Source organism: Arachis hypogaea, chromosome 17 (assembly GCF_003086295.3).
Source record: "Arachis hypogaea cultivar Tifrunner chromosome 17, arahy.Tifrunner.gnm2.J5K5, whole genome shotgun sequence".
NCBI classification, from domain to species: Eukaryota; Viridiplantae; Streptophyta; class Magnoliopsida; order Fabales; family Fabaceae; genus Arachis; species Arachis hypogaea.
In genome coordinates this window covers 49,050,407-49,122,495 of record NC_092052.1, presented here as the reverse complement: position 1 = coordinate 49,122,495, position 72,089 = coordinate 49,050,407, and the positions used below count along the sequence as shown (strand labels likewise).

The 72,089-nt window shown below is 41.6% G+C and overlaps 2 non-coding genes across 2 annotated transcripts; both read left to right on the top strand.

The window, feature by feature from the left end:
• Positions 1 to 32,923: 32,923 nt before the first annotated feature.
• On the top strand, positions 32,924 to 33,027 carry LOC112768849 (small nucleolar RNA R71). Its single transcript, XR_003186231.1, has one exon. It is a non-coding gene; the product is annotated as a small nucleolar RNA R71 (small nucleolar RNA).
• Positions 33,028 to 36,471: 3,444 nt separating this feature from the next.
• Positions 36,472 to 36,579, top strand: LOC112768480 (small nucleolar RNA R71). The gene has a single exon (XR_003185901.1). It is a non-coding gene; the product is annotated as a small nucleolar RNA R71 (small nucleolar RNA).
• Positions 36,580 to 72,089: the final 35,510 nt, after the last annotated feature.

Sequence of the window (72,089 nt, the reverse complement as noted above, 5' to 3'; positions counted from 1 at the left end):
AAATTAATATTATTATTTATTTGCATTAAAATTATATCATTTATTTGGCTTATCCAAAACAATATAAATTGTTACCATGGTACAAAGAATTTAGGAAAGAAACGAAGAATTATTTATAAAAGTATTATTTTTGTTATTCATATTTTTCATCAGTGATTACAAGGTTTTTACCAATATATAGACAAAGAGTACGCTAAGAGTACACTCATTATGGAATAATATCCTAATAAATTACATTGATCTTTTTCTAGTCATCTTTGATATTTTCCTGATTTTGTTCCCTAATTATGATATTCTAATACTCTCCCTCTAGGTGAGTAGTGGGATCACCAATACTCAGCTTGGTTAGAACTTTAGCAAGGGCTTGTCTTAAAACTGCTTTAGTAAGAATATCAGCCAACCGATCTTCTGATCTCACAAATGGAAGCTCAATAATGTCATTCTCAATTTTTTCTTTGATAAAGTGTCGATCCACCTCAACATGTTTTGTTCTATCATGTTGTACGGGATTATCTGAAATGCTGATTGCGGCTTTGTTGTCACATTTCAACTGACTTGTTAATTGTGGTGGAAATCCAATCTCAGTCATCAATTGTCTTATCCACAATACTTCAGTTATGCCTTTAACGATCCCTCGAAATTCTGCCTCTGCGCTTGAAAGAGTTACAACTTTCTACTTCTTGCTTTTCCAAATTACCAGGTTGCCTCCAACAAGTGTAAAGTAACCAGCTGTTGATCTTCTATCATTTGGGTTGCCTGCCCAATCTGCATCAGTGTATGCCTCAACCTTCAAATGACCATTCCTTTTGAAAATGATTCCACTTCCTGGAGCTCCCTTCAAATATCGAACTATCCTCATGGCAGCTTCCATATGATTTTCTTATGGCTTATGCATAAACTGACTTACTATTCCCACAGCATAAGCTATGTCAGGCCGAGTATATGATAAGTAAATTAGTTTTCCAACTACTCGTTGGTACCTTTCCTTATCTGCTAGGGTGGCACCTTCTACTATCTTCAATTTGTGATTAACTTACATGGGTGTATCTATTGGTTTGCAATCCACCATTCCTGTTTCTGTCAGAAGGTCCAAAATGTACTTTCTTGGGGAGATAAAGATTCCTTTGCTAGATCGTAGAACCTCTATTCCTAAGAAATATTTTAGTCCTCCCAAATCCTTCATTTCGAAGTCTATAAATAGTTTCCTTCTCAATTTTGTAATTTCTTCAACATCACTTCCCTTTATGATCATATTATCCACATAGATTATTAGGCAAGTGATTAAATCTCCCCATTTTTTCAAAAAAAGGGTATGATCAGAGTTGCTTTGCTTGTACCCATACCTTTTCATGGCAACTGTAAATCTTCTAAACCAGGCACGTGGAGATTGTTTAAGCCCATAAAGAGCCTTCTTTAACCGACAAACTTCATGTTTTCTAAATCCCGTTGAGAAACCTAGAGGAGCTTCCATGTACACTTCTTCTTTCAACTCTCCATGCAAGAAAGCATTCTTGACGTCAAATTGATGGAGTGGCCAATCTTCATTTGCTGCTATTGAAAATAACACCCTGATAGTGTTAATCTTTACAACCGGTGAAAAGGTATCAGTGTAATCGATACCATAGGTCTGTGTATAACCTTTGGCCACCAACCTTACCTTGTACCGTTCAATAGTGCTATTCATACCCTGGGTCGAGTTATCCGACCCAGGATGTTTAGCGACAAGACGACCGACCTCTTCAGGTCTGACTACCCGACCTCTTTTCAAAGAGATTGGCCAAATCAACAGGAAAGCCCAAAAATGGCCCAAATCGAGGAACACGACCCAAATCCCAAGGCAGCCCAAGCCTACAGAGAGAAGGGCGGTTCCCTTGAAGATAAGCTGACCTCACTCAAAGATAAGATAAGATAAGATAAGATAACTAACTTATCTTATCTAAGAAGGTCAGCCCACGCTATTATAAATACGTTGGAGCACCCAGGTATAACTCATACTCTGATTCTACTAAAAACCTGCTTAATACCCTTACTAACTTAAGCATCGGAGTCCCTTGCAGGTACCACCCCCCTCCGGTGATCAAGGATCAGCAACATCTCAAGGTCCAACAAGTCAGACACGACAGCTCTGGCCACCGTCAACAAGTCGGACACAACAGCTCCGACCGCCACCCACCAGCCGGACACGTCATCTCCGACCAGTACAGAAGATCTCGTCCGAGATCGACCTAAAGTTTCAGGTAACCCTCAGAACATTGGCACCGTTGCCGGGGACCTGGAAGTCATCCCATCACCATGGTGGACGACCATGACAATGACCACGATTCAGATCTAGAGGATAGAACACCGCACAAAAATGCGGACACTACACTGAAGAATACCCCGGAATCTAACGGGGACAAAAACTCATCAAATCCGAGAGTGATAGAAGCGCTTCAAGATCGTTTAAAGTAACTTGAAAAAGAAACCCAACATCAACGAGAAGTTGGGAAGGATCTACAAAAAGAGGTAAGGCGATGCCGAGAATTAGAAGATAAACTTCTAAAACTCGAAGCCGATCTCAAAGCCAAAGCTACTCGGTCCACCCCTGAGGATAACTCTCGCAAGGATCAAGATCCATTCACTAGAGAGATCAGGAAGACCAAAATCTCAAAGGACTTCAAACTTCCAGATATGACTTTGTACGATGGCACTACAGATCCCAACCATCACCTCAGCAATTTCAGAAGTAGAATGTACCTCACCAACGCCTCAGATGCAGTTCGCTGCAAAGCCTTTCCAACAACTCTCACAAAGACAGCAATTAGATGGTTCGACAATCTACCTCCTAGGTCTATCTCAGGCTTTGACGACTTAGCCAAAAAATTCCTGGCCAGATTCTCCATCCAAAAAGATAAGGCTAAGCACGCCACCAGTCTATTAGGAATCAAGCAAGGAGATCGGGAAAGTCTTCGCAACTACATGGAAAGATTCAACAAAACATGCTTAGACATACAAAGCCTACCAACAGAGGCCGCCATCATGGGCCTCATCAATGGCCTACGAGAGGGACCTTTTAGACAATCTATATCAAAGAAATACCCCACATCTCTGAATGAAGTGCAAGAACGAGCGGAAAAATACATCAACATGGAAGAAAATTCTCGACTAGGAGAAACCTCAAAATCCGGATTCACCTATCCCCCCCGGGACAAGGATAAAGAGTCCAAAAAGAAGGAAGATCGACATGGGGAAAAAATTAAAAAATATCATAATTATACCCCTCTTCGGGTGTCCCTTGTGGATGTCTACAAAGAAGTCTGCCACACAGAAAAAATACGCCCAGCTCGACCACTCAAAGGCAAAAAAGGAGGAGAAAACCGGACCGAATATTGTGAATACCATCAGGTCCGTGGGCATTCCACCAACGAATATTTTGACTTAAAAAATGTCATAGAAAAATTAGTAAGAGAGGGAAAACTAGATCGGTACCTGGCCACTGGGGATGACGAGCAAAGGAAAAGAAGAAGGGACGAGGATGTCGGACGAACCGAGCGATCACCCCGTACGCCAGAAAGACATGTCCATATGATACATGGAGGGTTCGCAGGAGGAGGGATCTCCAAATCATCTCGAAAAAGATATCTCAAAGAAGTATATCATGTTGAGGGGAAGGAGGAAGCACTCGACATCCCTGCAATTACCTTCACTAAAGAAGACGCATCCAGTGTCATCTCGGGACACGACGATCCCATGGTCATCACCATTATACTGGCTAACACAAATCTCCACCGCACACTGATAGACCAAGGAAGCTCCGCCAACATCTTGTTTAAAACTGCCTTCGACAAACTCAGCTTAGAAGAAAAAGAACTTAGAGTATACCCGAACAGTCTGTTCGGACTGGGAGACACCCCAGTGCAGCCACTTGGATACATCTCATTGCATACAACCTTCGGGAAGGGAAACCAGTCCAGAACACTCAAAATAGACTACATCGTGGTCGACGTGAGTTCAGCCTACAATGTCTTAATAGGTCGGACAACATTGAATCAACTCGGCGCAATAGTCTCAACTCCACATCTATGTATGAAATTCCCAACTGCAGAAGGGATAGCTACAATAAAAGCAGATCAGAAGATGGCGCGCCGCTGTTACACCGAAAGTCTAAATCTCAGAGGCAGAGGAGAAGAATTCCACACAATCGAACTTGGTGGAGTTCAGAGGTGAGAAGAACTCCCCCCACAACCCGTAGGTGAAGTAGAGAAGGTCCAGATCGGAGACATCCCAGACAAAACAACCAATATGGGAACGATTCTAAGAAGAGACATAAAAGAGTCACTCGTACACTTCTTACGAGATAACGTCGATCTCTTTGCATGGAAAGCTGCAGACATGCCAGGTATAGACCCCAAACTAATGTGCCACAAGTTGGCGGTCTACCCAGGATCTTGGACAGTATAGTAGAGACGAAGAAAACTTGGGACAGAACGATCCCAAGCTGTGGAAGAGCAGGTACAAGCCCTACTGGAGGCAGGATTCATAAGAGAAGTCAAGTACCCACTATGGCTAGCTAACGTCGTCTTGGTGAAAAAATCAAATGGGAAGTGGCGAATGTGCACCGACTACACTGATCTCAACAAAGCCTGCCCAAAAGATCCTTATCCACTCCCAAGTATCGACGCGCTGGTGGATGCCTCCTCCGGTTATAAGTACCTCTCGTTTATGGACACATATTCAGGATACAATCAAATCCCAATGTATCCACCTGACCAAGAAAAAACCTCGTTCCTAACACCAAAAGCAAACTACTGCTACATCGTAATGCCTTTTGGTCTTAAAAACGCGGGAGCTACTTATCAAAGGTTAATGAATAAAGTATTTTCAAATCATATCGGAAAAATCATGGAAGTCTATGTGGACGACATGTTAATAAAGACACAAAGTGAAGAGACGCTATTATCTGACCTGGCCTAAGTATTCGACACTATAAGAAGGCATGGCATGCGACTCAATCCTGCAAAATGCACCTTTGCAGTAGAAGCTGGCAAATTCTTGGGCTTTATGCTCACACAAAGAGGAATCGAGGCAAATCCGGATAAATACCGGGCCATACTTGACATGAAGAGCCCAACTTGTGTCAAAGAGGTACAACAACTCAACGGGAGGTTGGCAGCCTTGTCCAGATTTCTAGCTGGATTGGCAATAAGGTCTCTCCCCTTCTACACCACTCTAAGGAAGGGAAAGAAGTTTGAATGGACAACGGAGTGCGAGCAAGCCTTCCAAGATTTCAAAAGATTCTAGGGACAACCACCTATCCTAACTCGACCATGGGAGGAAGAACCATTCATATTGTACCTCACAGTTCGAAGTCGGGTAGTAGCCTCAGCACTAGTTCGAGAAGACGACAAGGGACAACAACCTGTATACTTCATCAGTAAAGCACTACAAGGGTCCGAGCTGAACTACCAAAAAATAGAAAAATTTGCTTATGCTCTCATACTAACATCTCGACGACTTCGTCCGTACTTCCAAGCTCACACCATTAAGGTTCGGACAAACCAGCCCATAAAAGGGATATTGCAAAAAACAGATCTAGCAGACAGAATCTTACAATGGGTAGTCGAATTGTCCGAGTTCGACCTTCAATACGAGCTCGGACAGCCATCAAATCACAATACTTAGCCGACTTTATTATAGAATTTACAGACACCCCGGAAACCCCCACAGAATGGAATCTCTACGTGGACGGTTCCTTGAATAAGACTGGAAGCGGCGCAGGTGTGATAATTGAAAGCAACCAAGGAACCCAAATCAAACTCTCCCTCAAATTCGGGTTCCCTGCCTCAAACAACCAAGCTGAATATGAGGCACTACTAGTTGGTTTGAAGCTGGCCAAAGAGGTCGGAGCTCAAAAACTCATTATCTTCAGCGACTCACAGGTGGTCACTTCACAGATAACAGGGAACTACCAAGCCAAGGATCCCACTATGAAAAAGTACCTGAGTAAAACCAGGGAACAGCTCGGACAACTCCGGGAATGTGAGATCCGCCACATACCCGCGAGCAAAATGCCCGAGCTGACGCACTTTCAAAGCTAGCCAGCACCAAACTAGGGGGCAACAATAGAAGCCTCATCCAAGAAATACTGCAGAATCCGTCAATCTCAGAAGAAGAAAAGTCCTAGCCATAACAGCTCAAGATCAAGGATGAATGGCTCCCATAATTAACTACCTCAAAGCAGAAACACTCCCTACAGATGAAAAGGATGCAAAGAGGTTAAAACGAGAGGCACAACATTACACCATCATAAAAATTACTCTATACAAGAGAGGGATCTCAATACCTCTGTTAAAATGTGTGCCGACTTCCAACACAAAGGAAGTTTTAGAAGAAGTACACAGTGGCATTTGTGGCAATCATCTCGGAGCACAAGCTCTCACCAAAAAGGTACTTCGAGCAGGATTTTATTGGCCAACTCTACAAAAGGAAGCTACAGAGTTTGTAAAGACATGTCTACCATGCCAAAAACATGCCAACTTTCACATCGCTCCACCAGAAGAACTCATCAGCGTGACCTCACCATGGCCATTTGCAAAATGGGGACTCGACCTTCTCAGACCCTTCCCTTAGGGATCGGGACAAGTTAAATTCCTCATAGTAGGGGTGGTGTGCGAAATCGTGATCGTTTATTCCTTGGTAACGGCATCAAAAACTTTATACGCATGTTCATAATCTTAATTCTTTATCACAACTTTGCACAACTAACCAGCAAGTGCACTGGGTCGTCCAAGTAATAAACCTTACGTGAGTAAGGGTCGATCCCACGGAGATTGTCGGCTTGAAGCAAGCTATGGTCACCTTGCAAATCTCAGTCAGGCGGATTCAAATGGTTATGGTGAATTGATAGTTAAAATATAATTAAAGTATAAAATGGGATAGAGATACTTATGTAATTCATTGGTGAGAATTTCAGATAAGCGAATGGAGATGCTTTTGTCCCTTCTGATCCTCTGCTTTCTTACTGTCTTCGTCCAACCCTCATACTCCTTTCCATGGCAAGCTGTATGTAGGGAATCACCGTTGTCAATGGCTACTTCCCGTCCTCTCAGTGAAAAGGGTCCAAAATGCGCTGTCACCGCACGGCTAATCATCTGTCGGTTCTCGATCATACTGGAATAGGATTCAGTAATCCTTTTGCGTCTGTCACTACGCCCAGCACTCGCGAGTTTGAAGCTCGTCACAGCCATCCCTTCCCAGATCCTACTCGGAATACCACAGACAAGGTTTAGACTTTCCGGATCTCAAGAATGGCCGCCAATAATTCTAGCCTATACCACGAAGACTCTGATCGGCGATCAGGAGGCTAAGAGATATGCATTCAAGCTTGCTTTCATGTAGAACGGAAGTGTTTGTCAGGCACGCATTCATAAGTGAGAATGGTGATGAGCGTCACATAATCATCACATTCATCATGTTCTTGTGTGCGAATGAATATCTTAGAGAAGAAATAGGCTTGAGTTGAATAGAAAAACAGTAGTACTTTGCATTAATTCATGAGGAACAGCAGAGCTCCACACCTTAATCTATGGTGTGTAGAAACTCTACCGTTGAAAATACATAAGAACAAGGTCCAGGCATGGCCAAATAGCCAGCCCCCTAAACGTGATCAAAGGATCAAAAGATAATCCAAAGATGTAAATACAATAGTAAAAAGTCCTATTTATACTAAACTAGTTACTAGGGTTTACAGAAATGAGTAAATGATGCAGAAATCCACTTCCGGGCCCACTTGGTGTGTGCTTGGGCTGAGCATTGAAGCTTTCATGTGTAGAGGTCTTCCTTGGAGTTAAACGCCAGTTTGTAACCTGTTTCTGGCATTTAACTCCAGAATAGGGCAGAGAGCTGGCGTTGAACGCCAGTTTGTGTCGTCTAAACTCGGGCAAAGTATGGACTATTATATATTGCTGGAAAGCGCTGGATGTCTACTTTCTGAGTGCAGGGAGGTCAGAATCCAACAGCATCTGCAGTCCTTCTTCAACCTCTGAATTATATTTTTTCTCAAGTCCCTCAATTTCAGCCAGAAAATACCTGAAATCACAGAAAAACACACAAACTCATAGTAAAGTCCAGAAATTTGATTTTTATTTAAAAACTAATAAAAATGTACTAAAAACTAACTAAATCATACTAAAAACTATGTAAAAACAATGCCAAAAAGCGTATAAATTATCCGCTCATCAAGGGGTAGACTACTTTACAAAGTGGATCGAGGCAGAACTCCTAGCTAATGCCACTGCTCAAAGAAGTCGAAAATTCCTATATAGAAATATTGTCACAAGATTCGGGGTCCCATACTCCATCACCACAGACAATGGCACCCAATTCACAGATACATGCTTCAAAAAGTTAGTGGCCGACTTGAATATAAAACACCAGTTCACTTTCGTAGAGCATCCCCAAGCCAATGGACAAGCTGAAGCTGCCAACAAAGTGGTATTGGCTGGGCTAAAACGGAGATTACAGGACGCAAAGGGAGCCTAGGCTGAAGATCTCCCACAAGTCTTATGGGCATATCGAACAACGCCACATTCTACCACTAAGGAATCGCCTTTCCGGTTAGCATACGGAATGGAGGCAATGATCCCAGTAGAGACCGAAGAAGGGTCACCTAGAGTGATCCACTATAATGAAGAAGCCAACCCCCAACTTCAAAGGGAATAACTCAATCTACTTCATGAAGTTCAAGAGAGAGCTCAGATCAGGGAAGAAGCGCTAAAACGTCGAATGGCTTCCAGAAACTGGAGAAAGAAAGCTGGCAGCAAACTAGAAAGGACCCTACTGAGTCATAGAAGTACTTGGGAAGGGCTATTACAGACTGTCCGAACTTGATGGACGAGAGCTTCCTAGGTCGTGGCACGCCTGTAACCTAAGAAGGTACTATAGCTAGGGATGGTAGAGGATCTCAGCATAAGATGCACTCTTTTTCCTGAAAAGGTTTTTTAATGAGGCACCAAGCTGAGATCAACAAATTATCCGACTTAAAAGGATAAAAAATCCGCATGTACATATTTGCATTTTCTTTTAAATAAAATATATTAGTTGTTTTACAAGTTTTCAAGACGCATTAATCTGAAACATTCAACGTCCGATTACAACGCAACAGATCGGCAGAAAGTGAAAAATAAATTCACTGCATGATCATAATAAAGACCAACAGAGATGAAAACCAAATTCATCTAAAGGTCGACTAAACAAGGATTGAACCCAACTTCAACAAATCGGCAAAGATGAAAACAGAATAATGCAAGAAGTTATCGAAAGTGATCCGGAGAAAGGACCTGACGAGGTCTTGATAAGATGGATTGCTAAATAATAACTTAAAGATTGGCCGATGTTAAGAAGTCGGACCAGTCGACCAAAGTTATAAGTAAACCCTGGAAAGAGGTCTGGCCAACCCTATAAAAGAGGATTACTATAACTTAGAAGGGCACGACATGACGAAGTCGGCCCAAAACGTAAAGTTATAAAAGTAATCCCTGAAAGAGACCTGCATAAGGTCCAAGAAAGAGGATTACAAAAATAACTTAGAAGGGCTCGACATGACGAAGTCGGCCCAAAACATAAAGTTATAAAAGTAATCCCTGAAAGAGACCTGCATAAGGTCCGAGAAAAAGGATTACAAAAATAACTTAGAAGGGCCCGACATGACGAAGTCGGCCCAAAACATAAAGTTATAAAAGTAATCCCTAAAATAGACCTGCATAAGGTCCAAGAAAAAGGATTACAAAAATAACTTAGAAGGGTCCGACATGACAAAGTTGGCCCAAAACATAAAGTTATAAAAGTAATCCCTGAAAGAGACCTGCATAAGGTCCAAGAAATAGGATTACAAAAATAATTTAGAAAGGCCCGACATGATGAAGTTGGCCCAAAACATAAAGTTATAGAAGTAATCCAGAATTGGGCAGAGAGCTGGCGTTGAACGCCGGTTTGCGTCATCTATTCTTGAGCAAAGTATGAACTATTATATATTTCTGGAAAGCCCTGGATGTCTACTTTCCAACGCAATTGGAAGCGCGCCATTTCGAGTTCTGTAGCTCCAGAAAATCCACTTTGAGTGCAGGGAGGTCAGAATGCAACAGCATCAGCAGTCCTTTTTCAACCTCTGAATCTGATTTTTGCTCAAGTCCCTCAATTTTAGCCAGAAAATACCTGAAATCACAGAAAAACACACAAACTCATAGTAAAGTCCAGAAATGTGAATTTAACATAAAAACTAATGAAAACATCCCTAAAAGTAACTAGATTCTACTAAAAACATACTAAAAACAATGTCAAAAAGCGTATAAATTATCCGCTCATCAGCGACGCCGAGAATTAGAAGATAAACTTCTAAAACTCGAAGTCGATCTCAAAGCCAAAGCTGCTCGGTCCACCCCTGAGGACAACTCTCGCAAGGATCAAGATCCATTCACTAGGGAGATCAGGAAGACCAAAATCCCAAAGGACTTCAAACTTCCGGATATGACTTTATATGATGGCACTACAGATCCCAACCATCACCTCAGCAATTTTAGAATTAGAATGTACCTCACCGACGCCTCAGATGCAGTTCGCTGCAAAGCCTTCTCAACAACTCTCACAAAGACAGCAATTAGATGGTTCGACAATCTACTTTCTAGGTCCATCTTAGGCTTTGACGACTTAGCCAAAAAAATTCTTGGCCAGATTCTCCATCCAAAAAGATAAGGCTAAGCACGCCTCCAGTCTATTAGGAATTAAGCAAGGAGATCGGGAAAGTCTTTGCAACTACATGGAAAGATTCAACAAAACATGCCTAGACATACAAAGCCTACCAACAGAGGCCGCCATCATGGGCCTCATCAATGGCCTACGAGAGGGACCTTTTAGCCAATCTATATCAAAGAAATACCCCACACCTCTGAATGAAGTGCAAGAACGAGCGGAGAAATACATCAACATGGAAGAAAATTCTCGACTAGGAGAAACCTCAAAATCCGGATTCATCTATCCCCCCCGGGACAAGGATAAAGAGTCCAAAAAGAAGGAAGATCAACATGGGGTTAAAATTAAAAAATATCATAATTATACCCCTCTTCGGGTGTCCCTAGTGGATGTCTACAAAGAAGTCTGCCACACAGAAAAAATCGACCACTCAAAGGCAAAAAAGGAGGACAAAACCGGACCGAATATTGTAAATACCATCGAGTCCGTGGGCATTCCACCAATGAATGTTTTGACTTAAAAAATTTTATAGAAAAATTAGTAAGAGAGGGAAAACTAGATCGGTACCTGGCCACTCGGGACGACGAGCAAAGGAAAAGAAGAAGGGACAAGGATGTCGGACGAACCGAGCGATCACCCCGTACACCAAAAAGACATGTCCATATGATACATGGAGGGTTCGCAGGAGGAGGGATCTCCAAATCATCTCGAAAAAGATATCTCAAAGAAGTATATCATGTTGAGGGGAAGGAGGAAGCACTCGACATCCCTGCAATTACCTTCACTAAAGAAGACGCATCCGGTGTCATCTCGGGACACGACGATCCCATGGTCATCACCATTATACTGGCTAACGCAAATCTCCACCGCACACTGATAGACCAAGGAAGCTCCGCCGACATCTTGTTAAAAACTGCCTTCAACAAACTCGGCTTAGAAGAAAAAGAACTTAGAGCATACCCGAACAGTCTGTTCTGACTGGGAACACCCCAGTGCAGCCACTTGGATACATCTCATTGCATACAACCTTCGGGAAGGGAAACCAGTCCAGAACACTGAAAATAGACTACATCGTGGTCGACGTGAGTTCAGCCTACAATGCCTTAATAGGTCGGACAACATTGAATCAACTCGGCGCAATAGTCTCAACTCCACATCTATGTATGAAATTCTCAACTGCAGAAGGAATAGCTACAATAAAAGTAGATCAGAAGATGGGGCGTTGCTGTTACAACGAAAGTCTAAACCTCAGAGGCAGAGGAGAAGAATTCTACACAATCAAACTTGGTGGAGTTCAGAAGCGAGAAGAACTCCGTCCACAACTCGAAGGTGAAGTAGAGAAGGTCCAGATCGGAGACATCCCGAACAAAACAACCAATATGGGAACGATTCTAAGAAGAGACATAAAAGAGTCACTCGTACAGTTCTTACGAGATAACGTCGATCTCTTTGCATGGAAAGCTGCAGACATGCCAAGCATAGACCCCAAACTAATGTGCCACAAGTTGGCGGTCTACCCAGGATCTCGGCCAGTACAGCAGAGACGAAGAAAACTTCGGACAGAACGATTCCAAGCTATGAAAGAGCAGGTACAAGCCCTACTGGAGGCAGGATTCATAAGAGAAGTCAAGTACCCACTATGGCTAGCCAACATCGTCTTGGTGAAAAAATCAAATGGGAAGTGGCGAATGTAAACCGACTACACTGATCTCAACAAAACCTGCCCAAAAGATCCTTATCCACTGCCAAGTATCGACGCGCTGGTGGATGCCTCCTCCGGTTATAAGTACCTTTCGTTTATGGACGCATATTCAGGATACAATCAAATCCCAATGTATCCACCTGACCAAGAAAATACCTCGTTCCTAACACCAAAAGCAAACTACTACTACATCGTAATGCCTTTTGGTCTTAAAAACGCGGGAGCTACTTATCAAAGGTTAATGAATAAAGTCTTTTCAGATCATATCGGAAAAATCATGGAAGTCTATGTGGACGACATGTTAATAAAGACACAAAGTGAAGAGACGCTATTATCTGACCTAGCCCAAGTGTTCGACACTATAAGAAGACATGGCATGCGACTCAATCCTGTAAAATGCACCTTTGCAGTAGATGCTGGCAAATTCTTGGGCTTTATGCTCACACAAAGAGGAATCGAGGGAAATTCGGATAAATGCCGGGCCATACTTGACATGAAGAGCCAAACTTGTGTCAAAGAGGTACAACAACTCAACGGAAGGTTGGCAGCCTTGTCCAGATTTCTAGCTGGATCGGCAATAAGGTCTCTCCCCTTCTACGCCACTCTAAGGAAGGCAAAGAAGTTTGAATGGACAATGGAGTGCGAGCAAGCCTTCCAAGATTTCAAAATATTCCTGGGACAACCACATATCCTAACTCGACCACAGGAGGAAGAACCACTCATATTGTACCTCGCAGTTGGAAGTCGGGCAGTAGCCTCAGCACTAGTTCGAGAAGATGACAAGGGGCAACAACCTGTATACTTCATCAGTAAAGCACTACAAGGGTCCGAGCTGAACTACCAAAAAATAGAGAAATTTGCTTATGCTCTCATACTAACATCTCGACGACTTCGTCCGTACTTCCAAGCTCACACCATTAAGGTTCGGATAAACCAGCCCATAAAAGGGATATTGCGAAAAACAGATCTAGCAGGCAGAATCTTACAATGGGCAGTCGAATTGTCCGAGTTCGACCTTCAATACGAAGCTCGGATAGCCATCAAATCACAATACTTAGCCGACTTCATTGCAGAATTTACAGACACCCCGGAAACCCCCACAGAATGGAATCTCTACGTGGACGGTTCTTCAAATAAGACTGGAAGCGGCGCAGCTGTGATAATTGAAAGCAAGCAAGGAACCCAAATCAAACTCTCCCTCAAATTTAGGTTCCCTGCCTCAAACAACCAAGCTGAATATGAGGCACTACTAGCTGGTTTGAAGCTGGCCAAAGAGGTCGGAGCTCAAAAACTCATTATCTTCAGCAACTCACAGGTGGTCACTTCACAAATAACAGGGAACTACCAAGCCAAGGATCCCACTATGAAAAATTACCTGAGTAAAACCAGGGAACAGCTCGGACAACTCCAAGAATATGAGATCTGCCACATAGCTCGCGAATAGAATACCCAAGCTGATGCACTTTCAAAACTAGGCAGCACGAAACCAGGGGGCAACAATAGAAGCCTCATCCATGAAATACTGCAGAATCCGTCAATCTCGGAAGAAGAAAAATTCCTAGCCATAACAGGTCAAGATCAAGGATGGATGGCTCCCATAATTAACTACCTCAAAGCAGAAACACTCCCTACAGATGAAAAGGAGGCAAAGAGGTTAAAACGAGAGGCACAACATTACACCATCATAAATAATACTCTATACAAGAGAGGGATCTCAATACCTCTGTTAAAATGTGTGCCGACTTCCAACACAAAGGAAGTTTTAGAAGAAGTACACAGTGGAATTTGTGGCAATCATCTCGGAGCACAAGCTCTCACCAAAAAGGTACTCCGGGCAGGATTTTATTGGCCAACTCTACAAAAGGAAGCTACAGAGTTTGTAAAGACATGTCTACCGTGCCAAAAACATGCCAACTTTCACATCGCCCCACCAGAGGAACTCATAAGCGTGACCTCACCATGGCCATTTGCAAAATGGGGACTCGACCTCCTCGGACCCTTCGCGCAGGGATCTGGACAAGTTAAATTCCTCATAGTAGGGGTAGACTACTTTACAAAGTGGATCGAGGCAGAACCCCTAGCTAATGCCACTGCTCAAAGAAGTCGAAAATTCCTATATAGAAATATTGTCACAAGATTCGGGGTCCCATACTCTATCACCACAGACAATGGCACCCAATTCACAGATACAGGCTTCAAAAAGTTAGTGGCCGACTTGAATATAAAACACCAATTCACTTCCGTAGAGCAACCCCAAGCCAATGGACAAGCTGAAGCTGCCAACAAAGTGGTATTGGCTGGGCTAAAACGGAGATTACAGGACGCAAAGGGAGCCTGCGCTGAAGAGCTCCCACAAGTCCTATGGGCATATCGAACAACGCTACATTCTACCACTAAGGAATCGCCCTTCCGGTTAGCATACGGAATGGAGGCAATGAACCCAGTAGAGACCTAAGAAGGGTCGCCTAGAGTGATCCACTATAATGAAGAAGCCAACCCCCAACTTCAAAGGGAAGAACTCGATCTACTTCCTGAAGTCCAATAGAGAGCTCGGATCAGGGAAGAAGCGCTAAAACGTCGAATGGCTTCCAGAAACTGGAGAAGAAAAGCTGGCAGCAAACTGGAAAGGACCCTACTGAGTCATAGAAGTACTTGGGAAGGGCTATTACAGACTGTCCGAACTTGATGGACGAGTACTTCCTAGGTCGTGGCACGCCTACAACCTAAGAAGGTACTATAGCTAGGGATGGTAGAGGATCTCAGCATAAGATGCACTCTTTTTCCTGAAAAAGTTTTTTAATGAGGCACCAAGCTGAGATCCACAAATTATCCGACTTAAAAGGATAAAAACTCCGCATGTACATATTTGCATTTTCTTTTAAATAAAATATATTAGATGTTTTACAAGTTTTTAAGACGCATTAATCTGAAACATTCATCGTCCGATTACAATGCAACAGATCGGCAGAAAGTGAAAAATAAATTCACTGCACGATCACAATAAAGACCAACAGAGATGAAAACTGTTCCGAGGGTTACCTGAAAATGTAGGTCGATCTCGGAGGAGATCTTCTTTGCTGGTCGGAGCTGTTGCGTCCGACTTGTTGATGGCGGCCGGAGCCGCCGTGTCTGACTTGTTGGACTGGCTGCACTGCTGATCCTTGGTCACCGGAGGGTGGGGGGTACCTGCAAGAGACTCCGATGCTTAAGTTAGCATGGGTATTAAATAGGTTTTACGTAGAATCAGAGTATGAGTTATACCTGGGTGCTCTAGTGTATTTATAGTAGTGTGGGCCGACCTTTCTGATAAGATAAGTTAGTTATCTTATCTTATCTTATCTTTATCTTGAGTGAAGTCAACTTATCTTTAAGGGAACCGCCTTTATCTCTATAGGCTTGGATTGCCTTTGGATTTGGGTCGTGCTCCTCTAGTTGGGCCCTTTACTGGGCTCTCCTGTCGATTTGGCCGAGCTCTTTAAAAAGAGGTCGGCTAGTCAGTCCTAAAGAGGTCGGTCGCTTTGTCGCCGATCATCCCGGGTCGATCAGCTCGACCCAGGGTATGAACAGTGCCCCTGCTTGAGCTCAGTCTTCTTTTTTGAGGTCGAGTCTTTGACTTCGGTCCTTCTCTAGCGAAGCCGAACTCAAGCACTTAGTCGATTCCTTTCTTTGTAGAATTTCGAATGTAGAACGTCTTCCTCTGAAAGCGCGCGCTTTTGTATTAGCGCTCATTTCTTAGGAACGTGTGAGGTTTTAAATACCCTCATTAATTAGCTTTTAATGCTCCGTTTCCCTTGGTTTTTATTTTGAATCTTTATACCCAAAAAACGGTTTCTCTTCCCTTGTTACCGTAACTTCCCTTTTCTTTCTCGCTTTCTGTTTTCGCCGGGGGTTTTGTAGTTTTCGCGTTTCTCCCTGCGACATTGCTTTTGTTCGGGTTTTCTCTTGTGAGTGGGTGATTTGCAGATTTCGTCTTCCATCTTCAATCTTTCTTTGAAGCTTGCCGCTTTTTCCAGGTTGGTTCTAGTTTTCTTGCTTCTTTTGTAGCTTCATCTTCAGTTTTTGGTAGAGCTTCGATTTTGCATGTTTTGAAAAGTTTGAATCCTTTCGTGGTCTTGTATTTGCTTGTCGCTGTAATGTGTTCTTCCTGACTTTCTGCTATGCATTCTCTTGGCATTTCCGTTGAGGCTGTCTAGGGTTTTTTTGTTGCTTCTGGTTGTTTTCTGTTTGATACCGTTTATCTGGAAAATTTGCATCTGTTTCTTGCTTTATTTGAAGGTTACTTTGCCTGATTCTGAGAAAGTTCGCATCTTTGATAGTTTCTTCTTCGCGCACTTGATTTTTAGGAATGCTTTTGATGGTAGACTGTGATGACTTTTTCTTTTTCTTGTTTTGAGAAATGCTTGGGTGGGAGCTGTAGATTTTCCTGGAAACCTTGCTTTGTTACTGCCTCCAAGGGATGCCCCAGGACTTTGGTTTGAGTCTTGGGGTTTTCCTTTGCTGTTTTTTTACCTGTATCGTATTAATCGAGTCGTTTTATCCCTTATCCGAGATGTTTTTGGTAACCCCATCTTCTTTTCTTATTATAGGGTTAGTTGGCCTCATGTCTTCTCGCAATAACATTGTAGAGATGTCTTCCCGAGTTCCTGAGGGGATGTCCGATTGGCTGGACTCCCTTGTCTTGCTGTGTGTTTCTGTTGTGGATGCTGAATTTTGCATAGAGCTGTGGAAGCGCCATAGGATTTGTGGTAATAGTGCCCGGGAGGGAGATTATGAGCTTGTTGCTCCTGATTCTGATGAGAGAGTTTGTTTTCCGACTTCCATCGAGGGGGAGCGTCCCTTTCTTTACGCCTATGAATACTTCTTCAGTCAGTTGAACGTTACTTTTCCTTTCACTGCCTTCGAGACCGACTTGTTGTGGTCGTGTAATATTGCCCCCTCCCAGCTTCACCCAAATTCCTGGGGTTTTATTAAGATTTTCCAGTTACTCTGCCGAGAATTAGGTGTAACACCTTCTCTGACTCTCTTCCTATACTTGTTTGTATCCGCCAAGCCTGGTGGTTCTTCGAAAAAGAAAGCTTCCTGGATTTTCTTCAGGTCTGCTCAGGGCCATAAAGTTTTTACTATGTATGATGAGTCCTTTAAGGACTTCAAGAATTACTTCTTTAAAGTTCGTGCCGTCGAGGGGGCCCGCCCCTTTTTTCTTGATGAAAACGATGAGCCCTCTTTCCCTCTATGGTGGCAGAAGGATGTGAAAGTGTCTCGCTATACTTGGGAGATGCTTGACGATGTTGAATGTGCTTTTGTTGTTGTTCTTGAGGATTTATGGGGGGCGCCTCCTCATCTTGATACAAAAGGATTTTTAAAAGATCCGTCTCTGGTTCGGACTGTTTTGGGTATTTGTCAGACTTGTTTCTATACTTGTTTTATTGGCTTTGCTTCCTCTTCTTGTGATTGTGATCCTTTGCTGTGGCTGTTTTTGCAGAGATGTCAAAAAATAATGATTCCATGAAGGCCTTCAAAAGGGCAAAAAAGAAAACTGCTGCCCGAAACATCTCAGCCAAGGCGGCTGGGGAGGGATCTTCGCAAGTTTCAATGAAGCCGCCCGTGCCGAGTTCTCCTGGTCCGAGGAAGGTGATCCCCACTCCTCATCTGGTGGAGCCCCCCAGTCTTCTGCTGCAGCTTCTGGTGCTCCTCCTAGTAAAAAGCAAAAAACGATTGAGCCTTTCAACCTTGATGCTCCTAACTTTGATGCGGTTGAGTTTGTAGATCAACAAATCGGCCCTTATGGTGTCCTCCCTATGGACGACGTGTCGCTTCTTCATCATTTTGATTATATAACTCGGAGTAGTATCAAGATGGCACACATGGGAGCGGCCCTATATCGAACTGCTCAAAGTCTTCCTCTCCATGCCACTAAAGCTTTTATGGAGGAGGCCAAACAGGAGTTTGATCGGATGAAAGGCTTGAAGGAGGAGCTTGAAGTGAAGGTGGCCAAGTTGGAAAAAGATTTGGAGAATGAGAAGTCGAGTTCCATCTCTCTGGAGGCTTCTGTGAGGCTGGCCGAGGACACGGCTATGAGACATAAGGATATTTATGTGACATTTTACCGGGAGGTGTTACGCCTGAGGGAGGAGTTGGAGAATGCCCGAGCTGATTACTCCGAGCTCCAAGGTCATCTTGTTGGTAGTGTAACTGTTGCCTATGAGAACCTGAAGGAACAAGTTCGGGTTATTGCTCCCGAGGCCGACCTGACCCTCTTCAGCCTAGATAACGTTGTCAGGGATGGCAAGATTGTCCCTGATGACGAGGATGATGATGATGTTGAACCTCCCCCTGTGTCCTCTGCCAAGGTGTCAACTCCTACTGTTCCTGCCGAGGTCGGCCCTCCCGCTTCTGATCCTGACTGCTAGATCTTAAACCGGGATGACGGTACTGTGGATGCTGTTCCTCTCCAGACTCGCCCTCTGTCTCCTTGGACTGATGCTACTAAAAAGTCTTCTGACCCTTAGGCCATTTATTCTGGATATTTATGTAGTTGGCCCGGCTTGTGGGCTTTTTAAACTCTTTATATTTTGTTAACTGCTGATACTTTCTCGTTGCTTGCCTAGCAACTTTTTGTTTTGACAAACAAAAGTAACTTTCTAGCTTTTGAGGTAGATTTTGGTGGCCTCTGAAGCTTTATAACTTTGTAGATTATATCATGCTTTCGCGCTTAACTTGGTATCTTTTTTGTTTTCTGAGGATGTTGGAACCCTGCTGGTGCACAAAATTGTGATCTCAGGCAATGACGCCAAAAACTCTGTACGCACGTCTTAATAAATTATTTTTCATTCACAACTTCGATACAACTAACCAGCAAGTGCACTGGGTCGTCCAAGTAATAAACCTTACGTGAGTAAGGGTCGATCCCACGGAGATTGTTGGTATGAAGCAAGCTATGGTCACCTTGTAAATCTCAGTCAGGTGGATATAAAATAGTTATGGAGTTTTCGAAAATAAATAATAAAATAAGGATAGAAATACTTATGCATATCATTGGTGAGAATTTCAGATAAATGTATGGAGATGCGTTCGTTCCTCTGAACTTCTGCTTTCTTGCTGTCTTCATCCAATCAATCTCACTCCTTTCTATGGCTGGCTTTATGTAAGGACATCACCATTGGCAATGGCTACTTTTGATCCTCTCTGGAAAATGGTCCGATGCGCTGTCACTGCATGGCTAATCGTCTAGAGGCATCACCGTTGTCAATGGCTGCATCCCATCCTCTTGTGAAAATGGTCCAAATGCTCTGTCACAGCACGGCTAATCATCTGAGGTTCTCGATCATATTGGAATAGGATTCACCCTCCTTTTGCGTCTGTCACTATGCCCAGCACTCGCGAGTTTGAAGTTCGTCATAGTCATTCAATCCCAGAATCCTACTCGGAATACCACAGACAAGGTTTAGACTTTCTGGATTCTCATGAATGCCGCCATCAATCTAGCTTACACCACGAAGATTCTGATTAAGAGATCCAAGAGATACTCATTCATTCTAAGGTGGAACGGAAGTGGTTGTCAGGCACGTATTCGTGGGGGAATGATGATGATTGTCACGTTCATCACATTAAACAGTAGTACTTTGCATTAATTCATGAGGAACAGCAGAGCTCCACACCTTAATCTATGGAGTGTAGAAACTCTACCGTTAAAAATACATAAGTGAAAGGTTTAGGCATGGCCGAATGGCCAGCCCCCAAAACGAGATCACAGGATCAAAAATACAATCCAGGATGTCAAATACAATAGTAAAAAGTCCTATTTATACTAAACTAGTTACTAGGGTTTACAGAAGTAAGTAATTGATGCATAAATCCACTTCTGGGGCCCACTTGGTGTGTGCTTGGGCTGAGCTTGAATGTTACACGTGCAGAGGTCATTCTTGGAGTTGAACGCCAGTTTGTAACGTATTTCTGGCGTTCAACTCTGGCTTGTGACGTGTTTCTGGCGTTTAACTCTAGACAGCAGCGTAGAACTGGCGTTCAACGCCCTTTTACGTCATCTAAACTCGGCCAAAGTATGAATTATTATATATTTCTGGAAAGCCCTGGATGTCTACTTTCCAACGCAATTGGAAGCGCGCCATTTTGAGTTCTGTAGCTCCAGAAAATCCACTTTGAGTGCAGGGAGGTCAGAATCCAACAGCATCAGCAGTCCTTCTTCAACCTCTGAATCTGATTTTTGCTCAAGTCCCTCAATTTCAGCCAGAAAATACCTGAAATCACAGAAAAACACACAAACTCATAGTAAAGTCCAGAAATGTGAATTTAACATAAAAACTAATGAAAACATCCCTAAAAGTAACTAGATTCTACTAAAAACATACTAAAAACAATGCCAAAAAGCGTATAAATTATCCGCTCATCACAACACCAAACTTAAATTTTTGCTTGTCCCCAAGCAACTGAAAATCAAATAGGATAAAAAGAAGAGAATATACTATAAATTCCAAACTATCAATGAAACATAGCTCCAATCAGATGAGCGGGACTTGTAGCTTTTTGCCTCTTGAATAGTTTTGGCATCTCACTTTATCCATTGAAGTTCAGAATGATTGACTTCTATAGGAACTCAGAGTTCAGATAGTGTTATTGATTCTCCTAGTTCAGTATGATGATTCTTGAACACAGCTTCTTTATGAGTCTTGGCCGTGGCCCTAAGCACTTTGTTTTCCAGTATTACCACCAGATACATAAATGCCACAGACACATAATTGGGTGAACCTTTTCAGATTGTGACTCAGCTTTGCTAAAGTCCCCAATTAGAGGTGTCCAGGGTTCTTAAGCACACTCTTCTTTTGCTTTGGACCTTGACTTTAACCGCTCAGTCTCAAGTTTTCACTTGACACCTTCACGCCACAAGCACATGGTTAGGGACACCTTGGTTTAGCCACTTAGGCCAGGATTTTATTCCTTTAGGCCCTCCTATCCACTGATGCTCAAAGCCCTGGGATCCTTTTTATTTACCCTTGCCTTTTGGTTTTAAGGGTTATTGGCTTTTTGCTCTTGCCTTTTGGTTTTAAGAGCTTTGGCTTTTTCTGCTTGCTTTTTCTTTTTCTTTCTATTTTTTTCGCTATATTTTTTTTTTTGCAAGCTTTGTTCTTTGCTGCTTTTTCTTGCTTCAACAATCATTTTTATGATTTTTCAGATTATCAAATAACATGTCTCCTTGTCATCATTCTTTCAAGAGCCAACATGTTTAACATTCTTAAACAACAACTTCAAAAGACATATGCACTGTTCAAGCATTCATTCAGAAAAAAAAAGTATTGTCACCACATCAATATAATCAAACTAAGTTCAAGGATAAATTTGAAACTCATGTACTTCTTGTTCTTTTGGAATTAAAACATTTTTCATTTAAGAGAGGTGATGGATTCATAGGACATTCATAACTTTAAGACATAGTTACTAACTACTAATGATCATGTAATAAGACACAAACATGGATAAGCACTTAACATAAAGAAAATGAAAAACAGAGAAAGTAAGAACAAGGAATGAGTCCACCTTAGTGATGGTGGCGTTTCCTTCTTGAGGAACCAATGATGTCCTTGAGCTCTTCTCTGTCTCTTCCTTGTCTTTGTTGTTCCTCCCTCCTTTTGCTTTTTGATCTTCTCTTATTTCATGAAGGATGATGGAGTGCTCTTGATGTTCCACCCTTAGTTGTCCCATGTTGGAACTTAATTCTCCTAGGGAGGTGTTGATTTGCTCCCAATAGTTTTGTGGAGGAAAATGCATTTGAGGCATCTCCGGGATCTCATGGTGATGAGCTTCATGCGCCTCTTGAGCTCCATGAATGGGCTCTCTTGCTTGCTCCATCCTTTTCTTAGTGATGGGCTTCTCTTCCTCAATGGGAATGTCTCCTTCTATGAAAGCTCCAACTGAGTAACATAGATGGCAAATAAGATGAGGAAAAGCTAGCCTTGCCCAAGGAGAGGGCTTTTCGGCTATTTTGTAGAGTTCAAGGGAGATGACTTCATGAACTTCTACTTCCTCTCCAATCATGATGCTATGAATCATGATGGCCCGATCCACAGTAACTTCAGATCAGTTGCTAGTGGGGATGATGGAGCGTTGGATGAACTCTAACCATCCTCTAGCTACAGGCTTGAGGTCCAGTCTTCTTAGTTGAACCGGCTTGCCTTTGGAGTCAATTTTCCATTGAGCTCCTTCCACACATATGTCCATGAGGACTTGGTCTAACCTTTGATTAAAGTTGACCCTTCTAGTGTAGGGGCGTGCATCTCCTTGCATCATGGGCAAGTTAAACGCCAAATTCACATTTTCCGGACTAAAATCTAAGTATTTCCCCTGAACCATTGTAATATAATTCTTTGGATTCAGGTTCTTACTTTGATCACGGTTCCTAGTGATCCATGCATTGGCATAGAACTCTTGAACCATTAGGATGCCGACTTGTTGGATGGGGTTTGTTAGAACTTCCCAACCTCTTCTTTGGATTTCATGTCGGATCTCCGGATATTCATTTTTCTTGAGTTTGAAAGGGACCTCGGGGATCACCTTCTTCTTGGCCACAACATCATAGAAGTGGTCTTGATGTGCTTTGGAGATGAATCTTTCCATCTCTCATGACTCAGAGGTGGAAGCTTTTGTCTTCCCTTTCCCTTTTCTAGAGGATTCTCTGGTCTTAGGTGCCATCAATGGTAATAGAAAAACAAAAAGCTTATGCTTTTACCACACCAAACATAGAATTTTGCTCGTCCTCAAGCAAGAGAAGAAAGAATAGATGAAGAAGAAGAAGAAAATATGGGGGAGAGAGGGGAGAGGTGTATTCGGCCAAGAAGAGAAGAGAGGGTTGTGTTGTGTGAAAATGAGGAAGAATGGAGGGCTTTATATAGGGAAGGGAGGGGGTAAAGGTTCGGCCATTTAGGGTGGGATAGGTGGAAAATTGTTTTTGAATTTTGAAGGTAGGTGGGATTTATTGGGAAGTGAAGATGGATGTGAGTGGTGAAGAGGTGATAGGGAAGAGAGATTGAGGTGATTGTTGAAGAGTTTTGGGGAAGAGTGTTTATGGGATTGTGTGAAAGAGGGGTGAGAAGAAGTGAGTGGAGGTGGGTGGGGATCCTGTGGGGTCCACAGATCCTGAGGTATTCAAGGATTTACAACCTTGCACAAAATTAGGCATGCAAAATGCCCTTGCACACAACTCTGGGCGTTCAGCGCCAGATTGGTGCTTGTTCTGGGCGTTGAACGCCCATTTGTTGCCCATTTCTGGCGTTGAACGCTAGAACCATGCTTGTTCTAGGCGTTCAGCGCCAGCTCTTCTCCAGGGTGCAATTCTGGCGTTCAAACGCCCAGATGCTGCCCATTCTGATGTTGAACACCAGCCAGATGCTTCTTACTGGCGTTTAAACGCCAGTGAGATCCTCCTCCAGGGTGTGATTTTTCTTCTGCTGTTTTTGATTCCGTTCTCAATTTTTTTTGATTTATTTTGTGACTCCACATGATCATGTACCTATAAAGACATATAACTAATAAAAATATAATTAAATAAAGATTGGGTTGCCTCCCAACAAGCGCTTCTTTAATGTCAATAGCTTGACAGTGGGCTCTCATGGAGCCTCACAGATGTTCAGAGCATTGTTGAGACTTCCCAACACCAAACTTAGAGTTTGACTGTGGAGGCTCTGTCATAAGGATGACCTCGAGTTTTAAACACAAGGGAGTCCTCATTCAATTGAAGGACTAGTTCACCTCTGTCAACATCAATCACAGCTCTTGCTGTGGCTAGGAAGGGTCTTCCAAGGATGATGAATTCATCCTCATCCTTCCCAGTATCTAGGACTATGAAATCAGCAGGGATGTAAAGGCCTTCAACCTTTACTAACACGTCCTCTACTTTTCCATAAGCCTGTTTTCTTGAATTGTCTGCCATCTCTAATGAGATTTTAGCAGCTTGCACCCCAAAGATTCCCAGTTTCTCTATTACAGAGAGGGGCATGAGGTTTATCCCTGAACCAAGGTCACACAGAGCCTTTTCAAAGATCATGGTGCCTATGGTACAAGGTATTAGGAACTTTCCAGGATCCTGTTTCTTCTGAGGCAATCTCAGTTGATCCAAATCACTTAGTTCATTGGTGAACAAGGGAGGTTCATCTTCCCTAGTCTCAATACCAAATAATTTGGCATTCAGCTTCATGATTGCACCAAGGTACTTGGCAACTTGCTCTTCAGTAACATCCTCATTCTCTTCAGAAGAAGAATACTCATCAGAGCTCATGAATGGCATAAGGAGGTTCAATGGAATCTCTATGGTCTCTAGCTGAGCCTCAGATTCCTTTGGTTCCTCAAAGGGAAACTCCTTATTGATCACTGGACGTCCCAGGAGGTCTTCCTCACTGGGATTCACGTCCTCTCCTTCCTTTACAGGTTCGGCCATGGTGATCAATTCAATAGCCTTGCACTCTCCTTTTGGATTTTCTTCTGTATTGCTTGGGAGAGTACTAGGAGGGATTTCAGTGATCCTTTTACTCAGCTGGCCCACTTGTGCTTCCAAATTTCTAATGGAAGACCTTGTTTTATTCATGAAACTCACAGTGGCCTTGGATAGATCAGAGACTATGTTTGCTAAATTAGATGTATTTTGTTCAGAGTTCTCTGTCTGTTGCTGAGTGGATGATGGAAAAGGTTTACTATTGTTAAACCTATTTCTTCCACCATTATTAAAGCCTTGTTGAGGCTTTTGTTGATCCTTTCATGAGAAATTTGGATGATTTCTCCATGATGGATTATAGGTGTTTCCATAAGGTTCACTGATGCGGGGAAAACTTGTCTCGCAACAAATCTCCCTTCGGCAAGTGTACCGAATTTGTCGTCAAGTAAAAACTCACAATAGAGTAAGGTCGAATCCCACAGGGATTGATTGATCAAGCAACTTTAATTAGAAGAATATTCTAGTTGAGCGAATCCAGAATTTGGGTTGAGAATTGCAGAAAATAAAATGGCGAGAATGTAAATAACAGAAAAGTAAATGCTAGAATTAAAGGATTGGAAGTAAATGACTGAAAATAAATTGCAGAATTATAAATGGGAATGGAGGATTTGCTCATAAAAGTAAATGACAGAAATTAAAGAGAATGGGTAAGATCAGAGATGGGGAGTTCATTGGGCTTAGAAGATGTTGCAATTCGCCGGATCAAGTTCATTTTCATCTCTTCCTCAATCAATGCACTCATTGATCTCCTTGGCAATCTTAAGTGATTGAATTACAATTTCTTGCAATTCAATCTCTCAAATCTTGATCAATAGCCAATTCCTTGGTCAATTGCTCATGAGAAGAGATGAAGTATGGTCACTGATTATACCACATGCATTTCCCAAATCAAGTATTGAGAGGGTTATAGTCACATACCCATCCAAACCCAATTTGGTCCAGCATGAGAAAGCATTTCTAGCTTGATCTCTTCATTCCTCTTTCAAGGTTCAAAAGAGATCCAAGTTTGAATAGCTTCTCTTCCAAGATAACTACTCAATTGGATGAAGATCGAAAGCTTTCAAGTAAAATCAAGAGAAAAGATAGAAGAAGAATAATGAAAATTAGTATTGATCCATCAAATTACAACAGAGCTCCCTAACCCAATGAAAGGGGTTTAGTTGTTCATAGCTCTTGAAAATGAAAACAAAGATGGAGAATACATCTTAAAACTAGAAAATGCAGAGAAGATAAAATACAGAGAGTAGTTCTCCTTTCCCAGCCTCCAGAACTCCTTTTACAATTCAAAGCTACTCCTATATATACTACTCTTCTCAGCTTCTAGTTTGCTCTTCAAGTCTTGGGCCTTTGGATCTTGAGTTTGAAGTAATTCTTTTCTTCATTTGGGCTTGGCTTTACTTGCAGAGAGAAAGTGCTAAGTGGGCAGAGATTTCAGCTCAGGGCGTTAGGGGTGTTAACATTTAGTGAAAGTATAAGTTCGAGAACGTTAGTGACACTTAACATTTTCACTAACGTTCCAATGTACCCCTTTGCCTCACGTTAGACCCTACGTTAACTAGGTTAACGTGGCTTCTAACGTGGCCTTGCCAACCTTCGAGAACGTTAGTGACACTCAACATTGTCACTAACGTTCCAATGTGCCCCTAGATCTCACGTTAGAGTCCACGTTAACTAGGTTAACGTGGCTTCTAACGTGGCCTTGCCAAACTTCGAGAACGTTAGTGACACTCAACATTGTCACTAACGTTCCAATGTGCCCTTAGATCTCACGTTAGAGTCCATGTTAACTAGGTTAACGTGGCTTCTAACGTGGCCATTCTTAGCCATCCCAACGTTAGTGACAATGTTGAGTGTCACTAACGTTGGCTCATCATTCATTCCTCATCGTTAGCTTCCACGTTAACTAAGTTAACGTGGGAGTTAACGTGGTGTGTTGCATCCTTAGGCCAACGTTAGTGACAATGTTGAATGTCACTAACGTTGGCTTTTCTTCCGCCTTTAACGTTAGAGGCCACGTTAACTAGGTTAACGTGGGCTCTAACGTGGCCACTCATGAGTGTTTGCCAACGTTAGTGACAATGTTAAGTGTCACTAATGTTGGTTCAACTTCCCTTTTCCACGTTAGAGTTCACGTTAACTTAGTTAACGTGACTCTTAATGTGGGCAATGATGGTTTTGAGAGTGTCATTGGCAATCACTTTTCTTATTAACCTTGCAAGTTTCCTCCCTTTCCTTGCTTCCTTTGGTCCTGAAGTCAAGCAATAAAGTGCATCAAAGTTCTAGTCCAAGTCATGGGCAATGCAACATATAATTTGTCACTAAACTTATGCCAAATCCTCATGAAATAATGTAAAATGCACAATGTATGCTTGAATCAAGGTGTAAGTGAATATCTACCCAAAACTAGCTTATTTCCTAAGGAAATGCATGAAACTAACCTAAAAACAGTAAAGAAAAGGTCAGTGAAATTGGCCAAGATGCCCTGGCATCACAACACCAAACTTAAAGCTTGCTTGTCCCTAAGCAAGTACTGGAACAAGAGAATGATGAATGGAATATCCAGAGGAATGAGTCATTCTTGTGGAAGTCATGTTACTGATTTTATGGTGGTTTCATGCATAGCAACTTAGGTTCATTCCATTACTGGCTTTCAGACCTTTATCATGTCCCTAAACACTTACTTTGTCTATATCCCATGAGACTTTTATTCCTTGATCCTTTTATTGTTATTTCAAGGGTTATTTGTGTTATTTAGGCTAAGTACTCTGTAAGGGGGCAACTCTTTAAGATAAGCTTTCAGCCAACACTCCCGAACCAGTTGGTTCAAGGTGCTAGGTGTTGAAGCACCCCTAAGGACTTACTCCCTCAAGTCTCTCCCCCATACATACACACCACAGGCATATAGTTTATTTATTTTCTTTTCTTGAGACCTTGGTGTCCAGCACCTCTTTGGGTTACTAAATGCTCTGTAGTGAGGGTTACTCTTGATAGTGGATTTTCAGCTGATAATCCCGGGTTAGTTAACCCAAGTTACCAAGTGATAAAGCACCCCTGAGAGCTTATTCATCCAAGCAGATCCCTTACACAGGAGTACCACAGACACTTGTCTCAAGGTCAAAACCATTGGTGTCTAGCCTTATTGCTTACTCTCTTTCTTTCTTTTATTTTTCACTTTCATTGTTCTTTTCCCTTTTCTCTTATTAGGATCTTGTCATATACTTAGTCTCATGGGTATATCCAAAGTCAAGTATTCAGGATAGATAGTTGTCCTCCTAACCTTGTGGTTGAACCAACTTAGCTAACTTATGACTACCCCAAAGATTCATGAATGCATTTCCACAATATGAACTCCACTCTAGTCTTTTAAACCAGAAATCATGGACCTATTCAGAAAGAAAACTTAAAAGACAGAATTTAAAAAGTTTAAACATGACATGGAAGCAGGTTCTATTTCATACAAGATCTTCCTCATTTAAAGTATAGAAAACGATGGACTAAAAAGAACTCCACCACCTTTCATTCATGTGGATGCCCATGCTCCCCTCCTTGCTTGTCCTCATTGTGTCTCTCTTGAGTACTTGTGCTCCCACTTCCTTTGCCTTTTCCAAGCAGCTTCTTCCAGAAACCACCATCTTCCATCTTCTTCTTGAGTGTCTCCTTTTGCTGTTTTACCTTCCTCTCTTCTTGTTCTACAAAATCTTTTTGGACCTCATCATATGTAGGGATGGCATAGTGTAGCTGATGCATGTTACTAGTCATGTAGTTCAACTTGGCTTGAGTGTTCACATAGAACTCCTCCCTATGTAGTTGCCTTCCTTCGTTGAGTACACTGAACTCATTGAAAGTTTTCATTTGGGCTATCTGCCGCTGGTTGAGTTCTTACAAGTGCTTCTCTTGGAGCTCTTGCCTCTCGTTCACTTGGTTGATGGCTTGAGTGAGCCTGGAGTAGTATTCCTGCTGCTGCTCCATTTGTTTTTTTTGCCATGCTTCCTGTTGGCTCAGCCAGTTGGTTTGAAGGTTCAGTATTTGCTCTTGTCCTTCCATATGCCTCTGTCCCAAATCGTCGATGGCTCTTAGAAGGTAAGTCAGATTCAAGTTGTCTGGGTCATGATGCTCTTCTTGTTGGTATTCTTCCTAATGATGTTCCTCTTGGTGAACTTTTTCTTTTGCTTTTGGTTTCCCTATTTGTGGCCTTTTTTGTTGCTGAGCAGGTGTAGTATAAACCAATCGTTCGAGTGTAACTGGCCTCCCTGGGTTCACCCAGTCTGGGTTGCTGTCCTCAAATACTACCTTGGCCTTGTTGTATAAGCGGAGAATGGTGCTGGGGTACCAAAGCCTGGCACCTGAATCAACCTTCTCAGCCGAATCTTGAATCCCCTCGGCGATGAGCTCATTCACGTTGATTTCCCCACCTTGTATTAAGCAATGCACCATAGTAGCTCGATTGATGTTTACCTCTGAATTATTTGCAGCTGGTAGAATGGATCTCCTCACAAGTTCAAACCACTCCTTAGCTTCAGGGCTCAGGTCCCCTATCTTGATGAACTTGGGTCTCCCATCTGTGTACCTCTCCCAGTCAGCTGCTATAACACAGATGTCTGCCACTATCTCTGAGAGCTCATTATTATCAGGGCTTCTACTTATCCTTGCTTGATAACTTTCCTCATCAAAACGAGGTGATTTCAGGTGAAGAACTCTTGTTATGGCATTTGGGCTGAAGTCCACCTCTTTTCCTCTTACGTAACTTTTGAAGGTTGGGGCCTTGGTTTTATCCTCTCTTACTACATTCGCATAAAATTCTTTGATGAGGTTTCCATTGATCTTCCCCTCTGGACTTGTGAGCAATTGCCACCCCCTCTGTTTGATTTTCTCCAGAATTTGTGGTGACTCGTTTGCATTGATTTGGAAGATTAACTCTGGCAGTATCTTTCTCGCCCCTCCGTTCGAATTCACGTTCATGAAAGGCAGTTTTGAATTTCTTCTCCTCAAAAGGAACACTCTCCATGGGTTCCTTCCTCTTTTGCCTCTTTGAGCTTGATGATGCCATGAATTGAGTTGCTGTTTTGAAGTGGAGGTTGGAAGATACGGAGAGATGAGGAATAGGTTGGCTATGATAGAGTGTGATGAAGGGGTTGAGCAAGCCGAAAGTATGAAGTGTGGAAGTGGGAATTTGAATGTGAGGAATGAGCATGCACTAGAGCTCACTTATATAGGGGGATCATGAGTGGATGGAAGGTGTGGATAGCAAGGATTGTTGCTTGATGGACGGTTGGGGTTGTGTATGAAGGAAAGACAAGGATCATCACTTAATGAGAGTGATTGGTTCGGTCTTTAAGGGTCTTCTTTCTCCAATGTTGCATGGCAGCGTTTCCCCATGCGTTCCCTCTTGGGACATGTGTGTAGTGCTCTTCATTAAGTGGCGAAATCTTCCCCATTTAATTGTCCAATCAATCCCTTTTCATGCTTCTTTTCCTTTCCTATAAAGATTTAAAATAAGGACATTAATATCATCAAAATCAAACTCTACGGCTAGAATAAACGGGAAGAAAGGGTTTGATTGTTTATTTATGAATTCCAACTAACTAACTAACTATTGGTGGGTCCTTATATGCGTTTTGGTGGCACCATGGGGTGACACCAAACTTAGTTTGAAGCAATGTGATGAAAAGTTTTGTTCAAAGCTCCCAAGACTAGCATGCATCTTGGTTTGCTTTGAACACCAAACTTGTTCCTCACTATATACTGCATGATAAAGATTTCACCAAATGTTTGTCAAGTTTGGGTTGAAATTCATAAACATTGATTTATTCATTATTTTAAAAAAATATAAAACATGGGTTGCCTCCCATGAAGCGCTTCTTTAGCGTCACTAGCTTGACGTTTTTCCTTCATCAGGGTGGTTGGTAGTGCTTAAAGTCCTCCCCTCTTGCTGTGGACTTGTATCCATTGGTTGGATCAATGATCTCCACATGTTTCAAGGAAAGAACTCTGTTGATAGTGAAGACCTTAGGTAACTGAGATGGTACAGTAGGGAGATTAGGGGGAATATCTAGGAAGTAAGCTGAGACAACTCTATCCCCTGGAGAGAAGTCTTCCGTAGGGATCTTCTTGTTCCTCCATCTCCTTGGTACCTTCTTCTTTGTTTCTTTTGAGGTTGCCTTCTCCTTGGTGACCTCTTTTTTCCAAGGAGTTGTGATGCTGTCTTCACCTGCCTCTAGAGGTTTAGGTTCCTCCAACTTTTCCTTGAGCTGTGGCAATTGCTGTTTTCCTTGTTTATCTATTAAGGGGATCTCAGAATGAACTGGCTGTGCTTCAGTGCTTGTTCCTTCCTTCAGTATCTCATTATCATTTGTGCTTAGTTCCTTGTCCTCTTGTCTGTTTCTTGTGAGAGTTTGAAGACATTGAAGCTGAGTCGTTCATCATGGATTCTCAATATTAGCTCCCCTTTCTCTACATCGATAAGTACTCTGGCTGTAGCTAGGAATGGTCTTCCCAATATGATTGGGTGAGCGTGACTCTCTTCCATGTCTAGGATGACAAAGTCTGTTGGGAGAAAGTACTTCCCAACCTTTAGCAACACATTTTCCACCACTCCTATTGCTTGCTTTTGAGTTTTGTCAGCCAGTCTGATGATTACATCTGTGGGCATTATCTCATTGATCTGCAGCCTCTTCACCAGGGATAAAGGCAGTAAGTTGATGCTGGCTCCCAAATCACATAGTGCTTTATCGAACATAGTTTCACCTATGGCACAAGGGATGTGAAAACTCCCTGGGTCTCTTCTTTTTGTAGGCAACTCAGGTTGAATAAGGGCACTACATTCCTTGTTTATCACTATAGTTTGGCCTCCTTTGAGTGAGCTTTTCTTGGAAAGAAGTTCCTTCATATACTTGATGAATGCAGGCATTTGTTGAATTGCCTTGATGAATGGTATGTTTACATGCAGAGATGCAAACAAGTCTAGGAACCTTGAGTATATTCTCTTTCCCACAGCACCATTGAGCAGTTGAGGGAAGGGAGCATAGATCTTCAGCAACTCTTGTTGTGAGATTTCTGGTCCTTGGTGATCTGTATCCTCCTCCTTTGTTTGTTTGCAAAGTTTGCCTTGCTTGTCTTCAGTCTCTTGATCACTCGTAGTGACCATTTTGCAATCTTCTCATCTTACTTTCTTTGCTTCTCCCTTGGGGATTTTCTCCGTGTCACTTGGGAAGCTATCGGTAGGTTTGGGAATCTTCTCAGCTAAATATCCCACCTGGAATTCCAGCTTTCCAATGGTCTCTCCCTGGTTCTTAATATTGGCTCGCACTTCCTCTTTGAACACCTTATTTTCTTGAATCTCTTGGCATATTCCTTCAAGTAAGGCTTCAATCTTAGAGAGCTTGTCATCAATTGATGGGTGATTCAGAGTAGATGTGCTATTTTGGTTTTGATAAGCATATGAAGAAGTGTTGTTGTGGGGGTGTTGAGACGTCCTCTGTGTGAATTGCTGGTGAGCTGCATTATTGTTGGAGTTGTAACGTCTCTGGTCTTGGTTTTGATCTTGCTCACTTTCCCACCCAAAGTTTGGGTGGTTTCTCCATCCAGGGTTGTAGGTCTTGGAGTATGGATCATAGTTTTTCCTTGGTGAATTCCCAATGTAGTTGGCTTGCTCCTGACTCCCCTCTGCTTCTTCATTCACTCCTTCTTAGATTGTTGATGAAGTGGAGATTGCTGCTACTTGGTTCGTCTCCATCTTCTTGGTGAGGTCAGCCAGCTGCTGGGTAATGAGCTTGTTTTGGGCCAACAGAGCATCTACATTGTTTAGCTCCATTACTCCTCTTGTGTTCCCTCTTTCGGAAGCATAGAAGTAGTCGTTCTCTGCTACTGTTTCGATAACATCTATGGCTTCCTCAATGGTCTTCTTCTTGTTCAAAGATCCTCCAGATGAATGGTCTATGGCCTTCTTTGACTCATAAGAGAGCCCTTCATAGAAAATGTGAAGCTGCACCCATTCGTTGAACATGTCAGGTGGACACCTCCTTGTTAAGTCCTTGAACCTCACCCATGCTTCATATAGAGTCTCACCATCTTGTTGCCTGAAAGTTTGGACCTCAGCTCTCAGCCTATTGATTCGTTGAGGAGGGTAAAATCTTGCTAAGAATTTGTTCACCACGTCTTCCCAAGTTGTCAAGCTTTCCCTTGGAAAAGATTCCAGCCATTTGGCTGCCTTGTCCCTGAGTGAGAATGGAAATAAGAGCAATCTATAGGCGTCAGGATGAACACCGTTAGACTTCACTGTGTCACATATTCTCAGGAAGGTGGTTAAATGTTGATTGGGGTCTTCTTGAACACTTCCTCCAAACGAACAGTTGTTCTGAACAAGGGTGATGAGCTGTGGTTTAAGTTCAAAGTTGTTGGCATGGATTGTTGGCTTTTGGATGCTACTTCCACAATTGCCTGGGTTTGGATTGATGTAAGAGCCCAAAACTCTTCTATCCTCCCCAGCATGATTTGCTCTACCTCCTCCCCCATGGTTGTGATCTTCTTCTTCATGATGGTTTTCCATGTTGTCTTCCATGTTTGTTTCAAAGAATTCCTCTTCTTCCTCAGTACCAACCACTTTCTTTCCTCTTGCCTCCCTCCTTAATCTAAGGAAAGTCCTCTCAGGTTCAGAATCGAAGGAAGTTGAAGCCCCGCTTCTTCTCCCTGTCATACAACCATCAAGTGCAAGCAAGAAAAAATAGGTGCAGAAAGTATTTGTGTCAGAATTATTGTTAGTTGTGGGTGATGCAATATATCAAACAGTTAGTGGGTTAGCAAACAGAATTGAAAATAACAAAGAAGAAACAAAGAGTAGACGGGGAAGGGAAGAAGTTTAACTAAAACAAAAAGTAAATCACTCAAACAGAAAATGAAATTCACAAAATAAAAATGCTCAATCTAGTGATCTTCCAATTTAATCATTGTTGATGCACAATCAATCCCCGGCAACGGCGCCATAAACTTGATGCGGGGAAAACTTGTCTCGCAACAAATCTCCCTTCGGCAAGTGTACCGAATTTGTCGTCAAGTAAAAACTCACAATAGAGCGAGGTCGAATCCCACAGGGATTGATTGATCAAGCAACTTTAATTAGAAGAATGTTCTAGTTGAGCGAATCCAGAATTTGGGTTGAGAATTGCAGAAAATAAAATGGCGAGAATGTAAATAATAGAAAAGTAAATGCTAGAATTAAAGGATTGGAAGTAAATGACTGAAAATAAATTGTAGAATTGTAAATGGGAATGGGGGATTTGCTCATAAAAGTAAATGGCAGAAATTAAAGAGAATGGGTAAGATCAGAGATGGGGAGTTCATTGGGCTTAGGAGATGTTGCAATTCTTCGGATCAAGTTCATTTTCATCTCTTCCTCAATCAATGCACTCATTGATCTCCTTCGCAATCTTAAGTGATTGAATTACAATTTCTTGCAATTCAATCTCTCAAATCTTGATCAATAGCCAATTCCTTGGTCAATTGCTCATGAGAAGAGATGAAGTATGGTCACTGATTATACCACATGCATTTCCCAAATCAAGTATTGAGAGGGTTATAGTCACATACCCATCCAAACCCAATTTGGTCCAGCATGAGAAAGCATTTCTAGCTTGATCTCTTCATTCTTCTTTCAAGGTTCAAAAGAGATCCAAGTTTGAATAGCTTTTCTTCCAAGATAACTACTCAATTGGATGAAGATCGAACGCTTTCAAGTAAAATCAAGAGAAAAGATAGAAGAAGAATAATGAAAATTAGTATTGATCCATCAAATTACAACAGAGCTCCCTAACCCAATGAAAGGGGTTTAGTTGTTCATAGCTCTTGAAAATGAAAACAAAGATGGAGAATACATCTTAAAACTAGAAAATGCAGAGAAGATAAAATACAGAGAGTAGTTCTCCTTTCCCAGCCTCCAGAACTCCTTTTACAATTCAAAGCTACTCCTATATATACTACTCTTCTCAGCTTCTAGTTTGCTCTTCAAGTCTTGGGCCTTTGGATCTTGAGTTTGAAGTAGTTCTTTTCTTCATTTGGGCTTGGCTTTACTTGCAGAGAGAAAGTGCTAAGTGGGCAGAGATTTCAGCTCAGGGCGTTAGGGGTGTTAACATTTAGTGAAAGTATAAGTTCGAGAACGTTAGTGACACTTAACATTTTCACTAACGTTCCAATGTACCCCTTTGCCTCATGTTAGACCCCACGTTAACTAGGTTAACGTGGCTTTTAACGTGGTCTTGCCAACCTTCGAGAACGTTAGTGACACTCAACATTGTCACTAACGTTCCAATGTGCCCCTAGATCTCACGTTAGAGTCCACGTTAACTAGGTTAACGTGGCTTCTAACGTGGCCTTGCCAAACTTCGAGAACGTTAGTGACACTCAACATTGTCACTAACGTTCCAATGTGCCCCTAGATCTCACGTTAGAGTCCACGTTAACTAGGTTAACGTGGCTTCTAACGTGGCCATTCTTAGCCATCCCAACGTTAGTGACAATGTTGAGTGTCACTAACGTTGGCTCATCATTCATTCCTCATCGTTAGCTTCCACGTTAACTAAGTTAACGTGGGAGTTAACGTGGTGTGTTGCATCCTTAGGCCAACGTTAGTGACAATGTTGAATGTCACTAACGTTGGCTTCTCTTCCCCCTTTAACGTTAGAGGCCACGTTAACTAGGTTAACGTGAGCTCTAACGTGGCCACTCATGAGTGTTTGCCAACGTTAATGACAATGTTAAGTGTCACTAACGTTGGTTCAACTTCCCTTTTCCACGTTAGAGTTCACGTTAACTTTGTTAACGTGACTCTTAACGTGGGCAATGATGGTTTTGAGAGTGTCATTGGCAATCACTTTTCTCATTAACCTTGCAAGTTTCCTCCCTTTCCTTGCTTCCTTTGGTCCTGAAGTCAAGCAATAAAGTGCATCAAAGTTCTAGTCCAAGTCATGGGCAATGCAACATACAATTTGTCACTAAACTTATGCAAAATTCTCATGAAATAATGTAAAATGCACAATGTATGCCTGAATCAAGGTGTAAGTGAATATCTACCCAAAACTAGCTTATTTCCTAAGGAAATACATGAAATTAACCTAAAAACAGTAAAGAAAAGGTCAGTGAAATTGGCCAAGATGCCCTGGCATCATTCACCCATATAATTTACCTCTGCTATTGCAGGGTTATCAGGATCATAGGCCTCTTCTTCAGAAGGCGCCTCTTGAGTACTATTGGATGCAGCTTGCATTCCATTCAGACTCTGAGAAATCATATTAACTTGCTGAGTCAATATTTTGTTCTGAGCCAATATGGCATTCAGAGTATCAATTTCAAGAACTCCCTTCTTCATAGGCGTCCCATTACTTATAGGATTCCTCTCAGAAGTGTACATGAACTGGTTATTAGCAACCATGTCAATGTGTTCTTGAGCTTCTGCAGGCGTTTTCTTTAGGTGAATGGATCCACCTGCAGAAGTATCCAATGACATTTTAGCTAATTCAGATAGACCATCATAGAATATATCCAGGATGGTCCATTCTGAAAGCATGTCAGAAGGACACTTTTTGGTCAGTTCCTTGTATCTCTCCCAAGCTTCATAGAGGGATTCACCTTCCTTCTGTCTGAAGGTTTGGACATCCACTCTAAGCTTACTAAGCTTTTGAGGAGGAAAGAACTTGGCTAAGAAAGCCTTGACCAGCTTATCCCAAGAGTTCAGGCTATCCTTAGGTTGAGAGTCCAACCATATTCTAGCTCTGTCTCTCACAGCAAAAGGGAAAAGCATGAGCCTGTAGACTTCAGGATCTACTCTATTAGTCTTAACAGTATCACAGATCTGCAAGAATTCAGTTAAGAACTGAAAAGGATCTTCAGATGGAAGTCCATGAAACTTGCAATTTTGTTGCATTAGAGAAACTAGCTGAGGTTTCAGCTCAAAATTGTTTGCTCCAATGGTAGGGATGGAGATGCTTCTTTCATGTAAATTGGAATTAGGTGCAGTAAAGTCACCAAGCATCCTCCTTGCATTATTATTATTTTTGGCTGCCATTTCCTCTTCCTGTTTGAAAATTTCTGAAAGGTGCTTGCTGGATTGTTGTAATTTAGCTTCTCTTAGTTTCCTCTTCAGAGTCCTTTTAGGTTCTAGATCAGCTTCAACAAGAATGCCTTTTTCCTTGTTCCTGCTCATAAGAAAGAGAAGAGAACAAGAAAAGAAGAGGAATCCTCTATGTCACAGTAAAGAGGTTCCTTATTGTTAGTAGAAGAAGAAAAGGAATAGGGGTGAAGAAGAATGAAGAATCCAAACACAAGGGTAAGGATAGGAGCAGTGATTTGAGATGAGGAGATGTTAGTAGATGAATAATTAATTAGAAGGAGATGAGAGAGAAAGAGGATTTTCGAAAATAATTTTTGAAAAAGAGTTAGTGATTTTCGAAAAAGGTTAGTAATTTTCGAAAATTAAAATCAAAAACTAAAATAATTAGTTAATTAAAAAGAATTTTTGAAAAAGAGGGAGATATTTTTGAAAATTAGAGAGAGAGAGAGAGTTAGTTAGGTAGTTTTGAAAAAGATAAGAAACAAACAAAAAGTTAGTTAAAACAAATTTTGAAAATCAATTTTGAAAAGATAAGAAGATAAGAAGTTAGAAAAAATATTTTAAAATCAAATTTTTGAAAAAGATAAGATAAGAAGATATTTTGAAAAGATATGATTGAAATTAGTTTTGAAAAAGATTTGATTTTTAAAATCACAATTAATGACTTGATTCACAAGAAATCACAAGATATGATTCTAGAACTTAAAGTTTGAATCTTTCTTAACAAGTAAGTAACAAACTTGAAATTTTTGAATCAAAACATTAATTGTTGATGATATTTTCAAAAATTATGAGATAAAATTAAGAAAAAGATTTTTGAAAAATATTTTTGAAATTTTCGAAAATAAATAAGAAAAATGAAAAAGATTTGATTTTTGAAAAAGATAAGATTTTTAAATTGAAAATTTGATTTGACTCATAAAAACAACTAGATTTTAAAAATTTTTGAAAAAGTCAATCCAAATTTTCAAATTTTATGAGAGAAAAAGGAGAAGATATTTTTTTTGATTTTTGAATTTTTAATGATGAGAGAGAAAAACATGAAAAATGATGCAATGCATGAAAGTTATGGATCAAAACAATGAATGCATGCAAGAATGCTATGAATGTCAAGATGAACACCAAGAACACTATGAAGATCGTGATGAAAATCAAGAACATATTTTTGAAAAATTTTTTATGCAAAGAAAACATGCAAGACACCAAACTTAGAAATCTTTCATGTATAGACACTGTTCTGAGGGTTACCTGAATTTGTAGGTCGATCTCGGTCGAGATCTTATGTGCTAGTCGAAACCTGAGGTGTCCGGTTCGTGAATGGTGACCGGAGCCGGTGCGTCCGACTTGTTGGACTGGTTGTGCTGTTGATCCTTTATCACCGGAGGGTGGGGGGTACCTGCAAGAGACTCCGATGCTTAAGTTAGCATGGGTATTAAACAGGTTTTATGTAGAATCAGAGTATGAGTTATACCTGGGTGCTCCAGTGTATTTATAGTAGTTGTAGAGTGACCTTTCTAGATAAGATAAGTTAGTTATCTTATCTTATCTTTATCTTTGAGTTGAGGTCAGCTTATCTTCAAGGGAACCGCCCTTATCTCTTATAGGCTTGGACGGCCTTTGGACTTGGGTCGTGTTCCTCTACTTGGACCCTTTTATGGGCTTTCCTGTCAACTTGGCCGAGTTCTTTAAGAAGAAGTCGATCCGCTTGACCTGAAGAGGTCGGTCGCTTTGTCGTCGATCATCCCAGGTCGGATAGCTCGACCCTGGGTATGAACAGTGCCCCTGCTTGAGCTCGGTCTTCTGCTTTGAAGTCGAGTTTCTTGACTTCGAACTTCTTTACAGCGAAGCCGAACTCTAGCACTTTTGTCGATTCCTTTCTACGTAGAGCTTTTGAATGTAGAACGTTTTCCTCTAAAAACGCGCGCTTTTATACCAGCGCTTTGTTCTTGGGAACGTGAGAGGGTTTAATGCCTTCATTAATTGGTTATTAATTGCCCTCGTTCTCTCTTGGCTTTTATTTTGAAATTCTTAATCAAAAACGGTTTCTCTTCTTCGCTCCTCTTCGTAACTTCTCCCTTTACTATCTCATTTTCTGTTTCTTTCGCAATTTCTCCTGCAACGCCTGTTCTGTTACTACTTTCTGTGGGAAAGGGGCGATTTCCAGATTTCTCCTTCTATCTTCGTAATTTCTGCTTCGAGGGGGGTGGTTTTGCTTCTGCTCTTCGACTTTCTTTTACAGTCTTTCTTCTATTTCTCCAGGTTCGATTTTTCTTTCTATCTTTCTCTATGCCATTTTTTGTGTCTGTTTTGAGAAAGTTTGGGTTTTTCTGTCTTTTTTGCTGATCATTGTGTGTCTTGTAGTTTCTCCCTCTGTTTCTTGATACTTTAAGAACTTTGCATGTTTTGTGAATGCTTTTGTATTTGAAGCTTTGGAATGATGACTCTGTTTGACTCTGAAAAAGGTTGCTCCATTGACGATTTTGGGAGTGTTCGATGTTGGTGCTTGTTCTCTGCTGATGATTTTTGCTTGATTTCAAAAAAGTTTGCGTCTTTGCTGTTTCTCTGCTTTTGATGGTTTTCTGTTTGGTATTGCTGACGTTAACAGTGCTTTCGCTGGTAGACTGTAGAAAGATAGTTGCTTTGATGACTTTGCGTTTCTTAACTTTGACGGACGAAATGCTTGCTGCTTTAGGTCTTCTTTCCTTGTTTTGAGAGATACTGGGGCGTAGGTTTTTCCTAGAAATCTTGCTTTGTTATTGCCTCCAAAGGATGCCCCAGGACTTTTTGGCTTTAGTCTTGGGGTTTTCCTTTTGTTTATCCGCCCATCGAGATGTTTTGACCCGTGCCCGAGATGTTTTTTGAGTAATCCGCTCTTCTTTTCTTTTGTAGGATCTTAGTTGACCTCATGTCTTCCCGAAATAACATCGTAGCGACGCCTTCTCAGGTCCCTGCGGGTATGGCCGATTGGGTGGATTCCATGGTCCTCATGTATGTCTCGCTGGTTGATTCTGAGTTTTGTTCTCAGCTTAGGCAGTTTCACAGCGTCTGTAGTAACTCTGGTGATGAGAAGAATTATGAGCTTGTTCCTCCTTCCTCTGACGAGAGAGTCTGTTTCTCGACTCGAGTTGTTGACGATCGCCCTTTCTTTTATGCTTACGATTTTTTCTTTGGTCAACTCGGAGTTACTCTTCCCTTTTCTCCATTTGAAATCGACCTGTTATGGTCTTGTAATGTTGCCCCTTCTCAACTTCACCCCAACTCCTGGGGTTTTATTAAAATCTTCCAATTGTTGTGTAATAGTTTTGGTATTCATGCTTCCCAATCTCTCTTTTTCTATTTGTTTGTCTTGACTAAGCCTGGTGTGGTGAAAAAGAAGTCAGCTTGGGTCTCCTTCCGTTCTACCCAAGGAAAGAAAGTTTTTTCCATGTTTGACGAATCGTTTCGGGATTTTAAAAACTATTTCTTCAAGGTCCGAGCTGTTGAAGGATCTCAGCCCTTTTTCTTGGATGAAAATGATGAGCCCGCCTTTCCCCTAGAGTGGCAGAAGGATGTTAGGGTCTCTAGGTATTCTTGGGACATGTTGGATGAGGCTGAGCGAGCCTTTGTGACTGTTTTAGAGGAGCGTTGGAGTCAGCCTCCCCATCTTGACACAGAAATTTCTAACCAACCCTTCTCTTCTTCAATCTGAACTGGGTATCTTGTGTTTCCTTTGCTGTTTGTCTTATGATGCTTGTAGCTGTATTTGATTTGTAGCTTGACTTCTATTTTATTTGCAGAGGCAATGAAGAACAATGAGTCTATGAAAGCTTTTAAAAGGGCACAGAAGGCGACTGCTGCCAGGAATGTTGCGGCCAGGGCTGCTGGGGAGGGGTCTTCTTAGCCTCGTGAGAAGCCGGCCGTGCCGAGCTCTCTCGGGGTGAAGAAGACGATCCCGATACCTTGGGTCCGTTTGGTGGATCCCCCTTCTTCTTCTGCTGTTCCACCCATTGTTCCTCCAAGTAAAAAGCAAAAGACTTCCGAGCCCTTTGATCCCAATGCTCCTAACTTCAACGCTATTGAATTTATAGATCAATAGATTGGGCCATATGGTACCATTCCCATGGATGATGTGTCCATTCTTCATCATTTGGAGTTTATGGCTCAGAATCATGTGAGGATGGCCTATATGGTGGCTGCAATTCATCGAACTGCCCAGAACCTTCCTCTTCATGCTACTAAGGCATTTATGAAGGAGGCAAAATGAGAGTTTGACCGGATGAAGGGGTTGAAGGAGGAGCTCGAGGTGAAGGTGGCCAAATTGGAGAAGGACCTCGAGAATGAGAAGGCGAGCTCTGAGTCGCTGGCTACTTCCTTGAGGTTGGCTGAGGATGCAGCCATGATGCACAAGGAAAGCTATGTGACATCCTATAGGGAGGGGAGGCGCTTGAGGGAAGAGCTGGACAACGCCCGGGAGGATTATGCCGACCTCCAGGGTCATCTTGTTGGTAGCGTAACTGCTGCTTACGAGAACTTGAAAGAACAAGTCCGGATCATTGCTCCTGAGGCCGATCTCACCCTTTTTAGTTTGGATAATGTTGTCCGAGATGGCAAAATTGTCCCTGATGATGAGGGTGATGATGATGAAGTTGTTCCTCCCCTCGTGTCTTCCACCAAGGCGCCGAATTCTTCCGCTCCTCCTGCTGTGCCTGACTTGGATTGCCAGATCCTGAATCAGGAGGATGGGACTGTTGATGCGGTGCCGATTCAAGCTCGCCATCCTTTCCCTGGTCTTGATGCCGCGAAGAAAGCTCCTGATGGTGCCGAGAAAACTTCTGATGCCTGTTGATTTGTAGTTGGCCCGGCTTGTGGGCGTTTTGTGGGAACTTTTTATAACTTTTGTGTAGATAGCCCGATTTTTTGGCCTTTTGATCTCTTTATTTAGATGTTTGACTCTTCTTAGTTGCTTTCCTAGCAACTTTTATTACTTTTAGAAACAGACAAGTAGCTTGCTATCCTTTGGGTAGTAAGTGTTGGTGATCCTTCGAGGCCTTTATAATTTTATATAAAACCTACTGATGTTGAACTCTCCCAATTTGAACTTCTTGAGTTTTTGACTCTTTGTAGTCGTAGGGGTCCAATTTGGTTTTCTTGCTTTGTGTGTGTTTTTTAGTGCTTTGTGACCGACTTCTTTGCATTGGTCCCCTGATAGACTCCTTTTTGTAATCCTCTTTCTTGGACCTTCGTGAGGTCTCTTTCAGGGATTGCTGGATTTTTGTAGTGGATCGACTTTGTTGGGTCGATTTCTTCTAAGTTATTTCGTAATCCTCTTTCTTGGACCTTTGTTAGGTCTCTTTCAGGGATTACTTTTATAACTTGTCTTTTGTAGGAGGTTGACTTCGTTAGGTCGATCTCTTCTAAGTTATTTCGTAATCCTCTTTCTTGGACCGTTGTTAGGTCTCTTTCAGGGATTACTTTTATAACTTGTTTCTGTAGGAGGTCGACTTCGTTAGGACGATCTCTTCTAAGTTATTTCGTAATCCTCTTTCTTGGACCCTTGTTAGGTCTCTTTCAGGGATTACTTTTATAACTTGTTTTTGTAGGAAACCGACTTCGTTAGGTCGATCTCTTCTAAGTTATTTCGTAATCCTCTTTCTTGGACCCTTGTTACGTCTCTTTCTTTGCTCGTCATCTCGGGTGGCCAGGAATCGATCTAGTTTTCCTTCCCTTACCAATTTTTCTATTATGTTTTTTAAATCGAAGCATTCGTTAGTGGAGTGTCCCCGGACCCGATGATATTCGCAATACTCTTTTCGGTTTCCTCCTCCCTTTTTGCCTTTAAGTGGCCGAGCTGGGGGGATTTTTTCCGTGTGGCAGACTTCTTTATATATTTCGTCGAGGGTAGTCGGGTACTTTTTTGATATAGATTGGCTGAAAGGTCCCTCTTGTAGGCCGTTGATGAGTCCCATGATTGCGGCTTCCGTGGGAAAACTTTGTATGTCCATGCATGTTTTGTTGAATCTTTCCATGTAGTTGCGAAGGCTCTCCCAATCTCCTTGTTTGATTCCTAATAAACTGGGGGCGTGCTTAGCTTTATCCTTTTGAATGGAAAATCTGGCTAAGAATTTTTTAGCTAAATCGTCGAAACTTGAGATGGATTTTGGTGGTAAGTTCTCGAACCACCACATAGCTGTCTTTGTCAGAGTTGTTGGGAAGGCTTTACAGCGAATGGCGTCTGGGGCGTCAGTAAGATACATTCTGCTTCTGAAGTTACTGAGATGGTGGTTAGGATCCGTGGTGCCGTCATATAGAGCCATATCCGGGAGTTTGAAGTCTTTTGGAATTTTGGTTTTCATGATTTCCCTAGTAAAGGGGTATTCCGACTTGTTGGACTGGTTGTGCTGCTGATCCTTTATCACCGGAGGGTGGGGGGTACCTGCAAGAGACTCCGATGCTTAAGTTAGCATGGGTATTAAACAGGTTTTATGTAGAATCAGAGTATGAGTTATACTTGGGTGCTCCAGTGTATTTATAGTAGTTGTAGAGTGACCTTTCTAGATAAGATAAGTTAGTTATCTTATCTTATCTTTATCTTTGAGTTGAGGTTAGCTTATCTTCAAGGGAACCGCCCTTATCTCTTATAGGCTTGCACGACCTTTGGACTTGGGTCGTGTTCCTCTACTTGGGCCCTTTTATGGGCTTTCCTGTCAACTTGGCCGAGTTCTTTAAGAAGAAGTCGATCCGCATGACCTGAAGAGGTTGGTCGCTTTGTCGTCGATCATCCCAGGTCGGATAGCTCGACCCTGGGTATGAACAGACACTATGGATGCAAAAATGCATATGAAAAACAACATATGATGCAAAACAAGAAATTCTCAAGATCAAACAAAGAATATCATCAAGAACAACTTTGAAGATCCTGAAGAACATGCATGAATTTTCTAAAATTTTATGCAAATTTTAAAACATGCAATTGACACTAAACTTAAAAACTGACTCAAGACTCAAACAAGAAACATGAAATATTTTTTATTTTTATGATTTTCTAATTTTTTTGGTATTTTTCGAAAATTAATTTGAAAAAGAAAAATAAGGATTCCAAAATTTTTAATATGAATTCCAGGAATCTTGTACTCTTATTCTAAAGCTCCAATCTGAGGGTTAGGCATGGCTTAATAGCCAGCCAAGCTTTAGTATGCAACTCAGACATGCCACAGCTGACATTCCAATTAACTTGCCTCTATGCTGATGGTTGGAAGCCCCTATGCTAAAAGAATTAGACATGGCTTTACAGCCAGCCAGGCTTCAACATGCTTCATGAAACTCTAGAATTCATTCTCAAAAATTTTAGAATAATTTTCGAAAACAAATGAGAAAGTTTTGAAAGATTTTTGAAAAATTTTTGAAAATAAAACAAAAAGAAAATTACCTAATCTGAGCAACAAGATGAACCGTCAGTTGTCCAAACTCAAACAATCCCCGGCAACGGCGCCAAAAACTTGGTGCACGAAATTGTGATCTCAGGCAACGGCGCCAAAAACTCTGTACGCACGTCTTAATAAATTGTTTTTCATTCACAACTTCGATACAACTAACCAGCAAGTTTCTGGGTCGTCCAAGTAATAAACCTTACGTGAGTAAGGGTCGATCCCACGGAGATTGTTGGTATGAAGCAAGCTATGGTCACCTTGTAAATCTCAGTCAGGCGGATATAAAATAGTTATGGGTTTTCGAAAATAAATAATAAAATAAAGATAAAAATACTTATGCATATCATTGGTGAGAATTTCAGATAAATGTATGGAGATGCGTTCGTTCCTCTGAACTTCTGCTTTCTTGCTGTCTTCATCCAATCAATCTCACTCCTTTCTATGGCTGGCTTTATGTAAGGACATCACCATTGGCAATGGCTACTTTTGATCCTCTTTGGAAAATGGTCCGATGCACTGTCACTGCATGGCTAATCGTCTGGAGGCATCACCGTTGTCAATGGCTGCATCCCATCCTCTTGTGAAAATGGTCCAAATGCTCTGTCACAGCACGGCTAATCATCTGAGGTTCTCGATCATACTGGAATAGGATTTACCATCCTTTTGCGTCTGTCACTACGCCCAGCACTCGCGAGTTTGAAGTTCGTCACAGTCATTCAATCCCAGAATCCTACTCGAAATACCACAGACAAGGTTTAGACTTTCCGGATTCTCATGAATGCCGCCATCAATCTAGCTTACACCACGAAGATTCTGATTAAGAGATCCAAGAGATACTCATTCACTTTAAGGTGGAACGGAAGTGGTTGTCAGGCACGCGTTCGTGGGGGAATGATGATGATTATCACGTTCATCACATTCATTTTGAAGTGCGAATGAATATCTTAGAAGCGGAATAAGTTGAATTGAATAGAAAAACAGTAGTACTTTGCATTAATTCATGAGGAACAGCAGAGCTCCACACCTTAATCTATGGAGTGTAGAAACTCTACCGTTAAAAATACATAAGTGAAAGGTTCAGGCATGGCCGAATGGCCAGCCCCCAAAACGAGATCACAGGATCAAAAATACAATCCAGGATGTCAAATACAATAGTAAAAAGTCCTATTTATACTAAACTAGTTACTAGGGTTTACAGAAGTAAGTAATTGATGCATAAATCCACTTCTGGGGCCCACTTGGTGTGTGCTTGGACTGAGCTTGAATGTTACACGTGCAGAGGTCATTCTTGGAGTTGAACGCCAGTTTGTAACGTATTTCTGGCGTTCAACTCTGGCTTGTGACGTGTTTCTGGCGTTTAACTCCAGACAGCAGCGTAGAACTGGCGTTCAACGCCCTTTTACGTCATCTAAACTCGGTCAAAGTATGAACTATTATATATTGCTGGAAAGCCCTGGATGTCTACTTTCCAACGCAATTGAAAGCGCGCCATTTTGAGTTCTGTAGCTCCATAAAATCTACTTTGAGTGCAGGGAGGTCAGAATCCAACAGCATCAGCAGTCCTTCTTCAACCTCTGAATCTGATTTTTGCTCAAGTCCCTCAATTTCAGCCAGAAAATACCTGAAATCACAGAAAAACACATAAACTCATAGTAAAGTCTAGAAATGTGAATTTAACATAAAAACTAATGAAAACATCCCTAAAAGTAACTAAATTCTACTAAAAATATACTAAAAACAATGCCAAAAAGCGTATAAATTATCCGCTCATCACCTGCCGCTCGTCCTCTTCGGATCTGCTTTATTGTTTGTAGCTTGGATCCTTTGAGGTTATGATTATGTGGGTCTAACTTGTTTTTCGGTTTTCTCGCTCTTGCTTGTATTTCTGACGATCTATAACCAATTTCTTCAAGTTGGTCCTCCAAGTTATTTTGGTAGTCCTTTGTCTGGTCTCTCTCAGGGGTTACCTTTGTAACTTGCTTTGTAGTAGGCCGACTTCTTTACGTCGTCCTTTTCTAAGTTATTTTTGTAATCCTCTTTTTTGGATCTTTGTCAGATCTCTTTCAGGGATTACTTTTATAACTTTTTAGTAGTAGGAGTCCGACTTCGTTATGTCGGTCTCTTCTAAGTTATTTTTGTAATCCTCTTTCTTGGATCTTTGTCAGATCTCTTTCAGGGATTACTTTTATAACTTTTTAGTAGTAGAAGTCCAACTTCGTTATGTCGGTCTCTTCTAAGTTATTTTTGTAATCCTCTTTCTTGGATCTTTGTCAGATCTCTTTCAGGGATTACTTTTATAACTTTTTAGTAGTAGGAGTCCGACTTCGTTATGTCGGTCTCTTCTAAGTTATTTATGTAATCCTCTTTCTTGGATCTTTGTCAGATCTCTTTCATGGATTACTTTTATAACTTTTTAGTTTTGGGCTGACTTTGTCATGTCGAGCCCTTCTAAGTTAAAGTAATCCTCTTTAATAGGGTTGGCCAGACCTCTTTCCAGGGTTTACTTATAACTTGGGTTGACTTGGTCCGACTTCTTAACGTCGGCCAGTCTTTAAGTTATTATTTAGCAATCCATAAGACCTCGTCATGTTCTTTTTCGGATCACTTTCGATAACTTCTTACATTATTCTGTGTTCATCTTTGCCGATTTGTAGGAGGTGGTTGCTATCTTTAGATCGTCTTTTGGGTGAATCGTGTTTTCACCTTTATTGGACGATTGTCTTTATCGTGATCATGCAGTAAAATTGTTATTCACTTTCTGCCGATCTGTTGCTTTATAATCGGACGATGAATACTTCAGATTAATACGTCTTGAATACTTGTAGAATATCTAAAATATATATTTTATTCAAAGGAAAGTGCAAATATATACATGTGGGAATTGTTCATCCCTTTATGTCAAATAGTGTTTGAGTCTCAACTTGGTGCCTCATTAAAAAACCTTTTTAGGAAAAAGAGTGCATCAAATAGTGAGATCTTTTACTTTTCTAGCTGTAGTACCTTCTTAGGTTACAGGCGTGCCATGATCTGGGAAGCTCTCGTCCATCGAGTTCGGACAGTCTGTAGTAGCCCTTCCCAAGTACTTTTACAACTCGGTAGGGTCCTTTCCAGTTTGCTGCCAACTTTCCTTCTCCTGGTCGAATTGTTCCAATATCATTTCGGATTAGGATTAGATCGTTCTCCGTGAAACTTCTAGGCACTACCTTTTGATTATATCTGGAAGCCATTCGACGTTTTAGTGCTTCTTCCCTGATCCGAGCTCTTTCCTGGATTTTAGGTAGTAGGTTGAGTTCTTCCTTCTGAAGTTGAGAGTTGGCCTCTTCATTGTAGTGGACTACTCTGGATGACCCTTCCTCGATCTCTACTGGGATCATTGCCTCCACTCCATATGCTAGTCGAAAGGGTGATTCATTTGTCGTGGAGTGTGGCATTGTTCGATATGCCCATAAGACTTGTGGAAGTTCTTTGGCCCAAGCTCTCTTTGCATCTTGTAGTCTTCGTTTCAACCCAGCCAATATGACTTTGTTGGCAGCTTCGGCATGTCCATTGGCTTGAGGGTGTTTGACGGAGGTGAACTGGTGCTTTATATTCAAGTCGGCTACTAGTCTCCTGAAGCCTGCATCTGTGAATTGAGTGCCATTGTCTGTGGTGATGGAGTATGAAACCCCGAACCTCGTGACAATGTTCCTGTATAGGAATTTCTGGCTTCTTTGAGCGGTGGCGTTGGCTAGGGGCTCTGCTTCAATCCATTTTGTAAAATAGTCTACTCCGACTATGAGGAATTTTACTTGTCCTGATCCCTGGGGAAAGGGTCCGAGAAGATCAAGTCCCCATTTTGCAAATGGCCAGGGCGAGGTTACACTGATGAGCTCTTCTGGCGGGGCGATGTGGAAGTTGGCATGTTTCTGACATGGTGGACATGTCTTTACAAATTCTATAGCTTCTTTCTGTAGGGTTGGCCAATAAAATCCCGCTCGGAGTACTTTTTTGGCAAGAGCTCTTGCTCCGAGATGGTTGCCGCACATGCCGCCGTGTACTTCTTCTAGCACTTCCTTTGTGTTGTTGGTCGGCACACATTTTAGTAGCGGCATTGAGATCCCTCTTTTGTACAGAATGTTGTTTATAATAGTGTAGTACTGTGCCTCCCTTTTTAATCTGTTTGCCTCCTTTTCCTCTGTGGGGAGCGTCTCTACTTTGAGGTAGTTAATTATGGGGGTCATCCATCCTTGGTCCTGACTTGTTATGGCTTGGATTTTTTTCTCTTCCGAGATTGACGGGTTCTGTAGCATTTCCTGGATGAGGCTTCTATTGTTGCCCCCTGGTTTGGTGCTGGCTAGTTTTGAGAGTGCGTCAGCTCGGGCGTTTTGTTCGTGGGGTATGTGGCAGATCTTATATTCCCCGAGTTGTCCGAGTTGTTCCTTGGTTTTATCCAAATACTTTTTCATGGTGGGATCTTTGGCTTGATAGCTCCCTGTTATCTACGAGGTGACTACTTGTGAATCGTTGTAAATGTTGAGTTTTTGAGCTCCAACCTCTGTAGCCAGCTTCAAACCGGCTAATAACGCTTCATATTCTGCCTGGTTGTTGGAGGCCGAGAACCCGAACTTGAGGGAGAGCTCAACTTGGGTTCCTTGGTTGCTTTCTATTATCACGCCTGCGCCGCTTCCAGTCTTATTTGAAGAACTGTCCACGTAGAGATTCCATTCTGTGGGGGTTTCCAAGGCATCTGTGAATTCTGCGATAAAGTTGGCCAGATACTATGATTTAATGGCCGTCCGAGCTTCATATTGGAGGTCGAATTCTGATAACTCGACTGCCCATTGTAAAATTCTGCCTGCTAAATCTGTTTTCTGCAGTATTCCTTTTATGGGCTGGTTGGTTCGAACCTTAATGGTGTGAGCCTGGAAGTACGGGCGAAGTCGTCGAGATGTTAGAATGAGAGCATAGGCAAACTTTTCTATCTTCTGGTAGTTCAGCTCGGATCCCTGTAGTGCTTTGCTAATGAAGTAGACGGGTTGTTGCCCACTTTCGTCTTCTCTGACTAGTGCTGAGGCTATTGCCCGGCTTCCTACTGCGAGATATAATATGAGCGGTTCTCCTTCTCGTGGTCGAGATAAGATAGGCGGCCGTCCTAAGAACTCCTTGAAGTCTTGGAAGGCTTGTTCACATTCTGTCGTCCATTCGAACTGCTTTCCCTTCCTTAAAGTAGCATAGAAGGGGAGAGATCTTATCGCTGCCCCTGCTAAGAATCTAGATAGGGCGGCCAATCTCCCGTTGAGTTGCTGCACATCTTTGACACAGGTGGGGCTCTTCATGTTGAGTATGGCTTGGCATTTATCCGGGTTTGCTTCAATTCCTCTTTGCGTGAGCATGAAACCTAGGAATTTGCCTGCTTCTACCGCAAAGGTGCATTTTGCAGGATTGAGTCGCATGTCGTGCTTCCTTATAGTGTCGAACACTTGAGTCAGGTCGGACAGTAATGTGTCTTCGCTTTGTGTCTTTAACAACATGTCGTCCACATAGACTTCCATGATTTTTCCGATGTGGTCTGAGAAGACTTTGTTCATCAGCCTTTGATAAGTAGCACCCGCGTTCTTGAGACCGAAGGGCATCACGATGTAGCAGTAATTTGCTTTCGGCGTTAAAAACGAGGTCTTTTCTTGATCTGGTGGATACATGGGGATTTGGTTGTATCCTGAGTATGCGTCCATAAATGAGAGGTATCTATATCTGGAGGAAGCATTTACCAGAGCGTCGATACTTGGGAGTGGGTAAGGATTTTTTGGGCAGGCTTTGTTGAGATCGGTGTAATCAGTACATATTCGCCACTTCCCATTTGATTTTTTCACCAAGACGACGTTGGCTAACCATAGTGGATACTTGACTTCTCTTATGAATACTGCCTCCAGTAGTGCCTGTACCTGCTCTTCCACAGCTTGGGATTGATCTGGTCCAACTTTTCTTTGTCTCTGCTGCACCGGCCGAGATCCTGGATAGACCGCCAACTTGTGGCACATTAGCTTGGGGTCTATGCCTAGCATGTCTGTGGCTTTCCATGCGAATAGATCGACATTATCACGTAAGAATTGTATCAGTAATTCTTTTGAGTCTCCTCTTAGGATTGTTCCGATATTAGTTGTTTTGTCCGAGGTGTCTCCGATCTGAATCTTCTCTATCTCACCTTCTAGCTGCGGACGGAGTTCCTCTCGTCGCTGCACTCCGCCAAGCTCAATTGTATGAAACTCTTCTCCTCTGCCTTTGAGGTTTAGACTTTCATTATAACAGCGGCGCGCCATCTTTTGATCTGCTTTTATTGTAGCTATCCCTTCTGTAGTTGGGAATTTCATGCATAGATGTGGGGTCGAGACTATTGCGCCGAGTTGATTGAGTGTTGTCCGACCTATTAGAGTATTGTAGGCTGAACTTACGTCGACCACAATGTAGTCTATTTTGAGGGTCCTGGATTGGTTCCCTTTTCTGAAGGTTGTATGTAGTGATATGTATCCTAATGGTTGTACCGGAGTATCTCCCAGTCCGAACAGACTGTTCGGGTATGCCTTAAGCTCCTTGTCTTCTAAACCGAGTTTGTCGAAAGCTATTTTGAATAAGATGTCGGCGGAGCTTCCTTGATCTATTAGTGTGCGATGGAGATTGGCGTTTGCCAGTATGATGGTAATGACCATGGGGTCGTCGTGTCCCGAGATGATTCCAGATGCGTCCTCTTTAGTGAATGTGATTGCAGGGATGTCGGGTGCTTCCTCCTTTCCTTCGACATGATATACTTCTTTGAGATATATTTTAGGAGATGATTTGGAGATTCCTCCCCCTTCGAATCCGCCATGTATCATGTGGACGTGTCTTTCTGGTGTACGAGGTGATCGCGCGGTTCGTCCGATATCTTCGTCCCTTCGTCTCTTTCTTTGATCATCATCTCGGGTTGCTAGAAACCGATCTAGTTTTCCTTCTCTCACCAACTTTTCTATGATATTCTTTAAATTGAAGCACTCATTGGTGGAGTGACCTCGCACTCGATGGTATTCACAATACTCATTCCGATTTCCTCCCCTTCTTTTGCCTTTGAGTGGCCGAGCTGAGGGTATTTTCTCCGTGTGGCAGACTTCTTTGTATACGTCAACTAGGGATACCTTGAGATGAGTGTAATTGTGGTATTTTTTTATTTTCTCCCCTTGTCGATATTCTTTTCTTTTGGATTCCTTGTCTTTATCTCGGTAGGGGGCCCCAGATTTGGAGGTTTCTCCCAACCGAGCTTTTCTTCCATGTTGATGTATTTTTCTGCTCGCTCCTATACTTCGTCTAAGGAGGTAGGGTACTTCTTTGATATAGATTGGCTAAAAGGTCCCTCTCATAGGCCGTTGATGAGTCCCATGATGGCGGCCTCTGTTGGTAGGCTTTGAATGTTGTTCCGAGGGTTACCTGAATTTGTAGGTCGATCTCGGTCGAGATCTTATGTGCTAGTCGGAACCTGAGGTGTCCGATTCGTGAATGGTGACCGGAGCCGGTGCGTCCGACTTGTTGGACTGGTTGTGCTGCTGATCCTTTATCACCGGAGAGTGGGGGGTACCTGCAAGAGACTCCGATGCTTAAGTTAGCATGGGTATTAAACAGGTTTTATGTAGAATCAGAGTATGAGTTATACCTGGGTGCTCCAGTGTATTTATAGTAGTTGTAGAGTGACCTTTCTAGATAAGATAAGTTAGTTATCTTATCTTATCTTTATCTTTGAGTTGAGGTCAGCTTATCTTCAAGGGAACCGCCCTTATCTCTTATAGGCTTGGATGGCCTTTGGACTTGGGTCGTGTTCCTCTACTTGGGCCCTTTTATGGGCTTTCCTGTCAACTTGGCCGAGTTCTTTAAGAAGAAGTCGATCCGCTTGACCTGAAGAGGTCGGTCGCTTTGTCGTCGATCATCCCAGGTCGGATAGCTCGACCCTGGGTATGAACAGTGCCCCTGCTTGAGCTCGGTCTTCTGCTTTGAAGTCGAGTTTCTTGACTTCGAACTTCTTTACAGCGAAGCCGAACTCTAGCACTTTTGTCGATTCCTTTCTACATAGAGCTTTTGAATGTAGAACGTTTTCCTCTAAAAACGCGCGCTTTTATACCAGCGCTTTGTTCTTGGGAACGTGAAAGGGTTTAATGCCTTCATTAATTGGTTATTAATTGCCCTCGTTCTCTCTTGGCTTTTATTTTGAAATTCTTAATCAAAAACGGTTTCTCTTCTTCGCTCCTCTTCGTAACTTCTCCCTTTACTATCTCATTTTCTATTTCTTTCGCAATTTCTCCTGCAACGCCTGTTCTGTTACTACTTTCTGTGGGAAAGGGGCGATTTCCAGATTTCTCCTTCTATCTTCGTAATTTCTGCTTCGAGGGGGGTGGTTTTGCTTCTGCTCTTCAGCTTTCTTTTACAGTCTTTCTTCTATTTCTCCAGGTTCGATTTTTCTTTCTATCTTTCTCTATGCCATTTTTTGTGTCTATTTTGAGAAAGTTTGGGTTTTTCTGTCTTTTTTGCTGATCATTGTGTGTCTTGTAGTTTCTCCCTCTGTTTCTTGATACTTTAAGAACTTTGCATGTTTTGTGAATGCTTTTGTATTTGAAGCTTTGGAATGATGACTCTGTTTGACTCTGAAAAAGGTTGCTCCTTTGACGATTTTGGGAGTGTTCGATGTTGGTGCTTGTTCTCTGCTGATGATTTTTGCTTGATTTCGAAAAAGTTTGCGTCTTTGCTGTTTCTCTGCTTTTGATGGTTTTCTGTTTGGTATTGCTGACGTTAACAGTGCTTTCGCTGGTAGACTGTAGAAAGATAGTTGCTTTGATGACTTTGCGTTTCTTAACTTTGACGGACGAAATGCTTGCTGCTTTAGGTCTTCTTTCCATGTTTTGAGAGATACTGGGGCGTAGGTTTTTCCTAGAAATCTTGCTTTGTTATTGCCTCCAAAGAATGCCCCAGGACTTTTTGGCTTTAGTCTTGGGGTTTTCCTTTTGTTTATCCGCCCATCGAGATGTTTTGACCCGTGCCCGAGATGTTTTTTGAGTAATCCGCTCTTCTTTTCTTTTGTAGGATCTTAGTTGACCTCATGTCTTCCCGAAATAATGTCATAGCGACGCCTTCTCAGGTCCCTGCGGGTATGGCCGATTGGGTGGATTCCATGGTCCTCATGTGTGTCTCGCTGGTTGATTCTGAGTTTTGTTCTCAGCTTAGGCAGTTTCACAGCGTCTGTAGTAACTCTGGTGATGAGAAGAATTATGAGCTTGTTCCTCCTTCCTCTGACGAGAGAGTCTCTTTCTCGACTCGAGTTGTTGACGATTGCCCTTTCTTTTATGCTTACGATTTTTTCTTTGGTCAACTCGGAGTTACTCTTCCCTTTTCTCCATTTGAAATCGACCTGTTATGGTCTTGTAATGTTGCCCCTTCTCAACTTCACCCCAACTCCTGGGGTTTTATTAAAATCTTCCAATTGTTGTGTAATAGTTTTGGCATTCCTGCTTCCCAATCTCTCTTTTTCTATTTGTTTGTCTTGACTAAGCCTGGTGTGGTGAAAAAGAAGTCAGCTTGGGTCTCCTTCCGTTCTACCCAAGGAAAGAAAGTTTTTTCCATGTTTGACGAATCGTTTCGAGATTTTAAAAACTATTTCTTCAAGGTCCGAGCTGTTGAAGGATCTCGGCCCTTTTTCTTGGATGAAAATGATGAGCCCGCCTTTCCCCTAGAGTGGCAGAAGGATGTTAGGGTCTCTAGGTACTCTTGGGACATGTTGGATGAGGCTGAGCGAGCCTTTGTGACTGTTTTAGAGGAGTGTTGGGGTCAGCCTCCCCATCTTGACACAAAGAAATTTCTAACTAACCCTTCTCTTCTTCAATCTGAACTGGGTATCTTGTGTTTCCTTTGCTGTTTGTCTTATAATGCTTGTAGCTGTATTTGATTTGTAGCTTGACTTCTATTTTATTTGCAGAGGCAATGAAGAACAATGAGTCTATGAAAGCTTTTAAAAGGGCACAGAAGTCGACTGTTGCCAAGAATGTTGTGGCCAGGGCTGCTGGGGAGGGGTCTTCTCAGCCTCGTGACAAGCCGGCCGTGCCGAGCTCTCCCGGGGTGAAGAAGACGATCCCGATACCTCGGGTCCGTTTGGTGGATCCCCCTTCTTCTTCTGCTGTTCCACCCATTGTTCCTCCAAGTAAAAAGCAAAAGACTTCCGAGCCCTTTGATCTCAATGCTCCTAACTTCAACGCTATTGAATTTATAGATCAACAGATTGGGCCACATGGTACCATTCCCATGGATGATGTGTCCATTCTTCATCATTTGGAGTTTATGGCTCAGAATCATGTGAGGATGGCCTATATGGCGGCTGCGATTCATCGAACTGCCCAGAACCTTCCTCTTCATGCTACTAAGGCATTTATGGAGGAGGCAAAACGAGAGTTCGACCGGATGAAAGGGTTGAAGGAGGAGCTCGAGGTGAAGGTGGCCAAATTGGAGAAGGACCTCGAAAATGAGAAGGCGAGCTCTGAGTCGCTGGCTGCTTCCTTGAGGTTGGCTGAGGATGCAGCCATGATGCACAAGGAAAGCTATGTGACATCCTATAGGGAGGGGAGGCGCTTGAGAGAAGAGCTGGACAATGCCCGGGAGGATTATGCCGACCTCCAGGGTCCTCTTGTTGGTAGCGTAACTGCTGCTTATGAGAACTTGAAACAACAAGTCCGGATCATTGCTCCTGAGGCCGATCTCACCCTTTTTAGTTTGGATAATGTTGTCCGAGATGGCAAAATTGTCCCTGATGATGAGGGTGATGATGATGAAGTTGTTCCTCCCCTCGTGTCTTCCACCAAGGCGCCGACTTCTTCCGCTCCTCCTGCTGTGCCTGACTTGGATTGCCAGATCCTGAATCAGGAGGATGGGACTGTTGATGCGGTGCCGATTCAAGCTTGTCCTCCTTCCCCTGGTCTTGATGCCGCGAAGAAAGCTCCTGATGGTGCCGAGAAAACTTCTGATGCCTGTTGATTTGTAGTTGGCCCGGCTTGTGGGCGTTTTGTGGGAACTTTTTATAACTTTTGTGTAGATGGCCCGATTTTTTGGCCTTTTGATCTCTTTATTTAGATGTTTGACTCTTCTTAGTTGCTTTCCTAGCAACTTTTATTACTTTTAGAAACAGACAAGTAGCTTGCTATCCTTTGGGTAGTAAGTGTTGGTGATCCTTCGAGGCCTTTATAATTTTATATAAAACCTGCTGATGTTGAACTCTCCCAATTTGAACTTCTTGAGTTTTTGACTCTTTGTAGTCGTAGGGGTCCAATTTGGTTTTCTTGCTTTGCGTGTGTTTTTTAGTGCTTTGTGACCGACTTCTTTGCATTGGTCCCCTGATAGACTCCTTTTTGTAATCCTCTTTCTTGGACCTTCGTGAGGTCTCTTTCAGGGATTGCTAGATTTTTGTAGTGGATCGACTTCGTTGGGTCGATTTCTTCTAAGTTATTTCGTAATCCTCTTTCTTGGACCTTTGTTAGGTCTCTTTCAGGGATTACTTTTATAACTTGTCTTTTGTAGGAGGTTGACTTCGTTAGGTCGATCTCTTCTAAGTTATTTCGTAATCTTCTTTCTTGGACCCTTGTTAGGTCTCTTTCAGGGATTACTTTTATAACTTGTTTTTGTAGGAGGTCGACTTCGTTAGGTCGATCTCTTCTAAGTTATTTCGTAATCCTCTTTCTTGGACCCTTGTTAGGTCTCTTTCAGGGATTACTTTTATAACTTGTTTTTGTAGGAGGTCGACTTCGTTAGGTCGATCTCTTCTAAGTTATTTCGTAATCCTCTTTCTTGAACCCTTGTTAGGTCTCTTTCAAGGATTACTTTTATAACTTGTTTTTGTAGGAGGTCGACTTCGTTAGGTCGATCTCTTCTAAGTTATTTCGTAATCCTCTTTCTTGGACCCTTGTTGGGTCTCTTTCAGGGATTACTTTTATAACTTGTTTTTGTAGGAAACCGACTTCGTTAGGTCGATCTCTTCTAAGTTATAGCAATTCCTCTTTAATAGGGTTGATCAGACCTCTTTCCAGGGATTCACTGATAACTTGGGTTGACTTGGTCCGACTTTTTGATGTCGGCCAGTCTCTTTAAGTTATTTATATTAGCTATCCGTAAGACCTCGTCAGGTTCTTTTTAGATTGCTTTCGATAACTTCTTACATTATTCTGTGTTCATTTTTGCCGATTTGTAGAAAGTGGTTGGCATATCGAGCTCGTCCTTTGGGTGAATCGCGTTTTCACCTTTATTGGACGATTTGTCTTTATCGTGGTCGTGCAGTGAAATTGTTTTTCACTTTTTGCCGACCTGTAGCTTTATAATCGGACGATGAATGCTTCAGAATAATGCGTCTTGAAATCTTTGTAGAATACCTAGGTAATATTTTATTCAAAGAAAAATGCAAATATATACATGTGGGATTTTTCTCATCCTCTTAAGTTGGGTCTGGGTCTCTACCTGGTGCCTCATTAAAAAACCTTTTCAGGAAAAAGGGCGCATCCACTGGTGAGATCCTTTACCCTTTCTAACTGTAGTACCTTCTTAGGTTGCAGGCATGCCATGACCTTGGAAGCTCCCGTCCGTCGAGTTCGGATATTCTGTAGTAGCCCTTTTCGAGTACTTCTGTGACCCGGTATGGTCCTTTCCAATTGGCCGCCAGTTTTCCTTCTCCGGGTCGAGTTGTTCCTATGTCGTTTCGGATTAAGATGAGATCGTTCTCAGCGAAACTCCTTGGTACTACCCTTTGGTTATATCTGGATGCCATTCGACGTTTTAGCGCTTCTTCCCTGATCCGAGCTCTTTCCTGGATCTCAGGTAGTAGGTCGAGTTCTTCCCTCTGAAGTTGGGGGTTTGCTCCCTCATTATAATGGACTGCCCTGTGCGATCCTTCCTCAATTTCTACTGGAATCATTGCCTCCGTTCCGTATGTTAACCGAAATGGGGATTCCTTTATGGTAGAATGTGGCGTCGTTTGATAGGCCCATAGGACTTGTGGAAGCTCCTCTGCCCAAGCTCCCTTTGCATCTTGTAGTCGTCGTTTTAACCCTGTTAATATGACTTTATTGGCGGCTTCGGCCTGTCCGTTGGCTTGAGGGTGTTCGACAGAGGTAAACTGGTGCTTTATATTCAAGTCGGATACTAGTTTCCTGAAGCCGGTATCTGTGAATTGGGTGCCATTGTCTGTGGTTATTGAATATGGGACCCCAAATCTTGTGACAATGTTTCTGTAAAAAACTCCCGGCTTCTTTGGGCAGTGGCGTTGGCTAAGGGTTCTGCCTCGATCCACTTTGTGAAGTAATCTACCCCTACTATGAGGAATTTAACTTGCCCCGATCCCTGGGGAAAGGGGCCGAGAAGGTAGAGTCCCCACTTTGCAAAAGGCCAAGGTGCGGTTACACTGATGAGTTCTTCTGGTGGGGCAATGTGGAAGTTGGCATGCTTCTGACATGGTGGACATGTCTTTACGAAATCTGTAGATTCTTTCTGTAGAGTTGGCCAGTAAAACCCTGCCCGGAGTATCTTTTTGGCAAGAGCCCTCGCTCCGAGATGACTGCCGCAGATGCCGCTGTGTACCTCTTCTAGCACTTCCCTGGTGTGAGAGGTCGGTACGCACTTTAGTAATGGCACCGATATCCCTCTTTTGTACAAGGTGTTATTTATAATGGTGTAGTATTGTGCTTCCCTTTTTAGCTTCTTTGCTTCCTTTTCTTCTGCGGGGAGCGTTCCTGACTTGAGGTAGTTGATTATGGGGATCATCCAGTCTTGGTCCTGGCCTGTTATGTTTAGGACTTTTTCTGTTTCCGAGATTGATGGGTTCTGTAGCATTTCCTGGATGAGGCTTCTATTATTGCCTCCTGGTTTGGTGCTAGCCAGCTTTGAAAGTGCGTCAGCTCGAGCATTTTGCTCGCGGGGTATGTGGCAGATCTTGTATTCCCCGAATTGTTCGAGCTGTTGCTTGGTTTTATCCAGGTATCTTTTCATGATGGGATCTTTGGCTTGGTAGCTCCCTGCTATCTGTGATGTGACTACTTGCGAATCACTATAGATGTTGAGTTTTCGCGCTCCCACTTCTTCAGCCAGTTTCAAGCCAGCTAGCAACGCTTCGTATTCCGCCTGGTTATTTGAAGCCGGGAATCCGAACTTGAGGGAAAGCTCAACTTGGGCTCCCTGGTTGCTTTCTATTATCACTCCTGCGCTACTTCCTATTTTGTTTGAAGATCCATCCACATACAAATTCCACTCTATGGGGGCCTCTAGGGCATCTGTGAACTCAGCGATAAAATCGGCTAGGTATTGTGATTTGATGGCGGTCCGAGCTTCATATTGGAGGTCGAATTCTGACAGCTCGACTGCCCATTGTAGAATTCTACCGGCTAAATCCATTTTCTGTAGTATTCCTTTTAAGGGCTGATTAGTTCGAACTTTGATGGTGTGGGCCTGGAAGTAGGGGCGGAGTCGCCGAGATGTTAAGACGAGAGTGTAGGCAAATTTTTCTATTTTCTGATAGTTCAGCTTGGATCCCTGTAGTGCTTTGCTAATGAAGTAGATGGGTTGTTGCCCATTTTCGCTTTCTCGGATCAATGCTGATGCTACTGCCTTTTCTCCTACTGCAAGATATAGTATGAGTGGTTCTCCCTCTTGAGGTCGGGATAGGATAGGTGGCTGTCCTAAGAACTTCTTAAAGTCTTGGAACGCTTGTTCGCATTCTGTCGTCCATTCGAACTGTTTTCCTTTTCTTAAAGTTACATAGAAGGGGAGAGATCTTATTGCAACTCCTGCTAAGAATCGGGATAGGGCGGCCAGCCTCCCGTTGAGTTGCTGTACTTCTTTCATGCAGGTTGGGCTCTTCATGTTCAATATGGCCTGGCATTTATCTGGGTTTGCTTCAATTCCCCGTTGTGTGAGAATGAAGCCTAAGAATTTTCCTGCTTCTACCGCGAAGGTGCATTTAGCTGGATTGAGTCGCATACCATGTTTCCTGATGGTGTCGAACACATGGGCTAGGTCGGTCAACAGTGTCTGTTCGCTTTTCGTTTTAATTAGCATGTCGTCCACATAAACTTCCATGATTTTCCCGATGTGCTCTGAGAAGACTTTATTCATCAATCTTTGATAAGTGGCTCCTGCGTTCTTAAGGCCGAAAGGCATTACAATGTAGCAGTAGTTTGCCTTTGGCATTAAGAACGAAGTCTTTTCCTGGTCCAGTGGGTACATGGGGATTTGGTTGTATCCCGAATACGCATCCATAAACGAGAGATATTTATACCCAGAGGAAGCGTCTACCAGGGCGTCGATACTCGGGAGTGGGTATGGATCTTTTGGGCAAGCTTTGTTGAGATCTGTATAATCGGTGCACATTCGCCACTTCCCGTTTGATTTCTTCACCAAGACAACGTTGGCTAGCCATAGTGGGTATTTGACTTCTCTTATAAATCCAGCTTCCAATAGTGCCTGCACTTGCTCTTCCACAGCCTGGGATCGCTCTGGCCCGAGCTTTCTTCGTCTCTGTTGTACTGGTCGAGATCCTGGATAGACTGCCAACTTGTGACACATTAGCTTAGGGTCTATACCTGGCATGTCTGCGGCTTTCCATGCAAACAGGTCGGCATTATCTCGCAAAAATTGTATTAGCAGTTCTTTTAGATCTCCTTTGAGGATTGTGCCGATATTAGTTGTTTTCTCCGAGGTGTCTCCGATCTGAATTTTTTCTATCTCGCCCTCTGGTTGGGGACGGAACTCCTTTTGTCGTTGAACTCCGCCCAGTTCAATTGTGTGGAACTCTTCTCCTTTGCCTCTGAGGTTGAGGCTCTCGTTGTAACAGCGACGCGCCATCCTCTGGTCTGCTTTTATTGTAGCTATTCCTTTTGGAGTTGGGAATTTCATGCACAGGTGTGGGGTCGAGACTATTGCGCCGAGTTGGTTGAGCGTGGTCCGACCTATAAGAGCGTTGTAGGCTGAGCTTACGTTGACTACGATGTAGTCTATTTTGAGAGTTCTTGATTGGTCTCCTTTTCCAAAGGTTGTATGCAGTGGTATGTATCCTAGTGGTCGAACCGGAGTGTCTCCTAACCCGAACAAACTGTTTGGATATGTTTTAAGTTCTTTTTCTTCTAAGCCGAGCTTATCGAAGGCTGTTTTGAATAAGATGTCGGCAGAACTCCCTTGGTCTATTAATGTCCGGTGTAGGTTGGCGTTTGCCAAGATGACGGTGATAACCATGGGATCGTCATGTCCGGTAATGATACCGGTTGCATCCTCTTTAGTAAATGTTATTGCTGGGATGCTGAGTGCTTCTTCCTCTCCTTCGACATGGTATATCTCTTTGAGGTATCTCTTACGAGAGGATTTGGAGATTCCTCCTGCTGCGAAACCGCCATGTATCATATGGACGTGTCTTTCTGGCATCCGAGGTGATCGTTCTGTTCGTTCGGTATCATCATCACTTCGTCTCTTTCTTTGCTTGTCATCTCGGGTGGCCAGGAATCGATCTAGTTTTCCTTCCCTTACCAATTTTTCTATTATGTTTTTTAAATCGAAGCATTCGTTAGTGGAGTGTCCCCGGACCCGATGATATTCGCAATACTCTTTTCGGTTTCCTCCTCCCTTTTTGCCTTTAAGTGGCCGAGCTGGGGGGATTTTTTCCGTGTGGCAGACTTCTTTATATATTTCGACCAGTGATGCCCTAAGAAGAGTGTAGTTATGGTACTTCTTAATTTTCTCTCCTTGTCTGTCGTCTTTTCTTTTGGATTCTTTGTCTCTGTCACGGTAGGAAGCTCCCGATTTTGAGGACTCTCCTAGACGAGCGTTTTCTTCCATATTGATATATTTTTCTGCTCTCTCCTGAACTTCGTCGAGGGTAGTCGGGTACTTTTTTTATATAGATTAGTTGAAAGGTCCCTCTCGTAGGCCGTTGATGAGTCCCATGATTGCGGCTTCCGTGGGTAAACTTTGTATGTCCATGCATGTTTTGTTGAATCTTTCCATGTAGTTGCGAAGGCTCTCCCGATCTCCTTGTTTGATTCCTAATAAACTGGGGGCGTGCTTAGCTTTATCCTTTTGAATGGAAAATCTGGCTAAGAATTTTTTAGCTAAATCGTCGAAACTTGAGATGGATTTTGGTGGTAAGTTATCGAACCACCGCATAGCTGTCTTTGTCAGAGTTGTTGGGAAGGCTTTACAGGGAATGGCGTCTGGGGCGTCAGTAAGATACATTCTGCTTCTGAAGTTACTGAGATGGTGGTTAGGATCCGTGGTGCCGTCATATAGAGCCATATCCGGGAGTTTGAAGTCTTTTGGAATTTTGGTTTTCATGATTTCCCTAGTGAAGGGGTATTGTTCTTTGTGTGAATTCTCTTCGAGATTAGCGCGAGGGGCTTTTGATTTGAGATCGGCTTCCAATTGCTGCAGTTTTTCTTCCAACTCCCAACGTCGCCGCATCTCTCTTTGTAGATCTCTTCTGATTTCCCTTTGTTGGTGGGTTTCTTTTTCCAGTTATTTTAGGCGATCTAGGAATGCTTCTATGGCCCCTGAATTTGGCGAGTCTTTGTCTTGGTTGGTCTCCGGAGCATCTTGTAGCGTGACGTTCGCGTTTTTGTGCGGTGTTCGATCCTCCAGACCTGAATTGTGATCGTTGTCATGGTTGTCCGCCATGGTGATGGGATGACTTTCAGGTTCCCCGGCAACGGCGCTAATGTTCCGAGGGTTACCTGAATTTGTAGGTCGATCTCGGTCGAGATCTTATGTGCTAGTCGGAACCTGAGGTGTCCGGTTCGTGAATGGTGACCGGAGCCGGTGCGTCCGACTTGTTGGACTGGTTGTGCTGCTGATCCTTTATCACCGGAGAGTGGGGGGTACCTGCAAGAGACTCCGATGCTTAAGCTAGCATGGGTATTAAACAGGTTTTATGTAGAATCAGAGTATGAGTTATACCTGGGTGCTCCAGTGTATTTATAGTAGTTGTAGAGTGACCTTTCTAGATAAGATAAGTTAGTTATCTTATCTTATCTTTATCTTTGAGTTGAGGTCAGCTTATCTTCAAGGGAACCGCCCTTATCTCTTATAGGCTTGGACGGCCTTTGGACTTGGGTCGTGTTCCTCTACTTGGGCCCTTTTATGGGCTTTCCTGTCAACTTGGCCGAGTTCTTTAAGAAGAAGTCGATCCGCTTGACCTGAAGAGGTCGGTCGCTTTGTCGTCGATCATCCCAGGTCAGATAGCTCGACCCTGGGTATGAACAAATGTCCATGCATGTTTTGTTGAATTTCTCCATGTAGTTGCGGAGGCTCTCCCGTTCTCCTTGCTTGATTCCTAGTAAACTGGGGGCGTGCTTGGCCTTATCTTTCTGGATGGAGAATCTGGCCAGGAACTTTTTGGCCAGGTCGTCAAAGTTTGAGATGGACTTTGGAGGTAGGTTGTCGAACCATCTGATTGCTGTCTTCGTGAGAGTTGTTGGAAAAGCTTTGCAGCGAACGGCATCTGAGGCATCTGGGTCACGCGGTCGCGTCATTCGGAGCTTTTCTTGTCACGCAGTCGCGTCAGTCATGCGGCCGCGTCATATGTGTTTTGCTTAAGGCGCACGGCCGCGTCAGTCATGCGGCCGCGTCGCTGTTGATTCGCGCTTGGGATGCGGTCGCGTCATCCATGCGATCGCGTGGATGCCAGTTTCTTTAGAAACTCCGTTTTGTGCTTTCCTTCCATTTTTGTATGTTTCCTTTTCCATCCTTTAAGTCATTCCTGCCTTAGAAGATCTGAAACTACTCAACACACTAATCATGGCATCGAATGGAAATAAAGGTAATTAAAATAATTAATTTTAAAGCATAGGAAACATGTTTTTCACATACATCACATAATAAGGAAGGGAAAGTAAAACCATGCAATTAATATGAATAAGTGGGTGAAGGATTGAATAAATCACTCAAATTAAGCACAAAATACATCATAAAATATGGGTTTATCATGCATCAAAAAGCATCGCTTGGGTCATCTCAAGTAACTTACGATTTCGCCGCTCAGCCACACCATTTTGATGGGGTGTATTTGGACATGAAGTCTGATGGATAAGACCATTTTTTCATAAAAAAATCGTGCATTGATTGGTTTATAAATTTCCCACCATTATCTGAGCGAAGTACTTGGATTTTCTTATTGAATTGAGTTTGAATCATTTGGTAGAAAGCAAAGAATTTATCAAGTACTTCAAATTTGTGTTTTAAAAAATATACCCAAGTCATGCGAGAGAAATCGTCCACAAATAACACAAAATATTGAAAATTATTATGGAAAATAGTGGCTGGGCCCCACACATCAGAGTGTATTAGAAAAAACTGGAATTGACTCTAGTGTTGGTCGGAGGAAAAGAAACTCTGTGATTTTTTTGCACAAATACAAGTTTCACATTTAAGGGATTCAGTACTACTTGTAAAAAGACTAGGAAATAGAAACTTGGTACCCAAATGAAGGATGTCCGAGACACCTGTGCCATAACCAAAGTTGCTGAGTAACCGTTCCGTGAGCAAGCATGGCATGAACTTGGTGTGGTACTTCATCAACGTAGTAAAGGCCTTCTCGCTTAGTACCACGCCCAATGATCTCCTTCGTAAGAATGTCCTGTAAAAGCCAAAAGGTAGAGTACACGAGTACCACACAATTTAGTTCCTTTGTTACTTGGCTAACAGATAATAATTTTGATGATAGTGCAGGAACATAAGGCAATTTTTTAATTTCAATTTTTCTGAAAAAGTAATGGAGCCTCCTCTTTTAACATCAATTAATTCTCCACTAGCTGTTTCAATATGAGCTTTTGAAGGTATAGTCAAGCTATTAAAATCATGGAGGTCATGAGTCATAGTATCGGTAGCCCCACAATAAAATATCCATTCATTTATCTTTTTAATTGAATTCTGATTTTGGGTCTCCCCTTTATATTGAGTCGCAGTCTGGGCTGAGCAGCCAAGGAGTTCAGTAGTCCTTGCCCTTACCGCCACTGCTGCCTTGCCATAGTGACTTGCTTTCTCTCTTCTGGTATTGCCACCGCTGCTGGTGACCTCTGAGATGCTCACAGCAGTGGCTCCCTTATTCTGATTTCTTGATGATTTGGGATTATTTTTCCACCAATCTGGGTAACCCACAATATTAAAGCAGTTTTCTTTGGTGTGTTTCTTCTTTCTTCTTCCACCAATTGCTTTTTCATCAGAGTTTCCCATAATGGATAATCATATTCGTTTAGTTTGAAACCAATTGAGGATCGCATTCCAAAACTCTTGCGTAGCATATTTACAATTTGTAAAGAAATGGTTGATTTTGAGTCCCTATAACCTAACTCTACTCTGATACCATGTTACCATGGTACAAAGAGTTTAGGAAAGAAACAAAGAATTATTTAGAAAAAGTATTATTTTTGTTATTCATATTTTTCATCAGTGATTACAAGGTTCTTACCAATATATAGATGAAGAGTACGCTAAGGTAGCGTTTGTTTTGAGGTACTGAAACAGAGACTGGGAGACAGAGACTCAGTATCATGTTTGTTAGTTCAGAGATTGGTACTAACATTTCTGTCTCTGTCCCTAAAATTTCAGTACTTCAGTACCACCAAAAAGTAGGGACACAGAGGACTAAAATTTTTAGAGATGGAGACTGAAACTTTAATATCATTTTATACCTAAAAGATCCTCATTTCAATTAATTAATTTCAATTTTACCCTTTGTACAAATTAAATTAAAGTTTTATTCTTGTTTCAATTTCTGTCTCCCACTTTGCACCAAACAGAATACTGAGATTTATTTCAATCTCTGTCTCTTAGTCTCTGTCTCTCAGTCTCAGTCTTTCCGTCTCTGTCTCTCCACCAAACGCTACCTAAGAGTACGCTCGTTATGAAATAATATCCTAATAAATTACATTGATTTTTTTCTAATCATCTTTGATATTTTCCTGATTTTGTTCCCTATTTATGATATTCTAATATAAATATCATTTAAAAATTAGTTAAATTTTGTGAGCCATAGCTCGTTGGCATATACTTTGCACTCATATTAAAAGAAAATTACAATAAAATATAGAATATGCTTGATTGAAGAGTATTTAAATTTAAATTTAAATTATAAAATTTTTAAATATATGTTTTAATAATAATTTTATTTAATATTAATTATAGTTTATTTTATAATTTATCTGAGAAATAATTTTGTATTATAAAATTTTAAAACTATTACTAAAACATTTGAAATCATTTCTTTAATAATCATCATGTAGGGTGTGTTTTTTTTCACTTCTTGTTAAACATTTTGTTAAAATCCTTTCTTATTACGACATAGTTCGGGTTGGACTAAACAGATGCGGACTGGATCCAGTTTCAATTGCACAATCCAAATCCATAACTCGCACACAAGCGCAGATAGAAGGATCATCTTCTTCCTCGTTCATCATGGTATCCATTGCTGTCTTCGATGTCTGCTGCGAAGACCGCCTTTAATAACCGCCACGAAGACAGATGGAATATCCTAGCAAGATGTCATGCCTCCCGAGTCATCGCTCTTGATCCTTGAACCGTAGATCTTTAACGCTGAAACACTGTCACACTCTAACTCTTCCTAAAATGTAAGTTTAGGGAATATTAGAGATATAACCATTAGTATTACTTTTTTCATCAGTGTAAGCCTTTGGGATGAGTGGTATCATGACATGGTATTAGAGCTTTAGATACGAAAAGTCAAAAGTTTATTGTACACATTGTACAAATAAGCCATTGGCTCCCTAGCAGTACTCTTCTTTGAAGGCTCATTTTGAATCTGCCTTAAGCCGCCGCTTGGACTATATTCTCCGCTGCGACTGCCGCTTCCCTGCAGAATTTCGATGACTGCAAAGCTTGGACTATATTCACGTTAAAACCCTTTTTTTCTGGTTTCTCCCATTTGTTGGGCTAGTAATATTTCATTTTTCATGTTTTTGTTGTCCTACTCAACAGCCCTCACTACAAGACTCAATTTTTAGCATTCACTTTTCAATCTCAACCTCACAATAACAATGGATGAGTTATCGCACCAATGTGATTCTCCCTGCTAATTAAACAAACTTCCTTTCAAACTTCATTTTTCACATGTGTCACACATTTACTAGTGGCTCAAGAGCATTGTATTTTTATGAAGAAAATTCTTTTCGTGTTATTATAGGCATGACTATAATTCTATAAATATTTTTTCAGTTTCTTTTATTACTATATGCATTATTCTTATTATTTCTCATAATTTTTCATTAATAATTTCATTAAGTTTTTCAACTTTCTTTGTTAGTTCTTTTAAATTTGGATCCTCTAAATTTTAAATTTCTACTTTAGAGGATAAAGTGTGATCTCTCACCCTTGAATGGTTTCTCTCTCATATTTTCTCTTGGTCCCACCTATGAAATAAATAGTAAGAAATCACACTTTACCTTCTAAAATAAAATTCAAAATTTAGAGGATCCAAATCCAGTTCTTTTATTTTGGAATCCTCATCATTTTGTATTTTTAGATTAGATAAATTGAAAGGACTATTAACTTTAGATTCTCTATTTCAAAGCTTGAAAAATAATTTTTTTTGAGTCTCTTATCAAAAGAAGGTATATTTTGGTATTTTTATTTTAATAATTTTCTAAAATAATTCATCAACATAAAATCTTTTTTTTGGTTAAAAATAGAAAGATTCGAACCTGCGACGTTTTAGATGAATATAGAAAAATTATGCCATTTGAACTATAAATCATTAGCAACATAATTTTTTTTATCATGTGGTCTATTGGATTTATAATTCTTTTATTACATATTGCTGTGCTTATCGATAAATTAATACCTTTCATATATGTTGATTTTGTTATAAAATAATGAAATAAGGAAGATAAAATAAAGAAGTGTAAATAAAAGACTCTAGTTTTAATATTCACTAATAACGATAATTTATATATTAATATTGTATTTGTAGTATATGAAGAGAGAAAGAGAAAGAAAAGTTTTATATTGTACGTAGAGAGAGAGAGAAGAAATGCTTTATTGATGTGTAGAATGTATCTGATGATGCCTTCTATTTATACAGGTAAGGTGCTCTTATTTTCAACTCTCATTTATTTTAATTCATCCTTGAAAAGTGATTCTTTCATTGTTCACTGCCCAAGTCATAAATGGGCATCCATGTATCTGATCTTACCATAACACTCCCCCTTGGATGACTATTTAGAATTATTGCCTCGTTAAAACCTTACTAAAGAAAAATCCAGTGGGAAAAAACCTTAGTGAAGGAAAAAAGAGTACAATATCCTTTAGTGATGGGGACTGCCTCATTAAAAACCTTGTCAAGAAAAACCCGATGGGAAAAAAACCTGACCAAGGGAAAAAGAGTACAGTCTCCCCCTCTTGTCGATATCAGTTGATGTCTCGAAATCGACGCATCCCAATCTCATGTACCAATCTTTCAAAAGAGGATTTTGGGAGTGACTTTGTGAACAAATCTGCCAGATTGTCACTTGAGTGGATCTGTTGGACATCAATTGTCCCCTGATTTTGAAGATCATGAGTGAAGAAGAATTTGGAAAAAATATGTTTTGTTCTATCACCTTTGATATATCCGCCTTTAAGTTGAGCAATACATGCTGTATTATCTTCAAACAGGACAGTTGGAGCTATCTTATGGTCAATCAGTCCACATGATGACAGGATATATTGGATCACACTCCTCAGCCAAAAACACTCGCGACTAGCTTCATGTATCGCTAGTATTTCAGCATGATTAGAGGATGTTGCTGCAATCGTCTGTTTCGTGGACCTCCATGATATAGCTGTACCACCATATGTGAATAGGTATCCTATTTGAGATCTCCCTTTATGTGGATTAGACAAATATCCAGCATCTGGATAGCCAACTAATTGTGACTTAGATCCATAGGGATAAAATAATCCCATATCAACCGTTCCATGAAGATATCGAAAGATCTGTTTGAGTCTACTCCAATGTCTTCTGGTTGGAGAGGAACTATATCTTGCTAGTAAATTCACAGCAAATGATATATCAAGTCGTGTATTATTAGCAAGATACATTAGTGCGCCAATAGCACTAAGATATGGTACTTCAGGACCAAGGATATCTTCATTTTCTTCCTTAGGACGGAATTGATCCTTTTCCACATCCAAAGATCTTACAATCATTGGAGTACTCAAGGGATGTGACTTATCCATATAAAATCTTTTCAACATCTTATCTGTGTATGTTGTTTGATGAATAAAGATCCCATTTTTTATATGCTCGATCTGCAGGCCGAGACAAAATTTAGTTCTTCCAAGATCTTTCATCTCAAACTCTTCTTTTAAAGTTTTTATAATTGTTGGAATCTCTTCAGGAGTTCCAATGATATTTAAATCATCAACATACACAGCAATTATAATGAATCCAGATGCAGTTTTCTTTATGAAAACGCACGGGCAGATATCATCATTCTTGAATCCGTTTTTAGCCAGATACTCAGTAAGACGATTTACCACATTCGTCCAGATTGCTTTAGACCATATAAAGATCTTTGCAATTTAACTGAGTATAACCCTTGCAAATATTCATTGGATGACTTAGACATCTTTAGTCCTTCAGGGACTTTCATATAGATATCCTGATCTAATGAGCCGTATAAATAGGTTGTTACCACATCCATTAAATGCATATGTAATTTATGATATGCAGATAAACTGACCAAATAACGCAATGTTATTGCATCCACTACAGGGGAATACGTTTCTTCATAATCTATACCGGGCCTTTGTGAAAAACCTTGTGCCACAAGTCGGGCTTTATAGCGCACAACTTCATTTTTCTCATTTCATTTTCTCACAAATACCCATCGGTATCCAACAGGTTTTACATCTTCAGGTGTACGGACTACAGTTCCAAAGACTTCACATTTTGCAAGTGAGTCTAATTCAGCCCTCATGGCTTCTTTCCATTTTGGCCAATCATTCCTTTGTTGACATTCTTCGACTGATCTTGGCTCAAGATCCTTACTTTCATGCATGATATTTAATGCCACATTATATGCAAATATTTCATTGACAATTGTCTTATTTCGGTTCCATTTCTTTCCTGTAAAGACATAATTTATCGAGATCTCATCATTTTCACAATTTTTAGGTACCTGAACGTCTTCTGGCGTTAAAATTATATCAGAATTTTGGACAACTGTAGGTGTCTTTACTGTGTCTTTTTCAATAGGAATAGTATTTACCTCTTTTCTCTTTCGAGGATTTTTATCTTTGGAACCGACAGGCCTGCCACGCTTTTGGCGTGTATTTGCTTCAGTGGCTATTTGTCCTACTGGGACATCAATTCGAATTGGGGCATTTTCCACCCTGCCATGCTTCTGGCGTGAATTTGCTTTAGTGGCTACTTGTCCTACTGGGACATAAATTCGAATTGGGGCATTTTCCGCTGGTATATAAGATCTGGTTATCCTCTTTGTATCGAAAAATGCATCAGGCAATTCATTTGCTATTCTTTGCAAATGTATATTCTTTTGAACTTCTAGTTCACATTGCCCTGATTGAGGATCTAAATGCATCAACGATGATGCATTCCAATTAAGTTCCTTTCCAGGAAGCTTACTCTCTCCCCCTAATATTGGAAATTTTGATTCATCAAAATGACAATCCGCAAACCGGGCTTTAAATACATCTCCAATTTGTATCTCAAGATACCTCACTATAGAGGAAGAATCATATCCAACATATATCCCCAATTTTCTTTGGAGTCCCATTTTGGTGCGATTAGGTGGTGCAATGGGAACATATATCACACACCTAAATATTCTTAAATGGAAAATATTTGGCTGCTGGCCAAATGCTAATTGCATAGGAGAGAACTGATGGTAATTCGTTGGCCTCAAACGAATAAGTGCTGCGGCATGTAAAATAGCATGCCCCCAAACCAAGATTGGGAGATTTGTTCTCATAAGCAAGGGTCTAGTGATTAATTAGAGGCGCTTAATAAGTGATTCTGCTAACCCATTTTGTGTGTGAACATAAGCTACTGTATTTTCAACAGCTATTCCATTAGCCATACAATAAGCATCAAAAGCTTGGGAAGTAAATTCACCAGCATTATCAAGGCGAATTGCTTTGATTGGATTTTCTGCAAATTGTGCTTTTAATCGAATAATTTGAGCCAGTAATCTCGCAAATGCCAGGTTGCGAGAAGACAATAAGCACACATGTGACCATCTTGAAGATGCGTCTATCAGGACCATAAAATATCTAAAAAATCCACATGGTGGATGAATAGGTCCATATATATCACCTTGAATCCTTTCTAGGAATTCAGGAGACTTAAATTCAATCTTTACTAGTGATGGCCTTAAAATTAACTTCCCTTGAGAACATGCAGCACAACAAAATTCACTAGATTTAAGAATCTTCTGGTTCTTTAGTGAATGTTCATGAGGGTTTTCAATAATTCTCCTCATCATGGTTGTTCCCGAATGACCCAATCTATCATGCCAAGTTATGAATTCATTTGGGCTAGTAAACTTCTGGTTTACAATGGCATGTGATTCAATTGCACTAATCTTAGTATAATACAATCCAGATGAAAGTAAGGGTAACTTTTCTAATATAACCTTTTTATTTAAATCATGAGTTGTGATACATAAATACTCATGATTTCCCTCATTCATAGTCTCAATATGATATCCATTTCGGTGAATACCTTTAAAACTCAACAAGTTTCTTCGAGACTTGGTAGACAATAGTGCATTATTTATTATGAATTTTGTTCCTCCAGGAAACAAAATTATCGCTCTTCCGGAGCCTTATATCACATTGCCCGAGCCAATAATAGTATTAACATATTCTTCTTTTGGCACAAGATGGGTAAAATATATAGTACTTTTAAGAATAGTGTGCGAACTTGCACTATCCGCAAGGCAAATATCTTCAGAATATGTCCTTGCCATTTTTCTTCAAAAACAAATAATGATAATAATAAAATGAGTAAAAGTACATGCACAGTAAAATTATTCACATGAATACTTAACAAACACATACACATATCAATCTATTCCATCATTGATCAAATAGCCAATATTTCTTTCAGAATCCTTAAAGAAATTAGATACATCATAATGAGTGGTGGAATTTTCATTATTTGAAACAAAATTTGCTTCCTTTCCTTTGTCATCCTTTTTCAAGGATGCTTGATAAAGATCAACTAGGTGCCTTAGGGTACGACAGGTACGTGACCAATGGCCCTTTCCAATACAACGGAAGCATTTATCCTCAATTGATTTACTTTGCCCATTGTTTCTTTCTTTATCCCACTTCTGGTGAGATCCTTTCTTATGAACATAATTTCTTTTCCTTCCATAATTTTTCTTGTTATCAAAATCTTGCTATTTACCTCTTCTGGGGTTATAATTTGCCACATTTGCTTCAGGAAATAGGGCGGCGCCAGCTGGGCGCGCTTCATGATTTCTTAAGAGCAACTCATTGTTGTGTTCAGCAACAAGAAAGCAAGAGCCCAAAAAAAATTTTTTAAATTCTTTTTCTCGATACTGCTGCTGCAGGAGCACATTCGAGGCATGGAAGGTCGAGAAAATTTTCTCTAACATATCGGGCGTGAGGAAGTATCACCAT